Raw genomic sequence first — 72,089 nt, 5'->3', positions numbered from 1 at the left:
TGTTAATCAATTAAATCCACTGTTAGTGCTACAGTCGCTGACATGTGGGAGCCACTGGTCAGGTTTGACCTGGTCAGCCACTCTGTTGGCTGCAGACATCATCAACACATCATGCTGGCGTCATATTCCATTTCTGTTAATATAAATAAATCCAGAAAATGGTTTAATCTTTGAAAAATCATAGTGACTAAACTCGGATGAAAATGTTTTCTACATGAAAGTTGCTCAGAAAAATCCAACGAATCCGAATACACGGTCCATTCATCTGTCACATGCCCCTAGCATGCTGAACATGAAACCGTCCCCTCTCTTTCATTTGTCCGGAATCCGTCTAACGTCGGGAAATCATCCTCGGGTGTTTTCCCTCTCCGTGTGCAACGTCTAGCACTGCGTTAGTTCACCCCTAACACCGCGTTTTTCCACGTTATGCTTTATGTTGCCTTGTTTGCTTTATATTTATTGTTTCTTCCCCCTCTTCTCTCCGGTAGACCCCGAGACTGATGCTGCCCCTGTGATGGACTACATCGATGATGACCCTTCTTCCCTTTCAGCGAAGCTTCCAGGCAAGCCGCCCTTTTGATCATCCCGATATCGCCCATTCTATTCTCTCATGCTTTCATTAGATTTTGCTACTGTTATTGTTTGCTCCTATTCTGATGCATAGCCTGCTTTTGTAACCTGCTTAGTGTTACCTAGCTGCTTATCCTAAACTGCTTAGTATAGGTTGGTTAGTGATCCATCAGTGACCCCCACCTGGTCCTTGTTGCCCCTGCTTCATCATCGATGACTCGATCAACGTGATCGATGACCAGAGCCCGACACCTCACATCACATCACGCCCCTTTTGTTGCTCGACTCTGCAGAGTTACCATCGAGTGTCGAGGGTGGAACCTCATACATCACTCCTGATGAGATCTCTGTAGTGTAGCTATTCGGTCGTGGTCATCGAGGGTGATTTCCTCCTTAACCACTTCCGATATGACTCTATCGTACAACCCCCCAAGTGTGAACCTCAAGGGTGGTTCCTCTTACGTTCACCTTGATGATTACATCGAGTGGAATCCACCGAGGGTGGTTCCTCAGGGTTCCCCTTGGTGTTAGACACACAGTTACTATGGTTACTATGACTTTACACTGAACCATGTTACTAAAGATAGGTTAGCCATGAGGGGTACCCGCGCGAGCATAATTCCGAGTGTTGTGGAGTCGGGTTTGACCTGGAGGGTGCCAACGAGATAATTACGAGGCGTGGTTGGGCATTCTTAGCCCTTGACGCAAGTCCTCAAGACGGGGCGACGGGGTCACATCTTTCGTGAGTCTCTGCTTGTTACCGCGCGTCCCTAATCCACTATGATTTGGATATTTGATCTGAGGGGCCTATGGCCTAATAGCACTAACCATCACGTAGGTATAGTATGGGCGTTCTGCGTCGTATGCATCAGCCGAAGCTTAATAGATGTCAGCGACTAAGCGGCGCATCGGGTTTGACTGCATAAGCACCTGCCTTTTTAACGAGATAGCTAGGTCTACTCACCGGCCCCCATGCAACGTGCAGGAGTTCCCGGGGCGATGGCCCATGACCCCTGGGGGCATAGGTTTAGTCCGGTGTGCTGACCTCTCTATTAACCCTAGGTCGGGTTGTGGCGTATTGTTTGGCCGAGGCCAGGCATGACCCAGGAAAGTGTGTCCGGTCGGAGTTAATCAAGCGTGGTGGGTAAGTTGGTGCACCCCTGCAGGGAAGAAAACATCTATCGATAGCCTATCCTACAGTAACGGACACTCGGAGTTGTATCCCGATCGATACAACTAGAACTGGATTATGCTGAGGCATGAAATGGATATGTGGCTCCGGGAGTCGAGAAAGGATCCCGGGGCGTTGACAACAACATAATTATGACTTACGTTATACTACTCTACTCCCTCCTCTTGCTGCAAGATGGTGGTTCCCAGAAGATGCTAGTCTTCAATAGGACTAGCTTCTCCCCCTCTTATTCTGGCATTCTACAGTTAGTCCACAGAAACAACCCCTTCCATTGATACCGATGCATGAGTAGTGTAGATCCTTGCTTGCGAGTACTTTGGATGAGTACTCACGGTTGCTTTGCTCCCTATTTTCCCCCTTTTCCATTCTTCTCAGATGACGCAACCAGATAACGGAGTCCCGGAGCCAGATGCCACCTTCGACAACAACTACTACAAACCCGAGGGTGCCTACTACTACGTGGAGGCCGCCGACGACCAGGAGTAGTTAGGAGGCTCCCAGGCAGGAGGCCTTGCCTTTTCGATCATGTTGCTTTTGTGCTAGCCTTCTTAAGGCAAACTTGTTTAACTTATGTCTGTACTCAGATATTGTTGCTTCCGCTGACTCATTTGTATTCGAGCTTATGTATTCGAGCTCTTGAGGCCCCTGGCTTGTAATATAAAGCTTGTATTATTTTAATTTGTGTCTAGAGTTGTGTTGTGATATCTTTCCGTGAGTCCCTGATCTTGATCGTACACATTTGCGTGTATGATTAGTGTACGATTGAATCGGGGGCGTCACACCCTCTTTGCACTATAAATTCCCAAATATTCTGAAACCCTTCGAGGTAGCCCTAGATCAGAAGTTCTGCTACCGCAAGGCCTATGTATCCATGAGATCCAATCTAGACCCTGTTCCGGCACCCTGCCGGAGGGGGGAATCATCTCCAGTGGCCATCTTCATCATCCCGGCGGCCACCACGATGAGGAGGGAGTAGTCCACCCTCGGGACTGAGGGTTTGTACTAGTAGCTATGTGTTTGATCTCTCTCTCTCTCTCTCTCGTGATCTATATCATGGGCTTTGTTAATATAGTCGGATCATATGATGTTTCTCCCCTCTATGCTCTTGTTATGATGAATTGAATCTTTACCCTTCAAAGTTTTGTCTTGTCGGATTGAATATTCAGAGATGAGAACACATGATATATGTCTTGCAATATGAATACTTGAGGTGACAATGAGGTATCTTATTGATTCACTTGATATGTGTTATGGCATTCAACTCGCGGATTCCCGCGGTGATATTGGGGTAATCTATGCATAGGGGTTGATGCACGTTTTTCTCCGACGGAAACTTTGGGGCATGTTTATAGTTCTTTGTGTGGATTGAGTATTATGAATATGAATTTGCTTTGGTGTTATTCTAGTACAAACTCTAGGATAGATCAAACGAAAAAATAGCTTTATGTTATTTTAGTACGAACTCTTGAATAGATCGAATGGAAAGAATAGCTTTGAGGTGGTTTCGTGACCTACAAACAATTACTATCTTTTGTTCTCCGCTAATAGGAACTCGGGAGTGATTCTTTATTGCACTTTGAGGGATAATCATATGATCCAACTATGTTAGCATTGTTGAGAGGTTGCATTAGCGAAAGTACGGACCCTAGGCCTCATTTTTAAGCATTGCAACACCGTTTTTATGCCCGTTTACTATTTGCTACCTTGCTGTTTTTTATTTATTCAGATTATAAAAATATATTTCTACCATCCATATTACACTTTTATCACCATCTCTTCGCCGAACTAGTGCACCTATACAATTTGCCATTGTATTGGGTGTGTTGGGGACACAAGAGATTTCTTGTATTTGGTTGCAAGGTCGTTTGAGAGTGACCAACTTCATCGTACACCTCTCGCAGATTGATAAACCTTAGGTCATCCACTTGAGGGAAAATTGCTACTGTCCTACAAAACTCTGCGCTTGGAGGCCCAACGCGTGTCCACAAGAATAAAGTTGCATAGTAGACATCAAATACCCAGTGCATCGGGTCCAATGAAAATCTTTTGTGACAACACTGGAGCAATTGCCTTGGCGAAGGAATCCAGGTTTCACAAGGGAACCAAACACATCAAGAGACGCTTCACCTCCATTCGCAAAAAGGTCAAGTATGGAGATATAGAGATTTGCAAAATACATACGGGTCTGAATGTAGCAGACCCATTGACTAAGCCTCTTTCGTGAGCAAAACATGATCAGCACCAAGACACCATGGGTGTTAGATTCATTACTATGTAATCTAGATTATTGACTCTACTGGAAGTGGGAGACTGAAGGAAATATGCTCTAGAGGCAACAATAAAGTTGTTATTTTATATTTCCTTATTCATGATAAAGGTTTACTATCCATGCTAGAAATGTATTGATCGAAAACTTAAATACATAAACGAATGCCGTGTCCCTAGTAAGCCTCTACTAGACTAGCTCGTTGATCAAAGATGGTTAAGGTTTCCTGACCATAGACATGTGTTGTCATTTGATAACGGGATCACATCATTAGGAGAATGATCTGATGGACAAGACCCATCTGTTAGCTTAGCACATGATCGTTCAGTTTATTGCTATTGCTTTCTTAATGTCAAATACATATTCCTTCGACTATGAGATTATGCAACTCCTTGATACCGGAGGAATACCTTGTGTGCTATCAAACGTAACAACGTAACTCAGTGATCATACAGATTCTCTACAGGTATCTCCGAAGGTGTTTTTTGAGTTGGCATAAATCGAGATTAGGATTTCTCACTCTGTGTATCGGAGAGGTATCTCTGGGCCCTCTCGGTAATACACATCACAAGAAGCTTGCAAGCAAAGTGACTAAGGATTTAGTTATGAGATAATGTATTACGGAACGAGTAAAGAGACTTGCGGGTAACGAGATTGAACTAGGTATGAGGATACCAACAATCGAATCTCGGGCAAGTAACATACCGACAGACAAAGGTAATTACGTATGTTATCATAAGGTTCGACCGATAAAGATCTTCGTAGAACATGTAGGAACCAATATGGGCATCCAGGTTCCTCTATTGGTTATTGACCAAAGAGGTGTCTCGGTCATGTGTACACAGTTCTTGAACCCGTAGGGTCCGCATGCTGAACGTTCATTGATGATATAGTGTTATATGAGTTATATGATTTGGTGATCGAATGTTGTTCGGAGTCCCGGATGAGATCACGGACATGACATGGAGCTCCGGAATGGTCCGGAGGTAAAGATTGATATATAGGACGATGATGTTTGGACACCGGAAGAGTTTCGGGAGGTACCGGGTAGTCATCGCCTCATCGAATCACCAGAAGGGGTTCCGGAAGCCCCAGGAAGCTATATGGGCTTAATGGGCCAAAGGGGGAACACACTAGCCCACAAAGGGGCTACTGCGCCCCTCTCCCTGATTGCCAGCCCTAGGAGAAGGAAAGGGGGAGGGTTGGCCCCTCCTGCCTTTCCCTCCTCATGAGAGAAAGGAAAGGGGGGGGCACCACCTCCCCCTGCCTTCCTCCTGCGCACAAATAAGGAAGGGGGTGCGGCTAGGGTAGGATCCCAAGAAGGATTCGGCCTCCTTGGGGGCGCCTCCTGGATGCCTCCCCTCTCCCCCCACCTATATATGTGGGAGGGGGCGCCACACATAACGACGATAATCTCTTAGCCGTGTGCAACGCCCCTCTCCATAGTTTTGTCCCTCGATCATATTTCCGGAGTGCTTAGGAGAACCCCTGTGGAGATAGCATCACCACCACCATCACCATGTCGTCGTGCTACTGGAACTCATCCACTACTTCGCCATCTTGCTGGATCAAGAAGGCGAGGACGTCATCGAGTTGAACGTCTGCTGAACGCAGATGTGTCGTACGTTTGGTACTTGATCTGAATCGTGAAGAAGTTCGACTACATCAACCGCATTAATAAATGCTTCCACTTACGGTCTATGAGGGTAGGTAAACACACTCTCCCCTCTCATTGCTATGCATCTCCATGGATAGATCTTGTGTGCACATAGAAATTTTTTTGTTTTCCATGCAACATTTCCCAACAGTATCACTATGTTGTAGGTCGCTAGGTGATCGAGCCCAACCGAGGATGTCGTGCGAAACCTGCCGAGAGAAAGAGCAGCCTGCCAAGAGATGTTGCATGGTTTTTCCTCTTCTTGGTCGCAGAAGGCGCAAATGGACTCATCGGCCAGGTCGTGACGGGCAAGACGATTGCCCGTCCAGCAGCGGTCCTGCATCGCAAGCCACATGAAGAACTTGATGTGAAGCGGTGCCCACGGTCTCCAGGTCAACTTCCAGTGGGGGTCTTCGCAAGCACCAAGGAAGAGTGCTTGGTAGCAAGAACTAGCCGAGTAGGATGCCGAGGAGGTCCAGCACCAGTGCAAGGTGTACGGTGTTATAAGCGGCATATATTACAGCCCAAGCAGTTAGGGGCCTGGCCCAGTTATCTTATCATGTTAGGGGCTTAGCCCAATTATATCATTAGGAGGATTATATGAACTCATGTAAGGACCCATTTTGAGATTAAGCAAAGAAGCAATCATAATTGCTCGGCTTCCCTAGGGAGCTGGGAGACCTGGCCCTAGCCTCCTCCTCCCCTGCGCCATCTCCTTCCTGCCACAGCTGCCGCCGCCTCCATTGCGCAGGGACGGCGCCCAGCCATCGGCCACTGCGCCCTCGCCCTCGTCCTCCTCCATCCCCCCTACAATCTCCGCCCTAGAACCGGCAGAACCCTAGCTCCTAACACCTTCGTATCATGTAGCTCGGTTTCGACCATGTCTTCACCGCCACCAATTCCGCCATTGCCCACCACCACTGTGCCGCTGGCCCTCCCCACCGCAACGCTGGGCTTCACTGTCGGCGCCTCCATCGGTCAGTCGCTGCTCCCCTCCACCGGTCCGTCACCACCACCCTCCACCGCGCCACTGGTCTACTCCCTAACAGAAATCACCAGCGTCCTCAACGATCTCGTCACAGCGGTCGAGGGGATCTGCCTTTACTTGGCCGGGCCCTACGGGCTGCCGCCGGCCGCATCACCAACCATCGCCACCCAGCCGATGCTGCTGCCGTGGCCTCCGCCGCGCTCGCTGGGCCACTGCAGCTATCGCCGCCACCGCCCTGGCAGCCCTGGCAGCTGCCACACCCAGGGGCCACCGTGGCGTTGGTCGGGCCGCAGCAGCCCACGCTGCCGCTGCATCCAGCCCCCGCCACTACCCCGCTCTGGCCACAATGGCCGGCTGTGGCCATCGCGACGCCCGCCGCCTCCGTCGTTTCCATGCAGCAGCACCTGCCGCTGCAGGCACCTCCGCCGCCCAGCACCGGGATGACTACAACCGCGCCGGCAAGCATGGCAATTCAGTAAGTGCGGTTCCCGCCCTCGCCGTCACGGCTTTCGGCCTGGTTGGCCAGGACGTCACAGCCGCCAGTCTTCACCATGGCCGCGGACCAGCCCGCGCCCTCCCTGCCGAACGGCGGGCCCTCCGGTGCCGCGGGTTTTCATGCTGGATTCGACGGGCCACCGCTTCCCAGCGAACCACCTGTGCACAGCGGCCCGACACCATCCTCTTCGTTGCTCCATACTGCCGAGCCGTACGTTCACGGTGGTCATGCTCAAACACCGCCGCGCTTCGCCAAGCTCGACTTCGCCAGCTACGGCGGCACCGAGGACCCCCTCAACTGGCTCAACCAGTGTGAGCAATTCTTCCGGGGGCAAGCACGCTCGCATCGGAACGCACCTAGCTTGCCTCATATCACCTTTGGGGCGCCGCATAGACGTGGTACTACGCCCTCGAGCAAGACGAGGGCGTCATGCCCCCATGGGAGCGCTTTCGCGAGCTATGCCTCCTTCACTTCGGGCCACCGATACGCGGGAGCCGGCTGGCGGAACTCGGCCGCCTCCACTTCACCTCCATGGTGCAGGACTTCGCCAACCGCTTTCAGGCCCTAGCATGCCATGCGCCCGGCGTAACGGCTCGCCAGCGGGCCGAGCTCTTCATCGGCGGTCTGCTGGATCATATCCGTGTGGACGTGGAGTTGCGGGGACCCCAGAACCTCCAGATGGCCATGTACTACGCTCGCGCATTCGAGCGCCGCATGGTGGCCATCCAGCAGGCATCACCGTCTTGGGCCGCAGGGCCGCCACCCGGGTCAGATGTTCCCGCGTAGGGTCGGCCTGCGCATGTTTCGACGGCACCCCTCGCCGCGACCGCAGCGTGCCCGTTCCGCCAGCTCACCTCGGCAGAGCAACTCGAGCGTTGCCGCCAAGGATTGTGCTTCAACTGCGACGAGCCCTACGCGCCCGGCCACGTCTGCCCGCGACTCTTCTACCTGGAGGCTGCGGACTATATTGAGGCCAACATCGGCGACCTGCCTGCTCAAGTTGCCGTAGAGGTGTTTGGCAACGGTTGATCTCCTCGAGGAGTTCCACAAGCGCTTCCCCGCCTTCCAGCTTGAGGACGAGCTGTTTGTGCAGGCGGGGAGAAATGTTATGAGCGGCATGTATTACAGCCCAAGCAGTTAGGGGCCTGGCCTAGTTATCTTATCGTGTTAGGGGCTTAGCCCAATTATATCATTAGGAGGATTATATAAACGGATGTAAGGACCCATTTTGAGATTAAGCAAAGAAGCAATCATAATTGCTCGGCTTCCTTAGGGAGCTGGGAGACCTAACCCTAGCCTCCTCCTCCCCTGCGCCATCCCCTTCCTACCACAGCCGCTGCCGCCTCCATCGCACAGGGACGGCGCCCAGCCGCGGGGCGCTGCACCCTCACCCTCGTCCTCCTCCATCCTTCCCCTACAATCTCCGCCCTAGAACCGGCAGAACCCTACCTCCTAACACCTTGGTCCGAAAGCTCCATGGGGCGCATGCGGCGCCAGGGGTCTATGTATCGCACAACGCCTGTGGGGCCTAGCGCGCCCTGAATATCTTGCACCCACGACCGAAGGTGGATGCCATTCTGCATGGTACGAGTCTTGCATCGGCGACGAGGGACAAGTGCGAAGACGAGAGGGGATAGCTCGGCAACTGACTTCCCCTCAATCCAGTGGTCGGTCCAGAATTTGCGTAGTTAAATTAAAATGAACGGTAAGAGCAAATCCAATGGGGCGACCATTTCGTCCGCCCACGTCCGTTTGGGTCGGCGCGGACAAAAGTGGCGGCCTGCTACCTCTTGAGCACTGCGTTGGATTTCCTCGAAGAGGAGAGGATGATGCAGTAAAGTAGCGTAAGTATTTCCCTCAGTTTTTGAGAACCAAGGTATCAATCTAGTAGGAGATCACGCACAAGTCCCTCGTACCTACACAAAACGATAGCTACTCGCAACCAACGCGATTAGGGGTTGTCAATCCCTTCACGGACACTTACGAGGGTGAGATCTGATAGAGATGATAAATAATATTTTTGGTATTCTTGATATAGAGATGCAAAGTAAAAAGTAAAAGGCAAGGTAAAAACAAAGCAAGTAAATAAAGTAATGGAGATTGATATGATGAGAATAGACCCGGGGGTCATAGGTTTCACTAGTGGCTTCTCTCAAGAGCATAAGTATTCTACGGTGGGTGAACAAATTACTATTGAGCAATTGATAGAAAAGCGAATAATTATGAGATTATCTAGGTATGATCTTGTATATAGGCATCACGTCCAAGACAAGTAGATCGAAATGATTCTGCATCTACTACTATTACTCCACTCATCGACCGCTATCCAGCATGCATCTAGAGTATTAAGTAAAACAGAGTAACGCCTTAAGCAAGATGACATGATGTAGAGGGATAAATTCATGCAATATGATAAAAAACCCATCTTGTTATCCTCGATGGCAACAATACAATACGTGCCTTGCAACCCTTTCTGTCACTGGGTAAGGACACCGCAAGATTGAACCCAAAGCTAAACACTACTCCCATTGCAAGAACTACCAATCTAGTTGGCCAAACCAAATGGGTAATTCAAAGAGACTTGTAAAGATAACTCAATCATACATAAAAGAATTCAGAGAAGGATCAAATATTATTCATAGATAAGCTGGATCATAAACCCACAATTCATCGGTCTCAACAAACACACCGCAAAAAGAAGATTACATCGAATAGATCTCCACAAGAGAGGGGGAGAACATTGTATTGAGATCCAAAAAGAGAGAGGAAGCCATCTAGCTACTAACTATGGACCCGAAGGTCTGAAGTAAACTACTCACACTTCATCGGAGAGGCTATGGTGATGATGTACAATCCCTCCGTGGTAGATGCCCTCTCCGGCAGAGCTACAGAACAGGCCCCAAGATGGGATCTCGCGGATACAGAAGGTTGCGGTGGTGGAATTAGGTTTTTGGTTCCGTTTCAGATCTGACGGGGGTACGTAGGTATATATAGGAGGAAGGAGTATGTCGGTGGAGCAACAGGGGGGCCACGAGGCAGGGGGCACGCCCAGGGGGGCACCCTCCACCCTCGTGACCGCCTCTGGCACTTCTTGGAGTAGGGTCCAAGTCTCCTGGATCACATTCGGTGAGGAAATCACGTTCCCGAAGGTTTTATTCCGTTTGGACTCCGTTTGATATTCTGTTTCTTCGAAATACTGAAATAGGCAAAAAAACAGCAATTCTGGGCTGGGCCTCCGGTTAATAGGTTAGTCCCAAAAATAATATAAAAGTGGAAAATAAAGCCCAATATAGTCCAAAACAGTAGACAAAGTAGCATGGAGTAATAAAAAATTATAGATATGTTGGAGACGTATCAAGCATCCCCAAGCTTAATTCCTGCTCGTCCTCGAGTAGGTAAATGATAAAAAAGAATTTTTGATGCGGAGTGATACTTTGGCATAATTTCAATGTAAATCTTCTTGATTGTGATATGAATATTCAGATCCGAAAGATTCAAGACAAAAGTTCATATTGACACAGAAATAATAATACTTCAAGCATACTAATCAAAGCAATCATGTCTTCTCAAAATAACATGGTAAAAGAGAGTTCATCCCTACAAAATCATATAGTTAGGCTATGCTTCATTTTCTTCACACAAAGATGTTCCAAACTTCTATACCCCCGATGACAAGCCAAGCAATTGTTTCATACTTAAATAATCTCAAACCTTTTCAACCTTCACGCAATACATGAGCGTGAGCCATGGATATAGCACTATGGGTGGAATAGAATATGATAATGGGGATTGTGTGGAGAAGACAAAAAGGGAGAAAGTCTCACATTGACGAGGATAATCAACGGTCTATGGAGATGCCCATCAATTGATGTCAACATGAGGAGTAGGGATTGCCATGGAACGGATGCACTAGAGCTATGAATGCTCAACAAAAGAAAACTAGTGGGTGTGCATCCAACTTGCTTGCTCATGAAGACCTAGGGCATTTGAGGAAGCCCATCGTAGGAATATACAAGGCAAGTTCTATAATCAAAGATGCCCACTAGTATATAAAAACAACAACTTATGAGACTCACTACATGAGAAACAAGGTGCTACTTTGAAGCACAATATATGAGACTCGCTACATGAAGAACAAGGTGCTACTTTGAAGCACAAGTGTGGAAAAAGAGATAGTAGCATTGCCCTTTTTTCCTTTCTCTCTTTTTTTGGGCCTTTCTTTTTTTCTTTTGGCCTTTCTTTTTTTGGGCAATGCTCTAATAATGATGATCATCACACTTCTATTGATTACAACATAAGGGTTACAACTCGAAACTTAGAACAAGATATGACTCTATATGAATGCCTCCGGCGGTGTAACGGGATGGTGCAATGAATCAAGAGTGACATGTATAAAAAATAATGCGATGGTGGCCTTGCCACAAATACGATGTCAACTAAATGATCATGCAATGGCAATATGACAAAAGTAACGTATGTCATGATGATGATGGTGGAAGTTGCTTGGCAATATATCTCGGAATGGCTATGGAAATGCCATAATAGGTAGATATGGTGGCTGTTTTGAGGAAGATATAAGGAGGTTTATGTGTGATAGAGCGTATCGTATCACGGGGTTTGGATGCACCGGCGAAGTTTGCGCCAACTCTCAAGGTGAGAAAGGGAAATGCACGGTACCGAAGAGGCTAGCAAAGGCGGAAAGGTGAGAGTGTGTATAATCCATGGACTCAACATTAGTCAAAAGAACTCATATACTTATTGCAAAGATTTAGAAGTCATCAAAAATCAAGTAATATGTGCATGCTCCTAGGGGGGTAGATTGGTAGGAAAAGACCATCGCTCGTCCCCGACCGCCACTCATAAGGATGCACAAGCCAGGTACACTTCATGTTTCAAATTTGTTACACAACTTTAACCATACGTGCATGCTACGGGACTTGTAAACTTCAACACAAGAATTTCTCAAATTCATAATCACCCAACTAGCACGACTTTGATATTATCACCTCCATATCTCAAAACAATTATCAAGCATCAAACTTATCTTAGTATTCAACGCACTCAAAAGAAAGCTTCACATATCTTGAATACCAAGTATATTAACATTAAGCAAATTACCATGCTATTAACGACTCTCAAAATAATCTAAAGTGAAGCATGAGAGTTCAATAGTTTCTTTAAAACAAATCCACCACCGTGCTCTAAAAGATCTAAGTGAAGCACTAGAGCAAAAATTATTACGCTCAAAAGATATAAGTGAAGCACAATGAGCAAAACTATCAAGCTCAAAAGATATAAGTGAAGCACAGTGAGTATTCTAGCAAATTCTAAATCATGTATGACTCTCTAAAAAGGTGTGTACAGCAAGGATGATTGTGGCAAACTAACAAGCAAAGACACAAATAATAAAGACGCTCCAAGCAAAACACATATCATGTGGTGAATAAAAATATAGCTCCAAGTAAATTACCGATGGAAATAGACGAAAGAGGGGATGCCTTCCGGGGCATCCCCAAGCTTTGACTTTTTGGTGTCCTTGGATTATCTTGGGGGTGCCATGGGCATCCCCAAGCTTAGGCTCTTGCCACTCTTTGTTCCATAATCCATCAAAAGAATTCACCCAAAACTTGAAAACTTCACAACACAAAACTCAATAGAAATCTCGTGAGCTCCGTTAGTGAAAGAAAACAAAAGACTACTTCAAGGTACTGTAATGAACTCATTATTTTTTTATATAGGTGTTAAACCTACTGTATTCCAACTTCCTTATGGTTTATAAACTAATTTATTAGCCATAGATGCATTGAAATAAGCAAACAACACACGAAAAACAGAATCTGTCAAAAACAGAACAGTCTGTAGAAATCTGTAACTAACGCAAACTTCTGGAACTATGAAACTTCTACCAAAATAAGACGTACTGGACAATTTGTTTATTGATCATAATCAAAAAGAATCAATGCAAAATCACCTTCCTGTGATTTACTGAATTTTTTATCGTGAGCGCAAAGTTTCTGTTTTTCAGCAGAATCAAATCAACTATTATCATAGCTTATCCTATAGGTTCTACTTGGCACAAACACTAATTAAAACATAAAACCACATCTAAACAGAAAGTAGAAACAAAATTTAACACTAAACAGTAACAAAAACAAAGAACACAAAATAAAATTGGGTTGCCTCCCAACAAGCGCTATCGTTTAACGCCCCTAGCTAGGCATAAAAGCGAAGATAGATCTAAGTTTTGCCATTTTTGGCACTTGATGTGTAAGTAGCAAGAGAGGCTTTCCTTTGTAAGTCATTCATCCTTCTATTCATATTAAGAACATTACCATTAATGGATGAGGTGAGATTAAGCACGTTACGGAAATTTGCATCTAAGCTAGACTTCATCTCTTTGATAATTTCATTTTGATAAAAGCACAAGAGAGTAGTTGATTCAACTTTATCATTTAAGGGGTGCCCAAATATAGTTTACATTTTTTCATAGGTATCTATAGCATCCCCTTCAAGAAAACCTTCTTCAAAAATAGAATCTAGAACATGTTTAAAAGAGGCAGGCAAGCCAACATAGAAACTTTTTAGGTAAATATCGATTTGATATTGTGGCACATAGCTAGCCCGAATCCTTAATAACCTATCCCAAGCATCTTTTAAAGATTCATCAAGTAAATGGCGAAAGATTCCGGATTCATCATCATCAAAATCATCTAAATTCTCATTAGTGATCTCGGTGGGTCTTTCTGTAGCATCATTGTTTATGAGCTTAGAAAGGATAGATAGGTTGTCCATGGCACTAGAACTTGGGAGAAATCCCTTAGTTCTTTTTGATTCGGCCATGGTAACAAGTAATCCAACACACAAGCAAAGGCAAACGAGAAAAAAGGCAAAAGAGAAAGAGAGGAGGAGATTGGGAAAGAGAGGGCGACTAAAACGGCAAGGGTGAAGTGGGGGAGAGGAAAACGAGAGGCAAATAATGTAATGCGAGAGATAGGGATTGTGTTGGGTACTTGGTATGGTTGACTTTTGCGCAAACTCCCAGGCAACGGCGCCAGAAATTCTTCTTGCTACCTCTTGAGCACTGCGTTGGATTTCCCTGAAGAGGAGAGGATGATGCAGTAAAGTAGCGTAAGTATTTCCCTCGGTTTTTGAGAACCAAGGTATAAATCTAGTAGGAGATCACGCACAAGTCCCTCGTACCTACACAAAATGATAGCTACTCGCAACCAACACGATTAGGGGTTGTCAATCTCTTCAAGGTCACTTACGAGGGTGAGATCTGATAGAGATGATAAATAATATTTTTGGTATTTTTGATATAGAGATGCAAAGTAAAAAGTAAAAGCCAAGGTAAAAACAAAGCAAGTAAATAAAGTAATGGAGATTGATATGATGAGAATAGACCTGGGGGCCATACGTTTCACTAGTGGCTTCTCTCAAGAGCATAAGTATTCTACGGTGGGTGAACAAATTACTGTTGAGCAATTGATAGAAAAGCGAATAATTATGAGATTATCTAGGTATGATCATGTATATAGGCATCACGTCCAAGACAAGTAGATCGAAACAATTCTGCATCTACTACTATTACTCCACTCATCGACCGCTATCCAGCATGCATCTAGAGTATTAAGTAAAACAGAGTAACGCCTTAAGCAAGATGACATGATGTAGAGGGATAAATTCATGCAATACGATAAAAACCCCATCTTGTTATCCTCGATGGCAACAATACAATACGTGCCTTGCAACCCTTTCTGTCACTGGGTAAGGACACCGCAAGATTGAACCCAAAGCTAAACACTTCTCCCATTGCAAGAACTACCAATCTAGTTGGCCAAACCAAACGGATGATTCGAAGAGACTTGTAAAGATAACTCAATCATACATAAAAGAATTCAGAGAAGAATCAAATATTATTCATAGATAAGCTGGATCATAAACCCACAATTCATCGGTCTCAACAAACACACCGCAAAAAGAAGATTACATCGAATAGATCTCCACAAGAGAGGGGGAGAACATTGTATTGAGATCCAAAAAGAGAGAAGAAGTCATCTAGCTACTAACTATGGACCCGAAGGTCTGAAGTAAACTACTCACACTTCATCGGAGAGGCTATGCTGATGATGTAGAAGCCCTTCATGGTAGATGCCCTCTCCGGCGGAGCTCTGGAACAGGCCCCAAGATGGGATCTCGCACAGAAGGTTGCGGTGGTGGAATTAGGTTTTTGCCTCTGTTTTTGATCTGACGGGAGTACGTAGGTATATATAGGAGGAAGGAGTACGTCGGTGGAGCAACAGGGGGCCCACGAGGCAGGGGGCGCCGCCCAGGGGGCGCCCTCCACCCTCGTGACCGCCTCTGGCACTTCTTGGAGTAGGGTCCAAGTCTCCTGGATCACGTTCGATGAGGAAATCACGTTCCCGAAGGTTTTATTCTGTTTGGACTCCGTTTGATATTCTGTTTCTTCGAAATACTGAAATAGGCAAAAAAACAGCAATTCTGGGCTGGGCCTCCGGTTAATAGGTTGGTCCCAAAAATAATATAAAAGTGGAAAATTAAGCCCAATATAGTCCAAAACAGTAGACAAAGTAGCATGGAGTAATCAAAAATTATAGATGCGTTGGAGACATATCATGGCCCAACGCGCCGACTCAAACCCATTTCACGTCCACGTCACGTCCGTGCCAACACATTTACGGCCCAAATTTGCGCCTGGAATGCGTCGGCGCGGAGGCCAAGCGGATGCGCCGCGTGTCTCCTCGCCGTCCGCCGCGTCCCCACCTGTCAGCCATCCAACTACGACGGTCAACATAATTTATGACGACTGCCCACCTTGGGCCCTGATGACCCACAAGTATAGGGGATCTATCGTAGTCCTTTCGATAAGTAAGAGTGTCGAACCCAACGAGGAGCAGAAGGAAAGATAAGAGGTTTTCAGTAAGGTTTTCTCTGGAAGCACTGAAATAGTAGGTGATAGATAGTTTTGTGATAAGATAAATAGTAACGAGCAAAAGTAAATAAAGTAAATAAGGTGCAGCAAGGTGGCCCAATCCTTTATGTAGCAAAGGATAAGCCTGGAAAAATTCTAATAATAATGAAGGAGCTCCCGAGGACACATTGGGAATTATCGTCAAGCTAGTTTCATCACGTTCATAAGATTCGCGTTCGGTACTTTGATAATTTGATATGTGGGTGGACCGGCACTTGGTTACTGCCCTAACTTGGACAAGCATCCCACTTATGATTAACCCCTATTGCAAGCACCCGCAACTACAAAAAGGAGTATTAAGGTAAACCTAACCACAGCATTAAACATATGGGTCCATATGAACCCCTAAGGAAGCAATTCATAAACTAGGGTTTAAGCTTCTGTCACTCTAGCAACCCATCATCTACTTATTACTTCCCTATGCCTTCCTCTAGGCCCAAATAATGGTGAAGTGTCATGTAGTCGATGTTCACATAATACCACTAGAGGAGAGACAACATACATCTCATCAAAATATCGAACGAATACCAAATTCACATGACTACTAATAGCAAGACTTCACCATGTCCTCGGGAACTAAAGTAACTACTCACAAAGCATAATCATGTTCATAATCAAAGGTGTAATAATATGCATTAAGGATCTGAACATATGATCTTCCACCAAGTAAACCAATAAGTATCAACTACAAGGAGTAATCAACACTACTAGCAACCCACAGGTACCAATTTGTGGTTTTGGATACAAGATTGGATACAAGATTGGATACAAGAGATGAACTAGGGTTTGAGAGGAGATGGTGCTAGTGAATATGTTGATGGAGATTGATCCCCTCCCGATGAGGGGATCGTTGGTGATGACGTTGGTGATGATTTCCCCTCCCGGAGGGAAGTGTCCCCGGCAGAACAGCTCCGCTAGATTCCTAGATTGATTCCGCCAAGGTTCCGCCTCGTGGCGGCGGAGTTTCGTCCCGTAAGCTTGCCCACGAATTTTTCAGGACAAAACCCTTCATATAGCAGAAGATGGTCGCCGGAAGCCCACCAGGGGCCCCAGGAGATATGGGGTGCGCCCTATAGGGGGGGCGCCCCCTATCTCCTGGACAGGGTGTGGGCCCCCTGGCCTATTTCTTTTGCTCATAATTCCTTAATAAATCCAAAAAGTGGTTTCGTGGAGTTTCAGGACTTTTGAGTTGTGAAGAATAGGTTTCCAACGTTTGCTCCTTTTTCAGCCAGAATTCCAGCTGCCGGTATTCCCCCTCTTCATGGTAAACCTTGTAAAATAAGAGAGAGTAGCCATAAGTATTGAGATATAATGTGTAATAACAGCCCTTAATGCAATAAATATTGATATAAAAGCATGATGCAAAATGGACGTATCAACTCCCCCAAGCTTAGACCTCGCGTGTCCTCAAGCGGAAACCGAAATCGGAAAATATGTCCACATGTTTAGAGATAGAGGTGTCGATAAAAAAATAAAATACGGACATGAGGGCATCATGATCATTCTAATAACAGCAACATATAAGGATTTTGTCATATGATTTCCTATGTTCAAGTAATAAGCAATTCACAATGTCAAGTGTGGTTCATAAACTTCATTGGGAACTGATAAACTATAATCTCAATCATTGAAGCAGTTGCAATTTATCATAACATCAAAAGGAGTCAATAATAGAGCTTTTCAGCAAGATCACATACTCAACTATCTCGTAGTCCCCCATAATTGTTAACACTCACTCAATACTTGTGGTTATAGAGTTTCAGCCGGACACTGAGAAAGATAGGGGCTTATTATGTTGCCTCCCAACATATTCACCTTTAGGTGATGTCAACAATAATAGCCTATGCCAACTTACATTCAATTTGATATATGTATCATGACCTTTCAAACACGAGGAGCTTGCCAAAGGATAAAATGAAAAAGTGGAAGGGTGAGGATCACCTTGACTCAAGCATAAAGTAAAAACATAAAGTAAAATATAGGCCGTTCGCAAAGGGAAGCAGAGGTTGTCATGCGCTTTTAGGGTTGGATACACAAAATCTTAATGCAAAAGAACGTCACTTTGTATTGCCCCTTGTATGTGGACCTTTATTATGCACTCTGTCTCTTTTATTACTTCCACAACAAGTTCGTACAAAGCTTATTTTCTCTGCATTAATAAGTCATGCATATTTAGAGAGAAATTTTTATTGCTTGCACCGATGACAACTTACTTGAAGGATCTTACTCAATCCATAGGTAGGTATGGTGGACTCTCATGGCAAAACTGGGTTTAAGGGAGTTTGGAAGCACAAGTAGTATCTCTACTTGGTGCAAGGAGTTTTGGCTAGCATGAGGGGGAAAGGCAAGCTCAACATGTTCAGAAGGTCACTGACAATATACTTTAACTGAGATGTCGGAAAACATAAACCATTATGTTGTCTTCCTTGTCCAACATCAATTCTTTTAGCATGTCATACTTAATGAGTGCTTCACAATCATAAAAGATGTCCAAGATAATATATCTATATGTGAACCCCTCTTTCCTTATCACTTCCTATTAATTGCAACGATGACCAAGGCTACATTCATCAACTCTCAACAATTTTATGCCTCATACTTTCTATGTGTGAAGTTATCACTATCTATAAGATCAATATGAACTCTTTTGTTCTTTCTACTTTCTCAAGATCATAGTAACGTAGCAAAGCCCTTGACTCAACACTAATCTTTATTATAGATAGCACACGGACTCGCTTACAAAAAGAGATCACAACGAAAACTCAAAACTACTTGATATTAAAACTTTGAACTAATAGATCAAGATACTACTAAAAGGATCGAACTAAATAAAGCGGTAAAGATAGGAGTGTGATGGTGATACGATACCGGGGCACCTCCCCCAAGCTTAGCAATTGCCAAGGGGGGTTCCCATACCCATGTGATTATTTCTTCTATGGTGATGGAGGTGGTGATGATGATGGTGGATAATCGCACATTGAGCGTAAAAGCTCCTCCAACTTGCGGATAATGCCCTTGAGCCCGGCAATATGATCTTTCAACAAAATATTCTCCTGTGTGAGATACTTGTTTTGTATGCGGGCTAACTCAATCATCTTCAAAGCTTCAATCTCTGTTGGAGTGAAAATGTTAGGTAAAGGGCTAGGGATGTCTTCTTCTTTCACCACCGGAGCTTGAACCTCCATGGCCTTCTTGATCCCTTCATCCTTGTTGATCTCTTCTGGTTCCTCTCTTTTCAACTCTATCTTCAATAGCCAGGCATCCTTGTCTTCGTGTTGTAGGAGGGAGAAGTCATGGTGCTCTAAATCTGCAACAGGAACAGCTCGAAACAAAAATAGAGGATATTTGCGTGATACGGTGGCCAAAACCTTCGGGAGTATATATAATGAATTTTTACCGACCAAAATACGTAACATACAAGAAAACGGAGTCCGGGAGGCACACGAGGTGCCCACGAGACAGGGGGCGCGCCCTCCTCTCTCGTGGGAGCCTCGTGTCCCTTTCAGACTAATTCTTTCTTCCTAAAATTTTTAAATAATCCAAAACTGATGAAAATTGCCATTAGAGTTGTTTTGGAGTCGGTATACTTACCGTACCACGTACCTATGCCTTTTCGGAGTCTGGAACATTCTGGAAAGTGTCTCTTATGTACTCCTCTGGGGTTATGGTTTCAATAATATTAGTTTCAACATTGATAGGGTTACCTGAAATATAATGCTTGATTCTTTGACCATTAACCACCCTAGGATTTGTGCCTTCAAAGTTGTTAATTTTTATAGCACCGGAACGGTAGACCTCCTCGATAACGTATGGATCTTCCCATTTTGAGCGAAGTTTTCCTGCAAAAAATCTTAAACGAGAGTTGAATAATAACACATAATCTCCTACGTTAAACTCATGCTTTTGTATCCTTTTATCATGCTAGCGTTTGACTTTTTCTTTGAAGAGCTTGGCATTCTCATAAGGTTGGGCTCTCCATTCATCAAGTGAGCTAATATCAAACAACCTCTTCTCACCGGCAAGTTTGAAGTCATAATTGAGCTCTTTAATAGCCCAATATGCTTTATGTTCAAGTTCAAGAGGTAAATGACATGCTTTTCCATAAACCATCTTATATGGAGACATACCCATAGGATTTTTGTATGCAGTTCTATAGGCCCATAATGCATCATCAAGTTTTTTGGACCAATTCTTTCTAGATCTATTCACAGTCTTTCGCAAAATTAATTTGAGCTCTCTATTGCTCAACTCTACTTGACCACTAGACTGCGGGTGATAAGGGGATGCAATTCTATGATTGACATCATACTTAGCAAGCATCTTACGGAACGCACCATGAATAAAGTGTGAACCACCATTAGTCATAAGATATCTAGGGACTCCAAACCTCGGAAAAAATAACTTCTTTAAGCATTTTAATAGAAGAATTATGATCAGCACTACTAGTTCGAATAGCTTCTACCCACTTAGTAACATAATCAACAATAACTAAAATATGTGTATAACCATTGGAAGCAGGAAAAGGTCCCATATAATCAAAGCCCCAAACATCAAACGGTTCAATAACAAGAGAATAATTCATAGGCATTTCTTGACGTCTACTGATGTTACCTATTCTTTGGCATTCATCTCAAGATACGACAAACTTACGAGCATCTTTGAAAAGAGTAGGCCAATAAAAACCAGATTGTAGTACCTTGTGTGCAGTTCTATCTCCAGCGTGGTGTCCTCCATAGGATTCAGAGTGACATTTGCGTAGGATTTGTTCCTGTTCATGCTCAGGCACACAACGTCTAATAATACCATCTACTCCTTCTTTATAAAGGAGTGGATCATCCCAGAAGTAATTTCTTAAATCATAAAAGAACTTTTTCTTTTGCTAGTATGTGAAACTAGGCGGTATATATTTAGCAGCAATGTAATTAGCATAGTCAGCATACCAAGGAGCAGTACGAGAAATATTGACAACCCCTAATTGTTCATCAGGAAAACTATCATTAATAGGCAGTGGGTCATCAAGAACATTCTCTAACCTAGACAAGTTGTCTGCAACGGGGTTCTCAGCTCCCTTTCTATCAATAATATGCAAGTCAAATTCTTGGAGCAAGAGAACCCATCTAATGAGTCTAGGTTTAGCATCTTTCTTTTCCATAAGATATTTAATAGCAGCATGATCGGTGTGAATAGTAACTTTAGAATCAACAATATAAGGTCTAAACTTATCACACGCAAACACAACTGCTAAGAATTCTTTTTCAGTGGTAGCATAATTTCTTTGGGCAGTATCAAGAGTCTTACTAGCATAATGGATAACATTCAATTTCTTATCAACTCTTTGCCCTAAAACAGCACCTACAGCATAATCACTAGCATCACACATAATTTCAAAAGGTAAATTCCAATCAGGTGGCTGAACAATAGGTGCTGTGATCAAATCTTTCTTAAGTGTTTCAAATGCGTCTACACAATCATCATCAAAGACAAAAGGAATATCTTTTTGCAATAAATTAGTCAGAGGCCTAGAGATTTTAGAAAAGTCCTTAATGAACCTCCTATAAAAACCGGCATGACCAAGGAAACTTCTTATACCTTTTATGTCCTTGGGACATGGCATCTTTTCAATAGCATCAACTTTGGCTTTATCAACTTCAATACATCTCTCAGAGACCTTGTGCCCCAAGACAATGCCTTCATTAACCATAAAGTGACACTTTTCCCAATTAAGGACGAGACTAGTGTCTTTGCATCTCTGCAAAACTCGATCAAGGTTGCTCAAACAATCATCAAAAGAGGATCCATAGATGGAGAAGTCATCCATGAACACCTCACAAATCTTTTCACAAAAATCAGAAAATATAGCCATCATGCATCTTTGAAAGGTAGCAGGTGCATTACATAAACCAAAAGGCATACATCTATAAGCAAAAGTACCAAAAGGGCAGGTAAAAGTAGTTTTAGATTGATCCCCCGCTGACACAGGTATTTGAGAGAAGCCAGAATAACCATCTAGAAAGCAAAAATGTGTGTGTTTGGATAGCCTTTCTAGCATTTGATCAATAAAAGGTAAAGGGTAATGATCTTTCTTAGTAGCTTTATTTAACTTACGGAAATCAATTACCATCCTATAGCCTGTAATAATTCTTTGCGGGATCAATTCATCTTTATCATTAGGAACAACGGTAATACCTCCCTTTTTAGGGACACAATGGACAGGGCTTACCCATTCACTGTCAGCAACGGGATAAATAATACTTGCCTCAAGGAGTTTTAGAATCTCCTTTCTTACCACTTCCTTCATTTTGGGATTTAATCGTCTTTGAGGATCTCTAACAGGTTTGGCATCTTTCTCCACTGAAATTTTATGTTGACATAATGTGGGACTAATGCCCTTAAGATCATCCAGAGTATATCCAATAGCAGTTCGGTGCTTCTTCAGAGTTTTCAATAATCTTTCTTCTTCTTTCTCTGAAAGGTTAGCACTAATAATAACAGGATATATTTCTTTTTCACCAAGATAAGCATACTTGAGATTATCAGGTAAGGGTTTGAGTTCAAACACGGGATCACCCTTGGGTGGAGGGGGATCCCCAAGAATTTCAACGGGAAGATTATGTTTTAGCATAGGTTCTTGTTTGAGGAACACTTCATCTATTTCTTCCCTTTCCTTCATAAACATATCGTTTTCATGGTCTAGCAAATACTGTTCTAACGGATCAGTTGGAGGAACAGCAATAGAAGCAAGACCAATAATCTCATACTTACTAGATGGTTCCTTTTCACGAGGTTGTCTACTAAACTTAGCGAATTAAACTCATGAGACATACCATCTATACCAACAGTGACAATATTCTTTTCACAATCAATCTTAGCACTAGCAGTACGCAAGAAAGGTCTACCAAAAATAATGGGACAAAAATTATCTTGTGGGGAAGCAAGAACAAGAAAATCAGCAGGGTATTTAATCTTTCCACACAAGACTTCAACATCTCTTACAATCCCAATAGGTTTAATGGTGTCCCTGTTAGCAAGCTTAATAGTAACATCAATGTCTTCTAATTCAATAGGTGCAATATCGTGCATAATTTCTTTATAAAGATCGTAAGGAATAGCATTAGCACTAGCACCCATATCACATAGGCCATGATAACAATGATCTCCTATTTTAACAGAAATAACAGGCGTGCCTACAACAGGTCTACGTGTCTTAGTATCGGGTCTAGCAATATTAACAGTTTCACCCACGAAAGAAATAACATGCCCATCTAAGTCTTCATCCAAGAGATCTTTAATCATAGCAATACTAGGTTCAACATTAATTTGCTCAGGAGGTGTATAAGTCCTAGTATTACTCTTACGAACAACAGTCGAAGCTTTAACATGATCTTTTATACTAACAGGTAAAGGAGGTTTTTCAACATAAGTAGTAGGAATAATAGGATCACTATATGTAATAGTCTTTTCTTCGACTGTAATAGGTGCAACTACTTTCACTTCAACAGGCGGATTATATTTAAACCACTTCTCTTTAGGGAGATCAACGTGAGCAGCAAAAGTTTCACAAAAAGTAGCTCCTATCTCAGAGTCAAGTCCATACTTAGAGCTAAATCCACGGAAAGCATCGGTATCCATAAAAGATTTAACACAATCAAACTTAGGTGTCATACCTGACTCCTTACCATCTTCGGAACCCCAATCTTCAGAGTTGCATTTAATTCTTTCCAATAAGTCTCATTTGAAATCAATAGTCTTCAGCATATAGGAACCAGCACAGGAAGTATCGAGCAAGTTGCGATTATCAAGAGAAAGCCGAGCATAAAAATTCTGAATAATCATTTCCTGAGAGAGCTCATGATTGGGGCATGAATATAACATTGACTTAAGCCTCCCCCAAGCTTGAGCGATGCTTTCTCCTTCACGAGGCCAGAAATTATATATGTAATTAAGATCACGATGAACAAGATGCATAGGATAGAACTTCTGGTGAAATTCCAATTTCAATCGCTTATAATTCCAAGATCTCGTGTCATCACATAGCCTATACCATGTCATTGCATCTCCCTTCAAAGATAAAGGGAAGACCTTCCTTTTGACAACATCATCGGGAATACCTGCAAGCTTAAATAATCCACAAACTTCATCCACAAAGATAAGGTGTAAGTCGGGATGCAAAGTTCCGTCTCCTGCAAAAGGATTAGCTAGAAGTTTTTCTATCATACCCGAAGGAATCTCAAAGTGAATATTTTCATAAAGTTCAGTAGGTTGAGGAACATATCTTTGCTCCTCTGGTTGGGGTGAAGATACCCCAAACAAGCCACTCAAAGGATTAGTTTCCATAGTGACTAGTAACAGAAAATTTCAGCACACTAAATAAATGTTTCCTTACCAAGTTCCACTCACCAAGAGCACTACGCTCCCCAGCAACGGCGCCATAAAAGAGTCTTGATGACCCACAAGTATAGGGGATCTATCGTAGTCCTTTAGATAAGTAAGAGTGTCGAACCCAACGAGGAGCAGAAGGAAATGATAAGCGGTTTTCAGTAAGGTTTTCTCTGCAAGCACTGAAATAGTAGGTGATAGATAGTTTTGTGATAAGATAAATAGTAACGAGCAAAAGTAAATAAAGTAAATAAGGTGCAGCAAGGTGGCACAATCCTTTATGTAGCAAAGGATAAGCCTGGACAAATTCTAATAATAATGAAGGAGCTCCCGAGGACACATTGGGAATTATCATCAAGCTAGTTTCATCATGTTCATAAGATTCGCGTTCGGTACTTTGATAATTTGATATGTGGGTGGACCGGCACTTTCGTACTGCCCTAACTTGGACAAGCATCCCACTTATGATTAACCCCTATTGCAAGCATCCACAACTACAAAAAGGAGTATTAAGGTAAACCTAACCACAACATTAAACATATGGGTCCATATGAACCCCTAATGAAGCAATTCATAAACTAGGGTTTAAGCTTCTGTCACTCTAGCAACCCATCATCTACTTATTACTTCCCTATGCCTTCCTCTAGGCCCAAATAATGGTGAAGTGTCATGTAGTCGACGTTCACATAACACCACTAGAGGAGAGACAACATACATCTCATCAAAATATCGAACGAATACCAAATTCACATGACTACTAATAGCAAGACTTCACCCATGTCCTCAGGAACTAAAGTAACTACTCACAAAGCATAATCATGTTCATAATCAGAGGTGTAATAATATGCATTAAGGATCTGAACATATGATCTTCCACCAAGTAAACCAATAAGTATCAACTACAAGGAGTAATCAACACTACTAGCAACCCACAGGTACCAATTTGTGGTTTTGGATACAAGATTGGATACAAGAGATGAACTAGGGTTTGAGAGGAGATGGTGCTGGTGAAGATGTTGATGTAGATTGATCCCCTCCCGATGAGGGGATCGTTGGTGATGACGTTGGTGATGATTTCCCCCTCCCGGAGGGAAGTGTCCCCGACAGAACAGCTCCGCCAGAGCCCTAGATTGATTCTGCCAAGGTTCCGCCTCGTGGCGGCGGAGTTTCGTCCCGTAAGCTTGCCCACGAATTTTTCAGGACAAAACCCTTCATATAGCAGAAGATGGTCGCCGGAAGCCCACCAGGGGGCCCAGGAGATAAGGGCGCGCCCCCCTGTCTCCTGGATAGGGTGTGGGCCCCCTGGCCTATTTCTTTTGCTCATAATTCCTTAATAAATCCAAAAGGTGGTTTCATGGAGTTTCAGGACTTTTGGAGTTGTGCAGAATAGGTTTCCAATGTTTGCTCCTTTTTCAGCCAGAATTCTAGCTGCCGGCATTCCCCCTCTTCATGGTAAACCTTGTAAAATAAGAGAGAATAGCCATAAGTATTGAGATATAATGTGTAATAACAGCCCACAATGCAATAAATATTGATATAAAAGCATGATGCAAAATGGACGTATCAGGCCCACGCGTCAGCGACGGCGGTCGTCCTTTTTTAAGACGAGCGTGCGGCGGGGCCGTCCTCATCCACTACCACTCGCCCCCGTCCCCATCAGGCCACCCCTGCCCCCACACCGGCGACAACCCTAGCCACCACCAGCATGGGTTTCTTCTCCGGCATCGGCAGCAGCCGCAAGGGCAAAGCCCCCACCCGCCATTCCCCCTCCCTCCCCGTGTCGGCGCGCGCTCCCTGACAGAGGCAGCGCATCAACGTGCTGTTGCACTAGGCCGAGTGGCACTGGCACCACCGCGTGCCTCTGCCATACTCGGACATGACGCTGCTGCATGACTGACATTTGGATCCGGAGAGGATACCAGTGCCGGCGGCGCCGCGGACGGCGAGGGCCCATGCGGAGGAGGTGCAGCGCCAGCGGGCGTTGCTGATGTCGGAGCAGTGCGCCGACATGCACTTCACCGTCGAATCGCCCAACTGGGCTTGATGGTTCGCCTTCGAGCACGAGGAGGCGAGGCGACGCGGCATCCGCGGTGTTGACCACAGCCTTCCGCCGCCTGCGCTCGTCGTCTGCGACGAGGACCAGGAGGCCGAGGCCACCTACCAGGCGGCCATCAAGGAGAGAGAGGAGGAGGAGCGGTGGAGGGAGGCGGACGAGGCGTCTTTTGAGGCTGCCATGGCAGAGGCCATGGCCCTCTCCGCGGCGGGCGACTGCATCGTGCCGCCGATGGCCCCGCCGTCCCTGCCTAGACCGGAGTAGTGCGCGAGTGGGTAAGCGCTCCGCCGATCTGGCTCGGGGCAGCGGAGAAGCAGGAGGCGGCCTTCCTCGACCACTGGCGCCGCGTTCGGCTGGCCGAGGAGCGCCGGGAGGGCGAGCGCCTGCAGATGCTCGACTGCAAGGCCGAAGAGGAGGCGCGCCAGGCCCAGGCAGCGGTGGCGCAGGCAGCGGCGGCAAAGCCCGACATCACCGCCGTCTAGAACACAGCATTCCCCCTGGCCGGCCCTGCGCCGACACTGATCGACCTCACCGGTCCCGACGTAGACGCCGTCGCCGCCGAGGACGCCTGGGGCAGCGTGTCATCTAGTTTTAATGTAATGTGGACTTTCGCCGGCCTTCGTGGCCGGCTTTTATGTTTAATTAAATGCATGTATTCATTTTCAAAATGCTTCTGTCGGATTTCGGATTCCGGCAGACCCTTAAGGTTCGAACTCTAGGGTGCACGCGGAGATCACTCCCCCTACTGGCTCACGTCTCGTCGCCTCGCAAAGTATCTAGGCTACACGAGGAACAACACAAGGGACACAAGTTTTATACTGGTTCAGGCCACCATGGTGGTGTAATACCCTACTCCAGTGTGTGTGGTGTGTGGATTGCCTCAGGGGCTGATGATGAACAATACAAGGGAAGAACAGCCTCGCGAGGGGAGGAGTTCTTGTGGTGGTGTTGTCCATTTGGTGGGGTGATTCCAGATGCGGGGTCTTGATCAGATCATCCCCTTCTACTGTGGTGGCTAGCCCTATTTATAGAGTGAGGCCCTGGCCCTCTTCCCAAATATTGAGGGGGAAGGGCGCCAACAATTCGCCATTTTGAAGGGGAACATCTAGTACATTTATCCTGACTAAAGTTGGTCCTCGCCTGCCAAAGTCTCTGACGATGACGCCTTCCTGGGCTCCACGATGACCTCCATCCTGCCGTTCTGCTGGTCTTGGTCTTGTTGCACCGAAATGGTAACCTTTGCCTGATGCCTTGGCCTGCGCTTGCCCCCTTTGCACCAAAGGGGAAACAAGGACACTGCCCAGGCCGGCGCCCGCCTGGCTTCGGTCGTCATGGCTTGCGTCACGGGCACCTCGTGAGGTACCCCGCCTTGATTTCTCCACGTCCTCGCGAGCCAGCCTGACGAGGCTGCGCCTGAGGAAGCTTCCTGTTGTCCGCCCCGCGAGGCTTGGCTCCTCGCAAGGGTCTTGAGCTTGTGCTGACGAAGATGGGCCATACTGGGCCACTCCCTGAGCCATGCTGCAAGCCGCAGGCAGGCAAGTCTGGGTACCCCCGTTCCCAGAACACCGACAATAGCCCCCGGGCCCAAGGCGCGCCCGGACTTGGCTTAGCAGAGAAGCGAAGGGGCAAGTGCGAAGCGCTGTGGGCCCCAACAGCCTGCAGCCTTGGGCGACGCGTGGCGGTTGACTGGACGTGGGCGTCCCCACTTCCCCACGACTCCTCGGCAACTGCGTGACTTGACAAAAGAGCGGCCCCGGGCCAGGCTTACCTTCTTTGCCTTTACCAGTCATTTCTCCCAGATCCCCTTTCTCGCTCTCCTCATTCTTGCTTCCGAAATCCTCCAGATCTGCTTCAATCCCGCACCTTTGGCAAGCCATGGCGCCTCGCCAGACTCCAACCGAGGCCTGGTACTCACCCGCTCTAGATCCTCCGGACGTGTCGGAGAAGAACCATGCCCTCACGCGCCAGATGATGGATGCGCAAGGCAGCAAGGGGGTGGCCGTGCTCAAGGTCGGCTCCGACCTGCCCGAAGACAAGGGGATCACCTTCTACCCACTCTTCGTGAGCGCCATCGTCACCAGGCTGGTGCCTCCCTTTTCTGAATTCTTCCTTGCTGTTCTTCGCCAATACAACTTGCAGGCTCTGCACCTCCACCCCAACTCTGTTCTCCTTCTGGCGATTTTCGCCTATTATTGTGAGGCTCACGTCGAGGTAAAGCCCTCAGGAGCCTTACTGCGCCACTACTTTTACCTTCGGGTTTCTCGCGGCACCATCACCGCATGTGCGAGCTTTGTCGCATACTCCAGCTCCAATGCCATCTCGAAGCCTGGGAAGAGGATCGAAGGCTTCCGGAGCAAGTGGGTAATGGTGGACGTTGGGCGCATCCACCCTCGGCTGGTGCTGCCCACGGGGCAGCCTAAGGCCGTTGACGCTTGGTCCCACGCGGGGCTCGTCGATCCCCGCACGAAGCCGGTGCTGGAGAGCATGGACGCGGACCTGTGGCCAGGCAACCTGGCGACAGCGAAGCTGACCGGGGCGATGCTCCTGAGGGAGTTCCTGGAGCACCGGGTGGCTCTGCTTTGAGAACACTCGCTCCCACTGTGGAGGCTCGGGGAAGCCGATGCCGCCCTCCGCTTGAGTTCTGCAGCTCTGGCCGGCGGAGATCTGGCTGTGATCCTCCATTCCTTGGTCAGAGGGGAAGTGGCGAGACTGGAGGGTGCTCCTGTACCCATGTTCCTTCGTGGCGACTGGGAGCAGGTGGTGAACTCCATGCCCACCTTCAACGGGGAGGGGCTAGTGCCTGCGGAAGTTCCCGAGGATCTGGCGGCTCTGGCGATGGTGAACGTATCTGCCAGCGACTCCGGCGGGGAGGAGGAAAAAGAGGTGGAGGAAGAGGAGTCTGACTCTGAGGCGACCGACGGAGAGTCGGGGAAGTCCGTCCCCCAGCGCAGGTCCCGCGCCCTTCGCCTTATGCCGGATGACGACGAGGGCGGCGACGAGCGAGGCAGGGAGAGCTCGCCCCTGGTCCCGAAGAAGGACAGGACGGGGCTGGTTCCCCATGGGCCTGCTCAGGTTCCAAGGCGGCCTGAAGCCAGCTTCAACTCCTCTGACGTGCCTCCTGCTTCCGAGTCTCCTGAGGCTGACCCCAGCAGCCGGCTCTCGAGCTTCAAGTTCGGCCGGAGGCTGCTTGAGTCCGCGAACGATGCCTAGTAAGTGCTTGATTTTTGTTTTGCTTCCTGCTTCTGTTGCTAAGGCTTGACGTCCATATTCCTTGGCTAGGCCGGTGCCTGCGGCGAAAAGGCTGAAGGGGGCCCCTAAGGCTTCGCCTGGGGCAACGCTTCCACCTGCGGAAGAAGGAGGTGGCAAGGCTCGAGCCTGCCCTGCCCGGTCATCCTCGCGAGGCCGGGTGGGGCGTGTTGGTGTGAGTTCAGCCCCCGTGGCCCAGGCGAGTCCCGAGGCGTCCATGCCCGATGCCACTGCTGCGGTCGCCGGGGCTCAGAAGGTCCCGACGTTTGATGTTGTGATCACGTTGCCGTCTTCTCCTCCTACTCCGCCAACCGCCGTTTCTCTGACTCCTTCTACTGTCTTGGATCGTGCTGCTGCTGAGCTGGACCGGCTGCGAGAAGATCTTCAGGGCGCCGACCCCCTCCTGGTGGCCGGGCGCCTGGAGTTGGCCTCTGGCTGGGTCCGCTCTGACGCCTCAGTTCGAGCGGCGCTGGTCCAGGCCGTGACGGCCTGCGATGAGGAGAAGCAGGCCATCCTCCTAGCCAAGGCCGCTCGCGACGCCGCCTTGGGTAAGGTTGCGGATGTCCGGGGCCGCTGCAAGGCACTGGAGAGCGAGCTGCAAGGCCTACACGACGAGCTCGCCAAGGAGGTTCGTGACCGCCAGGAGAAGGAGAAGGAGATGAAGACTCGAGAGGCTGCTGTCAAGGACCGGGACGCCGAGCTTGATGAACGTCGCAGTCGGTTGGAGATGCTGGAGCAGGTGTTGGAGGCGGAGAGGATCAAGCTGGACGGCAAGGCGAGGGTCCTGGCAGAGGATCGTGTGGCCTTCGCGCAGCTGGAGGAGAGAGCTCGCGCCTCGCTGAAGACACTTTATGATGGTAGCTTGGGAAAGCCGCTGGCTGGCACCGAGGATGGCCCCGCCAAGTTGCTTCCCTTCCTGGTCCGCGCACTTGAAGATGTCGCTGACGGCCTTGGCCCCACGGCCGAGGCCGAGGTGCGTGTCCTTTCTTATGCAGCGCTAACGCGTGTCTTCACCCACGTCTATCTTCGCGACCCCAATGTCGACCTTGACAGCCTGCTAGAGCCTGCGAGCTACGAGCTTGCCGTTGCCTCTGCTGAGGCGGTGAAGGGTCGAGCGGAAGCCCTACTAGCGAGGTTCCGCGCCTTCAGCACCAAGCCAAGGCGAGATGCTGTCAACCCTGGGGCTTTGGGAGGTGGAGCTGCCTAGCGCAACTCCACCACCAGCGATGGCACCACCGGAAAGTGACCCCTTCATAGCTCCTGTCCTGTTTTAGTTCCTGCAACATGCATCATGCCTCGTGGAGGCGTTTAAACTTGTGTTTGGCGTTGTGAAAACAACCTATGGACTGCAATATTTGCTTTTGAATTCCTTGAGATTTGTGCTTTTCCTTCCTACTTGCATGTGTTCTACGTCGGCAGGGCCCAGCCCCGCGCATACCTCAGCCGCCGTTAGCCCCGACCGGAAACTAGGACGGGACCAAGGAGTGAGGGGCTACGTGACCAGTTAGGCTCTTGAGTCGCGATGCTCAGGAGTCCCCCTTGACACGCGAACATCAAGTAGGGAGGGGAGGCATAGGAGTGGATCTATCGTTCTACGTCGGCAGGGCCCAGCCCCGCGCATACCTCAACCGCCATTAGCCCCGACCGGAAACCAGGACGAAACCAAGGAGTGAGGGGCTACGTGACCAGTTAGGATCCTGAGTCGCGATGCTCAGGAGTCCCCCTTGACGTTCAAACAGCCTTCGTACCTTGGCTCCGCTCGAGGAGGGGCGCGCGACGAACCAGGTCCGAAGGGCCTGGCTGGGTGGCATATGCTCGGGCGTGGCCCGGGCATAGCCCCCGTGCCCAGCCCCCTCGCATGGCACTCCCGAGGGGAGGCGTTACGATAGGGCCGGACACTAAGCTCTGGGCTCCCTGAGGTTGATGCGGCCGTGGGCCACCCTCAGTTGTTTATCACCAGCGCAGAGCATAGCGCTTTCGTATGTGTATGGGCATAGCCGCTCCTCGGCAGTGTCGTCAGCCAGCGCGGAGCATGGTGCTTCCACTGGTACGTGGGAGGGGGCTCCCCTCCGGGAGGAGCTCCTGGGGCGTGTACAGCCCCGCCCTGACACATGGCTGGCATGGTAGGGCTTGACGAGGTGTATCTGGGCACCCGTGAGCCAGCGGGGGACTCACGGGGCCCTACCTCAAGGCGGGTTGCACCTGGCTCTGGGCCTTTGTTTGTAATGTGCTCCTGCAAATTTGGTTAGATGCCGACGCTCTACGTCCTCAGGTCCCGGCCCTCGAGCGAGCTCAGCCGTCGCTGGTATGCCAGGTCGTGATGCCGTGGACAAGGCCAGGAGGTGAGGGCTAGAGAGCCAGTAAGAGTCCATGAGTTGCGATGCTCAGGTACCCCCCTTTTAACGTGCAAGCGGTTGGCTGAGGGAAGAAGGGCGTCGTCACAGGCATTAAGTAATAATCATGGCAGGTCAAATGCACGACCTGAATAAATGCAAGAGAGATACATGTCGCTGGGTCAGGCCCGAGCGGCTTGGGGATAATGCAGCCCGAGGGACGCCCCCAACAAAGTAACCTAAAGGCATAAACAAAAGGGATACATGCCGCAGGGACGGACCCACGCGGCCTGGGAATGATGCAGCCCTGGGGGCGCTCCCAGCTGAAAATGAGACTCGAAGGATGTCACCTGATGATGTTGGAGATGAAGGGATGCTGAAGTAGCTGACGACGCACGCTGCGGAGACCGACCCTCACGAGCTCCCAGGCCCAGGAGCCTCGGGGGGCTCCGGAGGCGCGGGCGGCTCCTCAAGGACCATCTCCATCTCTGCCAGGACTGCAGAATGCCTGACCTCCTAAGCCTCCAGAATACTCCTCAGCAGGCGCTGATGAGCGGCAACTACGTTCGGCAGGCCGAAAGGCATGCGAACGTAGCTGTAAGGTGGACCCTCGCAACGTCCCACGCGCGAGGGCCAGAAGTGCTCCTGAGAGGCGGCTCGGTTGAGCCCTGGTACGTCGATGCAGATGCGCAGCCCACCATCCTCGCCTGGATGGGGAGCTACGGCGGGTAAGAGGCGGCTGCCACTCATGACTCTTGACTCCTGCAGCTCCTGAGCGATCTCCCTCATGAACTCCCGAGGGTTTGGCCCTCGTTGCCTTGTTCCTTCCTGAGGGAAACGCGCTTTGAAGCACGCCTCCAAGTGGTGCCCGAGGGCCTCCCTCGTGATCTTGGCAAAGTCGATGGCCCTCCAGGAAAGAGCCCCCGAGCCTTGCTCGAGGAGGGCGTCGGGCGCGCCTTCCTATGCGACAGAAGGAGGCGCCCCTTGAACGGGCGCGGATCCTGGCACAACGCCACTAGAAGGGCCTGCCTCCCGAGGGTTCGGACCAGGTGATGCCTTCTTCTTCTTAGGGACTACCTCGAGAAGTCTTCCGCTCCTGTGCTCTGGGTCTTTGATTGCCGCGGCTTGAAAAGCACGCTCAAGGAAACACACTGCATCCCTCTCCTCACAAGGCACTGTGATGACTCCATCGCTTCCTAGCATCTTGAGGACATTGTAGCCATGATGAGTCACAGCCATGAACTTTGCCAGGGCTGGGTACCCGAGGATGGCATTGTATGGCAAGCGAATGTGGGCGACGTCGAAGTCAATGAGCTGGGTGCGATAGTTGTCGCACTTCCTAAAGGTGACAGGAAGGCGAACTTGCCCTATCGGAACGGTGTAACCATCAGTGACTCCTGAGAAAGGCTTGGTTGGCTGAAGCTGATTGTATGACACTTGGAGATTGTTGAATGTCTTGACGGACAGGACGTTGAGTCCTGCTCCGCCATCGATGAGGGTCCTGGTGACTTGCACATTGCTGATGATTGGGGAGCAAAGCATCGGGAGGACTCCGGCCGTGGCTGCGCACTTGAGCTGATCTGCTGAGCTAAATGTGATAGTGCATGCTGACCACCTGAGAGGGCGCGTGGCCTCAAGCTTGGGGAGGACTGCATTCACCTCGCGAGCAAACTGTTTGAAGATGCGCTCAGAGGCTGGGGCCTGAGCGCCGCCCAGGATGCAAGCGATTGCGCGCGGCTCCTGGAAGCCCCCAGCCCCTTCGTCCTAATGATGGTCTTCATTCCTCCTCGGCTGAGGTGGCAGAGGAGGGAGGCCTGCGTTGCCTTGAGGGCGATCCTCACGAGGCTGATCCCTCCAGTCTCCCTCGCGAGGCTGGTCCTGTCAGCGGTCCTCGCGAGGTCGATCACGCCACCCTTGGCGAGGGCCACGGTATTCCCATCGTCCTCCACCTCTTCCTCCTCCTCAGCCATAGCCTCGGTCGTTGCGCTCGGGGCGTCGGCCGGCACGCACATCTCGCACGGCCCTGAGCTCTTGGCACTCGTTGGTGTTGTGGGTGTGGAGGTCGTGGTACACGCAGTACCGGCTACCCTTGGATGACTCAGGCTGATCCCTGCCTTGCTTGGTGTCTGGCTCTGCTGCAAGCACAACAGCCCCCTTGCGCTTCACGTCCTTGACCTTGTGCTTCTTCTCTTCTGGATCGGCAGCCGGAAGCTCGAGGAGGGAGAGGCGCCCTTCCGCAGCCCTGGCGCACTTGGTCGCCAAGTTGAATAGCTCCAGGGATGTGCACAGGTCTTCGTGGATTGTCAGCTCCTCTTTCATCTTGATGTCACGCACGTCGTCAGATAAGGCTGAGATGATGGCCTCTTCAGTCACCCTGGGGATCTTGAGGCGAGCGTTGTTGAAGCGCTGGATGTACTTTTGCAGGGTCTCTCCTGGCTGTTGCTTGAAGCGGCGGAGGTCGCTCATGGCCGGGGGCCGGTCACGAGTGCCTTGGAAGTTGGCAATGAAGCGAGTGCGCATCTCGTCCCAGGAGGAAATCGTTCCAGGAGCCAGGTTTAGGAGCCAGGTGCGGGCACAATCCTTAAGCGCCATGGGAAACCAGTTCGCCATGACTTTCTCGTCCCCGTTTGGCGGCTTCGATGCCCAGCTCCTAGAGCTGTAGGAACTCCGCAGGGTCAGCCGTGTCGTCGTAGCGCGGGGGCAGATCTGGCTTGAACTTGCCCGGCCAGGCCACGCTGCACAGCTCGGCGGTGAAGGCACGACAGCCTGTTGTGGCCACTGGAGGCCTTTGGTGGCGAAGGGCTTGATCTTGGAGGTCTCTGTGCGCCGCCGTCAGGAGCAGCGCGGGGTCTTAGCGCGCTGGAGCAGGAGCGCGGTCATGACGTGCCGGTGCGGGGAGCACTCGGGCAGCTTCTTGAGGACGAGGGATCTCTTGGCAGCTCTTCTCTTGCTGCGTGGGCGCTGGACGAAGCAGGTCCCGTCCAGGGGCCGCGCGCCTTGGGGCCAGGGCGCCCTCTTGAGGGGGAGGCGGCTGAGGCGCCTCCGGAGCTGCGCTGCCCGCGCAGGGCGGGGGGTGGTGCAGCAAGAGGGATGGTGCAGGGGAGCCCCCTGCGGCGCTGACGAGCTCGGTGATGCGGGCAAGCCACTCGTCGTAGAGGTCGTCGACGAGACGGTAGTGCAGGAGCTCTCGTGCCAGGAGCAACGCGGCGTGCGCGTCCGCAGGGGCGCGACGGGCGTGCGATGACGAGCCTGCTGGAGTCAGCGACGGGATGGCGGTGCGGCCTTCTCGCCGCACTGAAGGATGCATGCATGAGGCCTGCTGCTCGTTCCCCGCCGGACCGGTGGCGGCGTGGGCGGCAGGCAACGGGGAACGACGGGGAGGCCCTCCGACGGGGGCCGTCTGGGCGACATGGGCCGCGAGGGTAGCCCGGCGCTCGACGCGGGCTCGACGAGCATCAGACATGGATGCGACAGACGGCGAAACACAAGACGGTGGAACGCGTGATTCCGGCGCACCCCTACCTGGCGCGCCAAATGTCGGATTTTGGGTTTCGGCAGACCCTTAAGGTTCGAACTCTGGGGTGTGCGCGAAGATCACTCCCCCTACCGGCTCACGTCTCGTCGCCTCGCAAAGGATCTAGGCTACACGAAGAACAACACAAGGGACGCAAGGTTTATACTGGTTCAGGCCACCATGGTGGTGTAATACCCTACTCCAGTGCGTGTGGTGTGTGGATTGCCTCAGGGGCTGATGATGAACAATACAAGGGAAGAACAACCTCGCGAGGGGAGGAGTTCTTGTGGTGGTGTTGTCCCTTTGGTGTGGTGATTCCAGATGCGGGTCTCAATCAGATCGTCCCCTTCTACTGTGGTGGCTAGCCCTATTTATAGAGCGAGGCCCTGGCCCTCTTTACAAATATTGAGCGGGAAGGGCGCCAACAATTGGTCATTTTGAAGGGGAACATCTAGTACACTTATCCTGACTAAAATTGGTCCTCGCCTGCCAAAGGCTCTGACGATGACACCTTCCTGGGCTCCACGATGACCTCCATCCTGCCGTTCTGCTGGTCTTGATCTTGTTGCATCGAAATGGTAACATTTGCCTGATGCATTGGCCTGTGCTTGCCCCCTTTGCACCGAAGGGAAAACAAGGACACTGCCCAGGCCGGCGCCCGCCTGGCTTCGGTCGTCATGGCTTGCGTCACGGGCACCTCGTGAGGTACCCCGCCTTGATTTCTCCGCCTCCTCGCGAGCCAGTCTGACGAGGCTGCGCCTGAGGAAGCTTCCTGTCGTCCGCCCCGCGAGGCTTGGCCCGCGCGAGGGTCTTGAGCTTGTGCTGACGAAGATGGAACGTACTGGGCCACTCCCTGAGCCACGCTGCAGGCCGCAGGCAGACAAGTCTGGGTACCCCCGTTCCCAGAACGCCGACAGCTTTCAATACTTTTTTGGCGCGCCGACGAAATGGGTCAGGCCAGCGTTGGACGCTCGCGCTGACCCAAACACAACACCGGACGTTTGTGTCGGTCGGGCCGACCCAAACGAACAAAAGCGGACAAAAGCGTCGTCCATTTGGGTCGGCCGTTGGAGTTGCTCTAAGAAACATTTTTTGGTCCATCCCTACCCACAGGTCACCTTTGTTCTCCAGCTTCACTGAACACGGACGAGTCCCACATGTCACTCCAACCTTCGTCCCGCCCTGCTCCAGAACCCGTCCACGTTCATCCAAACCAAACGCTGAGCCTGAACCATGAAGCATCATCCTCATCACGTCTCTCACCTCAGTCGCAGAACAGTCCGCCACGCGAACACCACAGCCCAAACCTCGCGAACCAAACCCTGCACAGCAGATGGCGCCCGTGGCGGGCAGCAGCTTCTTTCAGGAAGCGCGGCTCCCGGAGCAGCGGGCCGTCGAGGGCGTCGCCTTCCCCGCGGTGCTCGTCCCGACCGCCGGGCCCCCGGGGCCGGGAGAGGGGAGCCTCGACGAGTTCCTGGCCGCCGTGCGGTCGGAGCGGGCGTCCCGGGTGGAGCCGCTGCTGCGGGAGGCAGGGGCGGTGCTGCTGCGGGGGTTCCCCGCGCGGACGGCGGCGGACTTCGACGCCGCCGTGGAGGCGTTCGGGTACGAGGAGCTGCCGTACGTCGGCGGCGCGGCGCCCCGGACCAACGTGGTGGGGCGGGTGTTCACCGCCAACGAGTCGCCGCCCGACCAGAAGATCCCCTTCCACCATGAGATGGCGCAGGTCAGCCGCAACCAGCCTCCTGCGTTAGCCCAACTCCATATAAACGCGATAGCAAATTGATAATTTCGAAACTATAATGGTTAAGCTTGATATGATACTGCACTAGCTCTGAGCTAATGGCAAACCACTCGACATATCTGTAATTGATTGCATATGATGGATATTCAGAACTAATTATGTAACGATGTTACCATACGAGCTTGAATTGTGTAAAACTAATCTTATCTGGAATCTTGATTCTCATCATTCCTTAGGTTCCGACTTTTCCGGCAAAACTGTTCTTCTTCTGTGAGGTAGAACCAAAAAGTGGTGGAGAGACACCAATAGTGCTGAGCCACTATGTGTATAAGAGGATGAAGGAAAACTTCCCTGAATTTGTGGAGAAATTGGAGAAGCATGGCCTGATATACACAAGGGTATTGGGAGAGGGTGACGACCCATCTTCTCCAATCGGCCGTGGATGGCAATCTACATTTCTCACTAAAGATAAATTCGTTGCCGAGGAAAGGTCTGGCTTCTTGTTCCTTTCAAACAGAGCTAATATATTATAGGCTCTGTTATCAGTTCTGAACATTTGCATTTGCATTCAGAAAACCACTGTAACATTATTGTACTTCACTAGATATGCATCAGTGCATGAGTTTGGTTCAGTGTGTATCTAGAGTTCAAGATTGAGCTGCTATTGTCTTGGTTGCAAAGTTCAGGATGAGTCAATGTGGATCATTTATTAGCATTGTATTACAAGGCGTGTCTAGAATTCAAGATTGTAATCATGCATATCTTTGTCTTAGTTACTACTCCCTCCGTTCACAAATATAAGATGTTCTAACTTTTTCTTGAGTCGGATGTATTTCGACACGTTTTAGTGTGTGTGTTTAGTCCATATTGAAATATCCAAAACATCTTATATTTGTGAACGGAGGGAGTACATCTATTTCTGGTACTCAATTATTTAACCCATTTTAGTTTATGTAACCCATTTTGGTTATTCTAAAGGCATTTTGTCATGATACTTAATACTCCCTCTGTCCGGAAATACTTGTCGGAGAAATATATGTATCTAGACATATTTTAGTTCTAGATACATTCATTTCTCCGACAAGTATTTTGGGACGGAGGGAGTACTTTTTTTTATCTTTCATCTTGTCATGAGTGCAGCACATCACAAAACACATGGCACTTCTCAGTAAAAAAATGCTAAAAGCTTTTGAATAACATTTGAAGTAGGGTTTCATTGATACATTTAGCCCATTCACAATGCTGATAACTGAACTTTCACCCTGTTGTTGTTCACAGGGCTGCGAAGCTTGGGATGAAGCTGGAATGGACCCACGACGGGGTTAAAACAGTGATGGGTCCAATACCAGCAGTCAAGTGGGACGAGAGCCGAGGGAGGAAGATATGGTTCAACAGCATGGTCGCCGCCTACACAGGGTGGAAGGACGCCCGCAATGATCCAGTTAAGGCCGTCACCTTCGGCGACGGCTCGCCCTTGCCCGCCGATGTCATAGAGGAATGTGGCAAGATCCTAGAAGAAGAATGCGTCGCGGTTCCATGGCAGCAAGGTGACATCCTTCTCATCGACAACTGGGCGGTGCTGCACTCACGGCGGTCCTTTGAGCCCCCACGGCGCGTACTTGCTTCTCTCTGTAAATAGCATGTAAATGTTCGACATTAGAGATGAGGCTTTGCTCGGGATTGATCCGCACTTCTGCGGGTTGTATGTACCATGTACGTGATCGGATTTGCACATACAAAACTGGAATAATTTTGTGCAGCAGGACAGGAAGAATCATTGTGTTGTTTTTGCTTGTTTGCAACCTGTAACATATGAAGTCATGAACCTTGCAATCAACAAATCTGCGGTTTTACATGCATCACTTCAACAGCAACATGTGGCACTTTTGATAGATGAAAATTTTACAACATGTATTTAGTACCCGCATTTTATTAGACCACATTGAATCAGATCAGAGACTTCAGAGGCGGCGGCGAATCACGCCATGGCAATGGCGGCAGCAGCAGGAAGAGGCTTCTAGCCAGAGAATTTGCTACTCCCCTTCGATCCATATTCTGCGGCGGTGAATCACACAGTGGCAATGACGGAGCTATCTGCAGACTAAAACTGTAGGTCTTGCATGCGTTTTAATCAAGAAACTAACAGAGCTCCATTTCCTGGTTTGTTGTTGCATGTACAAATAAGCAATGCATGGACTCATATATTTGGTTTTTTCTTGTATGTGCAACAGGTTACTCAATTTTTTCAAAAAGGATGCATTTGGACTTCTCTTGAATGCACAACAGTAATCTCACAACTCATGCATTTTGCCTATTTATTCACAAATAATTTGGATTGCTTACCACGTCTGCATGCATGCACGCCAAAGCTGAACATTTGTGTTGCAGATACTCATATTGGTGTTGTTTTACAGTAAGTCAATAACTATTCCCAAACCAAGTAGTACAGAAAACCAAAATCTCAAGTGTGTTTTGACCTTGCATTAGATATGTCACTTCATCCAAGCAGTTTGTTTGTTTATTAATTTGTTTTACCATAGATCCTCCTATTGATCTAAAGAAGCATACCTTATTTTTTGTGCTAAATCCATTCTGCAAAAGAAGAGCACTGCCAGGAGAAGAAAATAGTAGGCATTTAGGGACAAATGACAAAGAAAGTACTCCCTCCGTCCCAAAATTCTTGTCCTAGAATTCTGTCAACCTATCTCTCATATTATTTCCAAGTTCTACTTGCATATCCTCAAATTAGGGATCCTAGATAATGAATGTGGTATGGCGCTGACTAGCAACACGAAATACCTGTAACCATTGAAGAAGTGCCTACAAAATAAAGGTAAGAAGACTGCATTTCAATGGTGAGCGTGTCCAAACACCGGTGAGATCAGTGAAGGGAACTAGTGTGTTGGCAACAAATTATGCTTAAGCTCATGTGTCATGTCAGAAAAAAGGAGCCAGGCGTCACAGTTGGGACTTCGGAGCATCCACAAAGCAGAATGGTTGAACTGCACGTTGATGCATCTTCGATAATGACAGTCTTCCGGGGGCTGCAGGAGCAATTATTAGTTCAAGATGCCAAAGAGTTTTTCTTCATTGGCGCAACTTCTCAAGCTTTGGACCTTGTATATGACTAGAAAGGATTGCAAGAAATACAGGTTGATTAATGAGTATTTAACTTGACATAACCATGCCCATTGTCCATCATGGTCTTGCAACAGGGATGCAAGATTGAATTGCAAGGCAATCCCCAAAAATGCAGCACTCATTTGGATATTAAGGATATTGATATCCGTAACATAAACTAGTAATATGATGGATCAAATCCACCTACCGTGAATCGTATCTACAGATCTGAGCTTCATCTAATTGCAACTGCATACTGGCTAGTGAATATAAACTATACTAATCATAACAAAGATGTACTCAGTTGGAAGAGTACAGAAGATTGCTATGCATAATGTCACTTGAAATAATACAGGAGATCACTCCCTTTGTTATGGACTTTTCTGTTTGTTAATTAAATCTTCACATTTTGTTAAGCAGTTTTTACGTAACATGGGTTTTGGTTTAATTATTTTTGTCTTCATGAAAACACAAACCATTTATTATCACGATTTATCAAACATAGCAATGTCCACATCCACTTCAAAAGTTAACCAAGCATATCAACTAGGGTGCAAACTCCCCAGACAGCTGAGGCAATAACTACAGAAATCAGGTGGTTTTTCAGAAACTATTGGCGGTTCTAGGTATATCCCATTCAAATTATACATAATTTTCACATATCCCATTGAGATCATCAACACTTTGACATACTGTATCAATCAAGGCTATATTGAATTGAATGGAATCAAATACACAAGGGCTGAAAATAAGTTGCTGTTGCAGGAGCAATGAAGTAAAGTAGTTTCTTATTTCTCATAAAACAAGGAGCAATACAGATTCGAGGTACAAAATTTTAACAAGTAGAGGACAAAAGAATCACCCTAAGCATGCTGATAAGATCCAGCACACATGAACAATGACAAACAAAACAGCATAACTACTCAAGCAGAATTGAGCTCAATAGTAGCACGCGATAAGAGCCTCATCGGTTCAGTCGCAACCCACAAGAGCCAAAGCACTGAGCCATGCAGCGGCACCCCTCCTATTCAATCCGCACTCTGCCATTACTCATATGCGCAAACTTGGAAACCTCTTCAAAGAATTCATCTGCAGCCTCGTGGCAGTTCTTCATCTGCGAGATCCTAAGGACCATCCGCCGCAGCCTTGGACTGTACCTGACAAGGGACTCAATGGTGATCAGCTTCTGCTCAGCATTCAAGGGTGAGCGCACAGTGATTAGGACCTCCTCCAATGAAGATATCAGGAACCTCGAGTCCAACTGCAATGTCAGAGAAACAAATTAGCCATGCCATACACCAGCGTGAAGTGAAAGGATGCAATTGATGAGCAGTAGGATATGACGCACATTTTTCAGGCTGTTCTTTTGGCAGAGCGACGCAAACATGGCGCCGTGGACCTCAAACTTGCAGAGCTTCGGGTGGCTGTTGAAGAACTCAACGAGGTCGACCTCGGGAAACGGCTGGAGAGTGTCGAAATCACCGCAGAACTCCACCTTCATCACCAGATGCTTCGCCTCGGCGCCGCATTGCAGCACATGGCTGACGGCTCCCCAGCTCCACTGGACGCCACGCAGAGACAGCTGCTCCAACACCGGGAGCCTGTCTATCCCGACAGTATTCACCCTCCCTGAAAGATTGAACGGAAATTGACATTAGACCCGAATGAAACGAATTGAAAGTTTGAAACTGCGTTGGAAGGCCATGGGTGGGGGGTTCAGTCCAGTGCGTACCAGTGTTCTTGGAAATGGTGAGGCGTTTGAGGCGGTCGCCGCCGTGCAGGGTGATGTAGTTGAAACCCTGGACCTCGAGGGACTCGACAAGGGGCGCGGCGAGCGCGAGCGAGCAGGTGCCGGAGCCGACGAAGTCGAGGCGGCAGCGCTGGAGCAGGGGCATCGCCAAGAACACGGAGCCGGAGCACTCGCAGCCGAGCAGGGCGAGGTCGGTGAGATTGGGGCAGGCGTCGACGGCGCCGCTGACGGCGAGGTCCGCCAGGGACGCGCCGACGATCTCCAGCACGCGGAGCCGGTCGAGCCGGCCCCAGGCCGGCTCGCGCGTCATGGTGAGCCCCCAGAGCCGCAGCTCCTCGAGGTTGCGGGCGACGGCGACGCAGTCGAGGTGACCGGATCCGGACCCGGCGGCGGCGGCGGAGTCGACCCGGAGCTCGAGCACGCGCAGCGAGGCGCTCCGCGCGGCGAGCCAGCGCGGGAGCTGCGCGGCGGAGAAGGGGCAGTAGATGACGAGCTCCTGGAGGCGCGCCGCGGCCTGGACCATGCGGCCGATGGCGTCGTCGGCGCACGCGACGCCGCCGCGCCTCGCGACGTCGAAGGCGCTCCGCGGGAAGTAGAGCGCCGGGAGGAAGGGCACGCAGTGGCGCCAGCAGCGGGAGACGCCCGCGCAGGCGGCCACGTCGCGGGCGCTGCTGAGCCGGGAGAGGATGGCCTGCACCACGCCGTCCGGCAGCGCGTCCATCCCGCCGCCGTCGCCGCCGCACTCCATGCGCTCGGCGGAATGCGCAGGCGGGGCGAGATGCGGGGGGATGAATCGGGGGCTGGTGGATGGTGTGGGAGATGTGAGATGAGAGGCGTTCGAAATTTAAATGGGGGGGAGATGGGGTGCGAGACGGGAGGGAAACTGGAATTGGAATTTGGAAATCGGGTGGAGGCGCGGCGTGCGGGAGGGAGCGCCAGCGTCTCCGTTTTCGAAATTTTTGCGGGTTCCGCAGTTCCGCTGGAGTTTGGAGCGGAAGAAGCCACCGAGCAAAAGAACGTTGGTGGCCCGGCCCGCCCCGTTGGGCGACAGACGGCCTAGGGGCGACTACGTCTCGCTTGAAGCGAGACAGAGCGTCAGCTCGCTTCAGGCGCCTCCCTAAATGGGCCGGCGCAGCGCGCGTGATGCCACTGCCTCGTTTTTTTCCTGTCCTTTTTCTCGTTCTTTGCTTTCTTTTTAAATTCTGTTTATACTTCCTAATTATATATATATATATATAAACACTTACATGAAACATTAAAATATATTAGCCAAACATTTGAAACAAATTAAATGTGTGTATAGAAAATGTTTCTCATGTATATGAAAAGTGTATACAAAACGATATACAATGTGTCTGAAGAAAGTTCATCATGCATTTTTTTAAATAATTAAGTATTTAAAAATTTAATCAATCATTTGAAAATATTGAATGTGCACAGAAAAATATTTATCATGTATATGATAAAATGTGTATGAAAGAAAATGCTGATCATGTATTTACAAAATGTTAAATGTATATACAGCAAATATTCTGATGTATACGAAAAGATGTGGAACATGCATAAACAAATTGAACATATTAATATAAATTTTTTAATGTTGATCATGTATCAGAAAAATGTTAATCATATATTTTAAAAGGTTAAATGTGTAGAAAACATGTTTCTGGCATATACCGAAAATGTACAATGTGTAGGAAAAAAATGTAATCGTCAAACACAACAAATTGGGGGGAAATGATAATCATCTATTTGAAAAAATTATCCTTATATATACCAAAAATTTACGCAGGACGAAAGTAGTCATTAGACATAATTTTTCAAAAATGTTAATCATAAGTATCTCGCCTTTTTTTACAAAGTTATAAGTATCTCGTCTTTCCGTCACGCAGGACATGTAACTAGTTTGGTGCCAATATTTGGCAATGCCAATTGTTGGCAAGTCTAAAAATTTGGCTCTCGATTGGTTGGCTACTAGTTGGTTCTTGCCCACCTCTCAAAAAGTTGCCATTTTTTGGCAATTTTTAGTTTTGCCAAATGTTGGCTTGCCAAATATTAGCACTCCCAAACTTTGACAGCGAACCAATTAGCTTCGTAGGTGCCACGCTGGCAGCGCGATCGGAGAGTGTGGCGTGCCGCGTTTCTGAAATATTTTTTTGAGAGGTCAGTCCCAATTTTGTCCAACTTCGTACCTTTTCGGCATAAATCGAGCTGATTAGGTTGCATGGCACCTTACAAAAAGCGGGATTTTCTCGATACGGTCAACCTACTATAAAGAATGGGAGCATACATACAATGATAGCACTAGTCTGAGTCGCCATGGTGGTTCCCGGTCACACCCAGGAGCAGAAGATATCAAGCATGCTTTTTATTTAACTGCGTGAGAGCAAAGGCAGTATGGGCTGCCCTTGGGATTGAGAGGGTAGTACATGATGCTGTTGGGGAACGTAGTAATTCAAAAAAAATCCTACGATCATGCAAGATCTATCTATGAGATGCATAGCAACGAGACGGAGTGTGTCCATGTACACTCGTAGACAAAAAGCGGAAGTGTTTAGTAACGCGGTTGATGTAGTCGAACGTCTTCACAATCCAACCGATCCAAGTACCGAACGTACGGCACCTCCGTGTTCAGCACACGTTCAGCACGATGATGTCCCTCGAGCTCTTGATCCAGTAGAGGGTCGAGGGAGAGTTCCGTCAACATGACGCATGGTGACGGTGTTGATGATGTTACCGGCGCAGGGCTTCGCCTAAGCAGTACGACGATATGACCAAGGTGTTAAACTGTGGAGGGGGCACCGCACACGATTAAGAGATTGTCTATTATGCTTTGACCGATCCATTTTGAACTTCTTCAAAACTTTATCAAGGTATGTGCTTTGTGAAAGTCCAATTAAGCGTCTTGATCTATCTCTATAGATCTTGATGCCCAATATGTAAGCAGCTTCACCGAGGTCTTTCATTGAAAAACTCTTATTCAAGTATCTCCAATCAATAATATGTCATCCACATATAATATTAGAAATGCTACACAGCTCCCATTCACTTTGTTGTAAATACAAGCTTCTCCAAAAGTCTGTATAAAACCATATGCTTTGATCACACTATCAAGCGTTTATTCCAACTTCGAGAGGGTTGCACTAGTCCATAAATGGATCGTTGGAGCTTGCACACTTTCTTAGCACCCTTTGGATCGACAAAACCTTCTAGTTGCATCATATACAACTCTTCTTCAAGAAATCCATTAAGGAATGTAGTTTTGACATCCATCTGCCAAATTTCATAATCATAAAATGCGGCAATTGCTAACATGATTCAGGCAGACTTAAGCATCGCTATGGGTGAGAGGGTCTCATCGTAGTCAACTCCTTGAACTTGTCGAAAACATTTCGCAACAAGTCGAGCTTTGTAGGCAGTAACACTACCGCCAGCGTCAGTCTTCTTCTTGAAGATCCATTTATATTCTATGGCTTGCCCATCATCGGGCAAGTCCACCAAAGTCCACACTTTGTTCTCATACATGGATCACATCTCAGATTTCATGGCCTCAAGCCATTTCGCGGAATCTGGGCTCATCATCGCTTCATCATAGTTTGTAGGTTCATCATGGTCTACTAACATGACTTCCAGAACAGGATTACCGTACCACTCTGGTGCGGACCGTACTCTGGAAGACCTACGAGGTTCGGTAGTAACTTGATCTGAAGTTCCATGATCATCATCATAAGCTTCCTCACTAATTGGTGTAGGAATCACTAGAACTGATTTCTGTGATGAACTACTTTCCAATTCGGGAGAAGGTACAATTACCTCATCAAGTTATACTTTCCTCCCACTCACTTCTTTCGAGAGAAACTCCTTCTCTAGAAAGGATCCATTCTTAGCAACGAATGTCTTGCCTTCGGATCTGTGATAGAAGGTGTACCCAACAGTTTCCTTTGGGTATCCTATGAAGACACATTTCTCCGATTTGGGTTCGAGCTTATCAGGTTGAAACTTTTTCACATAAGCATCGCAGCCTCAAACTTTAAGAAACGGCAACTTTGGTTTCTTGCCAAACCACAGTTCATAAGGCGTCGTTTCAACAGATTTCGATGGTGCCCTATTTAAAGTGAATGCAGCCGTCTCTAAAGCATAACTCCAAAATGATAGCGGTAAATCAGTAAGAGACATCATAGATCGCACCATATCCAATAAAGTATGGTTATGACGTTCGGACACACCATTACGTTGTGGTGTTTCAGGTGGCGTGAGTTGTGAAACTATTCCACATTGTTTCAAATGAAGACCAAACTCGTAACTCAAATATTCGCCTCAACGATCAGATCATAGAAACTTTATTTTCTTGTTACGATGATTTTCCACTTCACTCTGAAATTCTTTGAACTTTTCAAATGTTTCAGACTTATGTTTCATTAAGTAGATATACCCATATCTGCTCAAATCATCTGTGAAGGTAAGAAAATAACGATAACCGACACGAGCCTCAACACTCTAGGCCCGCATACATCTGTATGTATTATTTCCAATAAGTTAGTACCTCGTTCTATTGCTATGGAGAACAGAGTTTTAGTCATCTTGCCCATGAGGCATGGTTCGCAAACACCAAGTGATTCATAATCAAGTGGTTCCAAAAGCCCATCAGCATGGAGTTTGTTCATGCGCTTTACACCAATATGACCTAAACTACAGTGCCACAAATAAGTTGCACTATCGTTATCAACTTTGCATCTTTTGGCTTCAATATTATGAACATGTGTATCACCACGATCGAGATTCAACAAAAATAGACCACTCAGCTGAAGGAAATATGCCCTAGAGGCAATAATAAAGTTATTATTTATTTCCTTATTTCATGATAAATGTTTATTATTCATGCTAGAATTGTATTAACCGGAAACATAATACATGTGTGAATACATAGACAAACATAGTATCACTAGTATGCCTCTACTTGACTAGCTCATTGATCAAAGATGGTTGAGTTTCCTAACCATAGATATGAGTTATCATTTGATCAATGGGATCACATCATTAGAAGAATGATGTGATTGACTTGACCCATTTCGTTAGCTTAGCACTTGATCGTTTAGTATGTTGCTATTGCTTTCTTCATGACTTATACATGTTCCTATGACTATGAGATTATGTAACTCCCGCTTACCGGAGGAACACTTTGTGTGCTACCAAACGTCACAATGTAATTGGGTGATTATAAAGGTGCTCTACAGGTGTCTCCAAAGGTACTTGTTGAGTTGACGTATTTCGAGATTAGGATTTGTCACTCCGATTGTCGGAGAGGTATCTCTGGGCCCTCTTGGTAATGCACATCACTATAAGCCTTGCAAGCAATGTGACTAATGAGTTAGTTACGGGATGATGCATTACATAACGAGTAAAGAGACTTGTCGGTAACGAGATTGAACTAGGTATTGAGATACCGACGATCGAATCTCGAGCAAGTAACATACCGATGACAAAGGAAACAACGTATGTTGTTATGCGGTTTGACCGATAAAGATCTTCGTCGAATATGTGGGAGCCAATATGAGCATCCAGCTTCCGCTATTGGTTATTGACCGAAGACATGTCTTGGTCATGTCTACATAGTTCTCGAACCCGTAGGGTCCGCACGCTTAAAGTTCGATGATGGTTATATTATGAGTTTAGTGTTTTGATGTACCGAAGGTAGTTCGGAGTCCCGGATGTGATCACGGACATAACGAGGAGTCTCGAAATGGTTGAGACATAAAGATTGATATATTGGACGACTATGTTCGGACACCGGAATGGTTTTGGGGAGTATCGGGCATATACCGAAGTACCGGGGGGTTACCGGAACCCTCGGGGGAGACTAATGGGCCTATTGGGCCCTAGTGGAGAAAAGGAGGGGCGCCAAGGGCAGCCGCGCACCCCCTTCCCCCCAGTCCAAATTGGACAAGGAGGGGGGCGGCGCCCCCCTTTCCTTTCCCTCTCTCTCCTTCCCTCTCCTCTCCTACTCCCACTTGGAAGGGGGCAGTCCTACTCCCGGTGGAAGTAGGACTGCTCATGGGGCGCACCTAGGGTGGTCGGCCCCCTCCCCCTCCTCCACTCCTTTATATACGGGGAGGGAGGCACCTGTTTGAAATATGCCCTAGAGGCAATAATAAATGGATTATTATTATATTTCCTTGTTCATGATAATTGTCTTTTATTCATGCTATAATTGTATTATCCGGAAATCGTAATACATGTGTGAATACATAGACCACAATACGTCCCTAGTAAGCCTCTAGTTGACTAGCTCGTTGGTCAACAGATAGTCATGGTTTCCTCACTATGGACATTAGATGTCGTTGACAACGGGATCACATCATTAGGAGAATGATGTGATGGACAAGACCCATTCCTAAGCATAGCACAAGATCGTGTAGTTCGTTTTGCTAGAGCTTTTCCAATGTCAAGTATCTCTTCCTTAGACCATGAGATCGTGTAACTCCCGGATACCGTAGGAGTGCTTTGGGTGTACCAAACGTCACAACATAACTGGGTGACTATAAAGGTGCACTACAGGTATCTCCGAAAGTGTCTGTTGGGTTGACACGGATCGAGACTGGGATTTGTCACTCTGTGTTACGGAGAGGTATCACTGGGCCCGCTCAGTAGTGCATCATCATAATGAGCTCAAAGTGACCAAGTGTCTGGTCACGGGATCATGCATTACGGTACGAGTAAAGTGACTTGCCGGTAACGAGACTGAACGAGGTATTGGGATGCCGACGATCGAGTCTCGGGCAAGTAACATACCATCTGACAAAGGGAATAGTATACGGGGTTGCTTGAACCCTCGACATCGTGGTTCATCCGATGAGATCATCGAGGAGTATGTGGGAGCCAACATGGGTATCCAGATCCCGCTGTTGGTTATTGACTGGAGAGCCGTCTCGGTCATGTCTGCATGTCTCCCGAACCCGTAGGGTCTACACACTTAAGGTTCGGTGACGCTAGGGTTGTATGAATATGTGTATGCAGCAAACCGAATGTTGTTCGGAGTCCCAGATGAGATCCAGGACGTCATGAGGAGTTCCGAAATGGTCCGGAGGTAAAGAAAACTATATAGGAAGTGTTGTTTCGGCCATCGGGAAAGTTTCGGGGTCACCCGGTATTGTATCGGGACCACCGGAAGGGTCCCGGGGGTCCACCGGGTGGGGCCACCTATCCCGAAGGGCCCCGTGAGCTGAAGTGGGAGGGGAACCAGCCCCTAGTGGGCTGGTGCGCCCCCCCTTGGGCCCCCCCTGCGCCTAGGGTTGGAAACCCTAGGTGGGGGGGGCACCACTTGCCTTGGGGGGCACTCCACCCCCCCTGGCCGCCGCCCCCTTGGGAGATTGCATCTCCCAGGGCCGGCGCCCCCCCCTGGGGGCCTATATAAATGAGGGCAGGGGGGAGGGCAGCCGCACCCAAGTCTTGGCGCCTCCCTCCCCCTGCTACATCTCGTCCTCCTCCCGCAGCAGCTTGGCGAAGCCCTGTCGGAGTTCTGCTGCATCCACCACCACGCCGTCGTGCTGCTGGATCATCATCAACCTCTCCTTCCCCCTTGATGGATCAAGACGGAGGAGACGTCATGCTAACCGTACGTGTGTTGAACGCGGAGGTGCCGTCCGTTCGGCGCTAGGATCTCCGGTGATAGGATCACGACGAGAACGACTACCTCAACCCCGTTCTTTTGAACGCTTCCTCTCGCGATCTACAAATTGGTATGTAGATGCATCTCTCCTTTCACTCGTTGCTTAGATGAACTCATAGATGGATCTTGGTGAAACCGTAGGAAATTTTTTATTTTCTGCAACGTTCCCCAACAGTGGCATCATGAGCTAGGTCTATGCGTAGTTCTCTATTGCACGAGTAGAACACAATTTTGTTGTGGGCGTAGATCTTGTCAACTTGCTTGCTGCTACTAGTCTTTTCTTGCTTCAGCGGTATTGTGGGATGAAGCGGCCCGGACCGACCTTACACGTACGCTTACGTGAGACAGGTTCCACCGACTGACATGCACTAGTTGCATAAGGTGGCTAGCGGGTGTCTGTCTCTCCTACTTTAGTTGGAGCGGATTCAATGAAAAGGGTCCTTATGAAGGGTAAATAGAAGTTGACAAAATCACGTTGTGGTTATTCGTAGGTAAGAAAACGTTCTTGCTAGAACCCAATTGCAGCCACGTAAAAGATGCAACAACAATTAGAGGATGTCTAACTTGTTTTTGCAGCAATTGTCATGTGATGTGATATGGCCAGAAGTTGTGATGAATGATGAATGATATATTGTGATGTATGAGATCATGTTCTTGTAATAGGAATCACGACTTGCATGTCGATGAGTATGACAACCGGCAGGAGCCATAGGAGTTGTCTTTATTTTTTGTATGACATGCGTGTCATTGAAGAACGCCATGTAAATTACTTTACTTTATTGCTAAACGCGTTAGCCATAGAAGTAGAAGTAGTCGTTGGCGTGACAACTTCATGAAGACACAATGATGGAGATCATGATGATGGAGATCATGGTGTCATGCCGGTGACGAAGATGATCATGGAGCCCCGAAGATGGAGATCGAAGGAGCTATATGATATTGGCCATATCATGTCACTACTATATAATTGCATGTGATGTTTATTATGTTTTATGCATCTTGTTTACTTAGAACGGCGGTAGTAAATAAGATGATCCCTTATAATAATTTCAAGAAAGTGTTCCCCCTAATTGTGCACCGTTGCTAAAGTTCGTCGTTTCGAAGCACCACGTGATGATTGGGTGTGATAGATCCTTACGTTCACATACAACGGGTGTAAGACAGATTTACACATGCAGAACACTTAGGGTTAACTTGACGAGCCTAGCATGTACAGACATGGCCTCGGAACACAGAGACCGAAAGGTCGAACATGAGTCGTATGGAAGATACGATCAACATGGAGATGTTCACCGATGATGACTAGTCCGTCTCACGTGATGATCGGACACGGCCTAGTCGACTCGGATCGTGTAACACTTAGATGACTAGAGGGATGTCTAATCTAAGTGGGAGTTCATTAAATAATTTGATTAGATGAACTTAATTATCATGAACTTAGTCTAAAACTTTTGCAAAATATGTCTTGTAGATCAAATGGCCAACGCTCATGTCAAGATGAACTTCAACGCGTTCCTGGAGAAAACCAAGCTGAAAGATGATGGCAGTAACTATTCGGACTGGGTCCGGAACCTGAGGATCATCCTCATAGCAGCCAAGAAAGATTATGTCCTAGATGCACCGCTAGGTGAAGCACCCATCCCAGAGAACCAAGACGTTATGAACACTTGGCAATCACGTGCTGATGATTACTCCCTCGTTCAGTGCGGCATGCTTTACAGCTTAGAACCAGGGCTCCAAAAGCGTTTTGAGAAACACGGAGCATATGAGATGTTTGAGGAGCTGAAAATGGTTTTCCAAGCTCATGCCCGGGTTGAGAGATATGAAGTCTCCGACAAGTTCTATAGTTGTAAGATGGAGGAAAACAGTTCTGTCAGTGAGCACATACTCAAAATGTCTGGGTTGCACAACCGCCTGTCCCAGCTGGAGATCAACCTCCCGGACGAGGCGGGCATTGACAGAATCCTTCAGTCGCTCCCACCGAGCTACAAGAGCTTTGTGTTGAACTACAATATGCAGGGGATGGTGAAGACCATTCCTGAAGTATTTTCAATGTTGAAGTCAGCAGAGGTTGAAATCAAGAAAGAACATCAAGTGTTGATGGTCAATAAGACCACTAAGTTCAAGAAGGGCAAGGGTAAGAAAAACTTCAAGAAGGATGGCAAAGATGTTGCCGCACCCGGTAAGCCAGTTGCCGGGAAGAAGTCAAAGAATGGACCCAAGCCTGAGACTAAGTGCTTTTATTGCAAAGGGAAGGGTCACTGGAAGCGAAACTGCCCCAAATACTTAGCGGACAAGAAGGCCGGCAACACTAAAGGTATATTTGATATACATGTAATTGATGTGTACCTTACCAGTACTCGTAGTAACTCCTGAGTATTTGATACTGGCGCCGTTGCTCACATTTGTAACTCACAGCAGGAGCTGCGGAATAAGCGGAGACTGGCGAAGGACGAGGTGACGATGCGCGTCGGGAATGGTTCCAAGGTCGATGTGATCGCCGTCGGCACGCTACCTCTACATTTACCTACGGGATTAGTTTTAAACCTCAATAATTGTTATTTAGTGCCAAGTTTGAGCATGAACATTGTATCTGGATCTCGTTTGATACGAGATGGCTACTCATTTAAATCCGAGAATAATGGTTGTTCTATTTATATGAGAGATATGTTTTATGGTCATGCCCCGATGGTCAATGGTTTATTCTTAATGAATCTCGAACGTAATGTTACACATATTCATAGTGTGAATACCAAAAGATGTAAAGTTGATAACGATAGTCCCACATACTTGTGGCACTGCCGCCTTGGTCACATTGGTGTCAAGCGCATGAAGAAGCTCCATGCTGATGGACTTTTAGAGTCTCTAGATTATGAATCATTTGACACATGCGAACCATGCCTCATGGGCAAAATGACCAAGACCCCGTTCTCCGGAACAATGGAGCGAGCAACCAACTTATTGGAAATCATACATACTGATGTGTGTGGTCCAATGAGCGTTGAGGCTCACGGAGGATATTGTTATGTTCTCACTCTCACTGATGACTTGAGTAGATATGGGTATGTCTACTTGATGAAACACAAGTCTGAGACCTTTGAAAAGTTCAAGGAATTTCAGAATGAAGTAGAGAATCAATGTGACCGAAAGATAAAATTCTTACGATCGGATCATGGAGGAGAATATTTAAGTCACAAATTTGGTACACACTTAAGAAAATCTGGAATCTTTTCACAACTCATGCCGCCTGGAACACCTCAGCGTAATAGTGTGTCCGAACATCGTAATTGCACTCTATTGGATATGGTGCGGTCTATGATGTCTCTTACCGATTTACCGCTATCATTTTGGGGATACGCTCTAGAGACAACTACATTCACTTTAAATAGGGCACTGTCTAAATCCGTTGAGACGACACCGTGTGAATTATGGTTTGGGAAGAAACCTAAGCTGTCGTTTCTAAAAGTTTGGGGATGCGATGCTTATGTCAAGAAACTTCAACCTGAAAAGCTCGAACCCAAGTCGAAAAAATGCGTCTTCATAGGATACCCTAAGGAAACCATTGGGTATACCTTCTACTTAAGATCCGAGGGCAAGATCTTTGTTGCCAAGAACGGATCCTTTCTGGAAAAAGAGTTTCTCTCAAAAGGAGTAAGTGGGAGGAAAGTAGAACTCGATGAAGTACTACCTCTTGAACCGGAAAGTAGTGTAGCTCAGGAAAATGTTCCTGTGGTGCCTACACCGACTGGAGAGGAAATTAATGATGATGATCAAGGTACTTCTGATCAAGTTGCTACTGAACTTCGTAGGTCCACAAGGACACGTTCCACACCAGAGTGGTATGGCAACCCTGTCCTGGAAATCATGTTGTTAGACAACGGTGAACCTTCGAACTATGAAGAAGCGATGGCGGGCCCAGATTCCAACAAATGGCTTGAAGCCATGCAATCCGAGATAGAATCCATGTATGAAAACAAAGTATGGACTTTGACTGACTTGCCCAATGATCGGCGAGCGATAGAAAACAAATGGATCTTTAAGAAGAAGACGGACGCGGATGGTAATGTCACCATCTATAAAGCTCGACTTGTCGCTAAGGGTTATCGGCAAGTTCAAGGGATTGGCTACGATGAGACTTTCTCTCCCGTAGGGAAGCTTAAGTCTGTCCGAATCATGTTAGCAATTGCTGCATACTATGATTATGAGATATGGCAGATGGACGTCAAAACGGCATTCCTTAACGGCTATCTTAAGGAAGAGCTGTATATGATGCAGCCGGAAGGTTTTGTCGATCCTAAGAATGCTAACAAAGTCTGCAAGCTCCATCGATCCATTTATGGGCTGGTGCAAGCATCTCGGAGTTAGAACATTCGCTTTGATGAGATGATCAAAGCGTTTAGGTTTATGCAGACTTATGGAGAAGCCTGCGTTTACAAGAAAGTGAGTGGGAGCTCTGTAGCATTTCTCATATTATATGTAGATGACATACTTTTGATGGGAAATGATATAGAATTCTTGGACAGCATTAAGGCCTACTTGAATAAGTGTTTTTCAATGAAGGACCTTGGAGAAGCTGCTTACAAATTAGGCATCAAGATCTATAGGGATAGATCGAGACGCCTCATAGGTCTTTCACAAAAGCATACCTTGATAAGATTTTGAAGAAGTTCAAAATGGATCAGTCCAAGAAAGGGTTCTTGCCTGTACTGCAAGGTGTGAGATTGAGCTCAGCTCAATGCCCGACCACGGCAAAAGATAAAGAAGAGATGAGCGTCATCCCCTATGCCTTAGCCATAGGATCTATTATGTATGCCATGCTGTGTACCAGACCTGATGTAAACCTTGTTGTAAGTTTGATAGGAAGGTACCAAAGTAATCCCGGCAAGGAACACTGGACAGCGGTCAAGAATATCTTGAAGTACCTGAAAAGGACAAAGGACATGTTTCTCGTTTATGGAGGTGACAAAGAGCTCGTCGTAAAGGGTTACGTCGACGCTAGCTTCGACACAGATCTGGATGACTCTAAGTCACAAACCGGATACGTGTATATGTTGAATGGTGGAGCAGTAAGCTAGTGCAGCTGCAAGCAGAGCGTCGTGGCGGGATTTACATGTGAAGCGGAGTACATGGCAGCCTCGGAGGCAGCGCATGAAGCAATTTGGGTGAAGGAGTTCATCACCGACCTAGGAGTCATACCCAATGCGTCGGGGCCGATCAAACTCTTCTGTGACAACACTGGAGCTATTGCCCTTGCCAAGGAGCCCAGGTTTCACAAGAAGACCAGGCACATCAAGCGTCGCTTCAACTCCATCCGTGAAAATGTTCAAGATGGAGACATACATATTTGCAGAGTACATACGGATCTGAATGTCGCAGATCCGTTGACTAAACCTCTCTCGTGAGCAAAACATGATCAACACCAGAACTCTATGGGTGTTCGATTCATCACAATGTAACTAGATTAGTGACTCTAGTGCAAGTGGGAGACTGTTGGAAATATGCCCTAGAGGCAATAATAAATGGATTATTATTATATTTCCTTGTTCATGATAATTGTATTTTATTCATGCTATAATTGTATTATCCGGAAATTGTAATACACGTGTGAATACATAGACCACAATACGTCCCTAGTAAGCCTCTAGTTGACTAGCTCGTTGGTCAACAGATAGTCATGGTTTCCTCACTATGGACATTAGATGTCGTTGACAACGGGATCACATCATTAGGAGAATGATGTGATGGACAAGACCCATTCCTAAGCATAGCACAAGATCGTGTAGTTCGTTTTGCTAGAGCTTTTCCAATGTCTAGTATCTCTTCCTTAGACCATGAGATCGTGTAACTCCCGGATACCGTAGGAGTGCTTTGGGTGTACCAAACGTCACAACGTAACTGGGTGACTATAAAGGTGCACTACAGGTATCTCCGAAAGTGTCTGTTGGGTTGACACGGATCGAGACTGGGATTTGTCACTCCGTGTTACGGAGAGGTATCACTGGGCCCACTCGGTAGTGCATCATCATAATGAGCTCAAAGTGACCAAGTGTCTGGTCACGGGATCATGCATTACGGTACGAGTAAAGTGACTTGCCGGTAACGAGACTGGACGAGGTATTGGGATGCCGACGATCGAGTCTCGGGCAAGTAACATACCGTCTGACAAAGGGAATAGTATACGGGGTTGCTTGAACCCTTGACATCGTGGTTCATCCGATGAGATCATCGAGGAGTATGTGGGAGCCAACATGGGTATCCAGATTCAGCTGTTGGTTATTGACCGGAGAGCCGTCTCGGTCATGTCTGCATGTCTCCCGAACCCGTAGGGTCTACACACTTAAGGTTCGGCGATGCTAGGGTTGTATGAATATGAGTATGCAGCAAACCGAATGTTGTTCGGAGTCCAGGATGAGATCCCGGATGTCACGAGGAGTTCCGGAATGGTCCGGAGGTAAAGAAAACTATGTAGGAAGTGCTGTTTCGGCCATCGGGAAAGTTTCGGGGTCACCCGGTATTGTACCGGGACCACCGAAAGGGTCCCGGGGGTCCACCGGGTGGGGCCACCTATCCCGGAGGGCCCCGTGGGCTGAAGTGGGAGGGGAACCAGCACCTAGTGGGCTGGTGCGCCCCCCTTGCCCCCCCTGCGCCTAGGGTTGGAAACCCTAGGTGGGGGGGGGGCGCACCACTTGCCTTGGGGGGCACTCCACCCCCCCTGGCCGCCGCCCCCTTGGAAGATTGCATCTCCCAGGGCCGGCGCCCCCCCTGGGGGCCTATATAAAGGAGGGCAGGGGGGAGGGCAGCCGCACCCAAGTCTTGGCGCCTCCCTCCCCCTGCTACATCTCGTCCTCCTCCCGCAGCAGCTTGGTGAAGCCCTGCCGGAGTTCTGCTGCATCCACCACCACGCCGTCCTGCTGCTGGATCATCATCAACCTCTCCTTCCCCCTTGCTGGATCTAGACGGAGGAGACTTCACGCTAACCGTATGTGTGTTGAACGCGGAGGTGCCGTCCGTTCAGCGCTAGGATCTCCGGTGATAGGATCACGACGAGAACGACTACCTCAACCCCGTTCTTTTGAACGCTTCCGCTCGCGATCTACAAAGTGGTATGTAGATGCATCTCTCCTTTCACTCGTTGCTTAGATGAACTCATAGATGGATCTTGGTGAAACCATAGGAAATTTTTTATTTTCTGCAACGTTCCCCAACAGCACCCCTTGGAGATACAACAGTTGATCCATTGGATCTTTTAGCCGTGTGCGGTGCCCCACTCCACCATAATCCACCTCGATAATATCGTAGTGGTGCTTAGTCGAAGCCCTGCGTCGATAGAACATCATCATCGTCACCGCGCCATCGTGCTGACGGAACTCTCCCTCAAAGCTCGGCCGGATCGGAGTTCGAGGGACGTCATCGAGCTGAACGTGTGCTGAACTCGGAGGTGCCGTACGTTTGGTACTTGATCGGTCGGACCGTGAATACGTACGACTACATCAACCGCGTTGTGTTAACGCTTCCGCTTTTGGTCTATGAGGGTACGTGGACAACACTCTCCCCTCTCGTTTCTATGCATCACCATGATCTTGCGTGTGCATAGGAATTTTTTTGAAATTACTACATTCCCCAACATCAACAAGGGTGCATGACCATAGAAGATACTACTCACATAAATAGAACAACCATTATTCTCTAATTTAAATGAATAACCGTCTCGCATTAAACAAGATCCAGATATAATGTTCATGCTCAACGCTGGCACCAAATAACAATTATTCAGGTCTAAAACTAATCCCGAAGGTAGATGTAAAGGTAGCGTGCCGATGGCGATCACATCGACCTTGGAACCATTTCCGACACGCATCATCACCTCATCCTTAGCCGATCTTTATTTAATCCATAGCCCCTGTCTAGAGTTGTAAATATGAGCAACATAACCATTATCAAATACCCAGGCGCTACTACGAGCATTAGTAAGGTACACATCAATAACATGTATATCAAATATACCTTTCACTTTTCCATCCTTCTTATCCGCCAAATACTTGGGGCAGTTCCACTTCCAGTGACTAGTCCATTTGTAGTAGAAGCACTCAGTTTTAGGCTTAGGTCCAGACTTGGGCTTCTTCCCGGAAGTAGCAACTTGCTTGCTATTCTTCTTGAAGTTCCCCTTCTTCCCTTTGCCCTTTTTCTTGAAACTAGTGGTCTTGTTGACCATCAACACTTGATGCTCCTTGATTTCTACCTCCACAACCTTTAGCATTGTGAAGAGCTCGGGAATCATTTTCGTCATCCCTTGCATATTATAGTTCATCACGCAGCCTTTATAGGTTGGTGGCAGTGATTGAAGAACTCTGTCAATGACACTATCATCAAGAAGATTAACTCCTAGCTGAGTCAAGTGCTTATGGTACCTAGACATTCTGAGTATGTGTTCACTGACAGAACTATTCTCCTCCATTTTGCAGCTATAGAACTTGTGGGAGACTTAATATCTCTCAACTCGGGCATTTGCTTGAAATATTAACTTCAACTCTTGGAACATCTCATATGCTCCATGATGTTCAAAACGTCTTTGAAGTCCCGATTCTAAGCCGTAAAGCATGGCACGCTGAACTATCAAGTAGTCCTCAACGCGCGTCTACCAGGCATTCACAATGTCTGCAGTTGCTGGCGCAGGTGGTACACCTAGCGGTGCTTCTAGGACGTAATTCTTCTATGAAGCAATAAGGATAATCCTCAAGTTACGGACCCAGTCCGTGTAATTGCTACCATCACTCTTTCAACCTAGCTTTCTCTAGGAACACACTAAAATTCAAGGGAACGGTAGCATGGGCCATTGATCTACAACAACATAGACATGCAAAAACTATCAGGACTAAGTTCATGATAAATTAAAGTTTAATTAATCATATTACTTAAGAACTCCCACTTAGATAGACATCCCTCTAGTCATCTAAATGATCACGTGATCCAAATCAACTAAACCATATCCGATCATCATGTGAGATGGAGTAGTTTTCAATGGTGAATATCACTATGTTGATCATATCTACTATATGATTCACGTTCGACCTTTCGGTCTCAGTGTTCCAAGGCCATATGTGCATATGCTAGGCTCGTCAATTTTAACCCGAGTATCCTGCATGTGCAAAACTGGCTTGCACCCGTTGTATGTGAACGTAGAGCTTATCACACCCGATCATCACCTGGTGTCTCGGCACGATGAACTGTAGCAATGGTGCATACCCAGGGAGAACACTTATACCTTGAAATTTAGTAAGGGATTATCTTATAATGCTACCGCCGTACTAAGCAAAATAAGATGCATAAAAAGATAAACATCACATGCAATCAAAATATGTGAGACGATAGGCCATCGCCATCTTGTGCTCATGATCTCCATCATTGAAGCATCGTCATGATCTCCATCGTCACCGGCTTAACACCTTGATCTCCATCGTAGCATCATTGTCGTCACGCCAACTGTTGCTACTATGACTATTGCTACCGCTTAGTAATAAAGTAAAGCAATTACATGGAGATTGCATTTCATACAATAAAGCAACAACCATATGGCTCCTGCCAGTTGCCGATAACTCTGTTATAAAACATGATCATCTCATACAACAATTTATATCACATCATGTCTTGACCATATCACATCACGAGAAGCCCTGCAAAAACAAGTTAGACGTCCTCTACTTTGTTGTTGCAGTTTTACGTGGCTGCTACGGGCTTCTAGCAAGAACCGTTCTTACCTACGCATCAAAACCACAACGATTTTTTGCCAAGTGTGTTGTTTTAACCATCAACAAGGACCGGCCGTAGTCAAACTCGATTCAACTAAAGTTGGAGAAACAGACACCTGCCAGCCACCTATGTGCAAAAGCACATCGGTAGAACCAGTCTCATGAACGCGGTCATGTAATGTCAGTCCGGGCCACTTCATCCAACAATACCGCTAAATCAAAGTAAGATGTTGGTGGTAAGCATTATGACTATTAGTGCCCACAACTCTTTGTGTTCTACTCGTGCATAAAACATCTACGCATAGACCTGACTCTGATACCACTGTTGGGGAACGTAGTAATTCAAAAAAAATGTACGATCACGCAAGATCTATCTAGGAGATACATAGCAACGAGACGGGAGAGTGTGTCCACGCACCCTTGTAGACCAAAAGCGGATGAGTTTAGTAACACAGTTGATGTAGTCGAACGTCTTCACACCAACCGATCCAAGTACCGAACGTACGACACCTCCGTGTTCAGCACACATTCAGCATGATGACGTCCCTCGAGCTCTTGATCCAGTAGAGGGTCGAGGGAAAGTTCTGTCAGCACGACGACGTGGCGACGGTGTTGATGATGTTACCGGGGGAGGGCTTCACTTAAGCACACTTCAAAAAAAGTCACATCCGTGACATTTTGGGTCGAATGATTTTTTTCCTGTCATACTTATGACACTTCTATGATGATAATTGTGACAAAATCTTGTATCATCGTAGATGTGGTGGGCTCCTACTTCTATGACAAAAAATCATGACCGAAAATGGGCTTTTCGTCCTGGGTGGGCTGGAGATGCAGCTGCATGACATTCTTTGGGTCGTGCATGACGGAAAAAACTGTGGTAGAAGCAAGGGCGAGGAAAATATTGGGGAGTTCCCGGTTACGGTGGGTGGTCGGGGGCCGAGCGATGCGCATTTCTCTCGTACACATACGCGCGTGGGTGCGAGGCGTTGGGCTCTAACTGAACTCGAGCGATTGCACTGCAGGCTATGCGTTACTGAACCCGAGCAATCGATCGATGGCTGTTAACTGAACCCGATCGAGCGATTCCTTCGCTACTGCTGCTAACTAAAGCCGATCGATGATGCCTCTCGATGAACAGTGAATGTTGTTGGGGGGTTTGGATGAACAGCTCCCGATGGGGGTTTGGATGAACAGGACCTTGTGGTGTTGCCGCTGGATGAATAGGACCCCGATCGATCCCCGGTTGGGCATGGATGAACAGGACCCCGCGGAGGGATGGATGAATAGGTCCCTGTGGAGGGAAGGTTGAACAGTAGCCGGTGGAAGGCTGGTTGAACAGTAGCCGGTGGAGGGCTGGATGAACAGTAGCCCATGGAGGGGTGGTTGAACAGGACCCCGTGGAGAGGGTTGGTTGAATAGTAGCCGGTGGAGGAGCGTGCGGTGGAGGCTGGATGAACAGGAGCCCGTGGATGAACAGTCGCAGGTGGAGGCTGAAGGAGGTCGACGGTGGATGAACCGTAGCCCATGGAGGCTAGAGGAGGTCAACGGTGGAGATGAGCTGTATCTCGTGGAGTCCCGTTTTGCGGTACGCCACACCCCTCCCGATGAACATGACCCCCGTTTCGACCGTAGCGCTCCAACACAAGTCTGTTTCCTCCATTTTGTGGTACGCCACACCCCTCCCGATCAACAGGACCCCGTTTGGACCATAGGAGGTCGAGCAGAAGTTTGTTTCCTCTATTTTGCGGTACACCAGCCCCTCCCGATGAACATGATCCCATTTCGACTATGGCCGGTCGAACACAAGGCCGTTTCCTCCGTTCTGCGGTATGCCAGGCCTCATTTCCATCGGTTGTTCCATCCAAGCCCTCCCGATGAATACGACGATGCATTCCATTCCGACCCAGACGGTTGGCTCCCCATGAACACGACGACGATGCGGGTTCTCCGTTCCGACCCAGCCATGTACACGAGCCCTGGCCGTACATATGCGCGAGTAGGCATTCGAGACCCTGCCCTATATATGTACGTGGTCGTATTTACTTTTTTGCACCCTGGCCGCTGTACATACGTGTACATGCTACGTGCGCGCCTCTACTACGCCACGTGCGCGCCTCTACTATGACACGTGCGTGCCTCTACATCGACCAGTATGTACATACACATTCACGACCAGAATGACAACACTACGTACGCTTCAACCGGGTGGGTCCTGACTGTCAGGCACTTCCTTGCGTACGAAGATGTAGATGGTGGGTCCCAACAGTCAGGGGGCGAATCAATTTTTTTGCCCATAATATGGATGCACTTCCTTGCGTGCGAAAATGTAGCTTGTGGGTCCCAGCAGTTAGAGGGAGAAAACATTATTTTTCAGGGTAAAATGGATGCAGTTGCATGCATGCGTCCATGGGCGTGGTGCGTCCCAACTGTCATCCTCTCACGTACAGTCATCCTCCAATGACTCTCGTTTGTTGACCACGTTGACCACACCAGGCTGAGCGCACCAAAGACGATGGACGACGGCGAGGCCCAAGACTGGAATGACCCGAAAATGGGGAAGACGCGGTAGTGGAGTCGCAGATGGAGAGGAGTGGGAAACTTGACTGGTTCGGGTGCGCGGTAGCACTGCCGCCCACGGGAGACATGAGAAAGAACAGAGGTTGAAGAAGGAGCATGGTTGTTGGATTAACATCCAACGGTCCAACTGCTAGAATCGTTTGTTGATTAAGTTGACAAAGCCCTGCATACATGTCTGCTTAGTAGGCCCACAAGTCAGCCACCAAATCTGTCGGGTCCCAGCTGTCATCAGGGGGAATAGTTTTTTCGCATAACAAGGAGGCACTTCCTTTCATGCGAAGATACAACCAGTGGGTCCCAGCTGTCAGGGGAGGAAACAACTTAATAAGGAGGAACTTTCCTTGGGTGCGACCATGGACCTCATGGGTCCCAGTCGTCGGGCTCTCACGTACAATCCTCTTCCGATGACTCTCGTTTGTTGACCATGCCACGCCGAGCGTAGCGAGGTGATGGACGACGGCGAGGCCCCAGAGTAGAACGACCCAGAGATGGGGAAGACGCGACAATGGAGTCGCAGATGAAGAGGAGTGGGAAACTTGACTGGTTCTGGTGCGGGGTGGGCCTACACTCGGCAGAGAATAACAGGAGGTGCGGAGTGGAGGGATGGCCTGGCCATCAACAGGGTAGCGTTTCACTGTGAGGCACGCAAAACAATGCCGCTGGACGTCGGAGGCTAGAGCAGGCGGTCCCGACAACGCTGGGGGAATAAGACGAGAGATTGAAGAAGAATGTCAGTCGTTGGATGTACATCAAACGCCTTGCTTAGACTTCGACCTACTGGCCCACATGTCAGCCAGTCCATCTATGCAGCCCGTTTATATATATGGTAGAATTTAAAGCCCATTTGCATTTTTCTCGAAATCCGCGGACTTGCTGGGCTGGGTGAAAATATCATGTTGGGATGGACGGAGAAGTGTTACAAAACATAAACACATGATTGCACGTCTATTACTGCATTGGTCAGTAAAATCTTTGTAAGCTTATGTACGCAATCACTAGGAGTTAACTTGCCAAGTTATATATAAACAATTATTATTATTAGTTTGTAAGAACTTTCAATTTACGAAATAAAATATCATTTTAATTTGATGAGTTAATAGGATGTGGGGTATTATTATTTTTTAGGCTAGACGTGGGACAGTTGAGTTGGTTCTAGGGAAAAGTACTGGGAGAAAACTCGGTTTACATCGAAAAAGAAAGTGGAAGAAAAAATCAGATATAGAATTAATGAAAACAAAAAATAAAGGAAGTGGGAAGGTCTATAAAATGGTTGGACGAACGACAGGTTTAGCGGAACCTTATGTTGTTTCTATTATATATATATGTAATAAAATAAGATATACCCCCTCTGTCCAGAAATCCTTGTCGAAGAAATCAATAAAAATGGATGTATCTAGAACTAAAATACGTCTAGATACATCCATTACTACGACAAGTATTTCCGGATGGAGGGAGGACACACACACACACACACACACACACACACACACACACACACATATATATATATACTATTATAGAAGGGAAAACACAGGTTTAGTTTTGCATTCTTATAAAAAATAGAACTGAGTTGTGCGTCGTCTTGAAAAACAAACATAACTTGGGCTGCTGATGTTATAGACAAGCTAGGTTGGGAGGCTCAAAGGCCACTTGATCCAAAAAAACGTTGAAACATGTCGTGGGCTGCCCATGTTAAACAACAAAACCTAGGCCATGGACCTGGTGGGCCCGGGACTGTCAACCTCTCGACGAACAGTTGTCTCCCGATTCCTCTTGTTTTGCTGACCATGTTGGGAACGACAGACGGCGGCGCCGCGACGAGAGCACCAAGGCGGAGGACGACATCGAGACCGCGGACCGAACGAACCAGAGTGAGGGAAGACGTAGGCGGAGGGGAGTACGAGGGTTGACTTGTTCGGGTGTAGGGGGGCCGGTGGAGCTGCCGCCGCTGGACAATGTGTGGGAGTAGAGGGATGGCCTGGCCAACGCCATAGGCTATGATGGCCAGCCGCTGTATAGGAAGAGGATGAAAGATTGAAGAAAATAAAGAAATACAAATGGATAGGTGGTTGGTCCCATATGTCTGTGTACGAGACCTGCTGGGTCCACTTGAGAAGGGGAATATTATGGGAGGAAGGAGATTCAAAGCACGACAGCCGAGTGAACTAGTTTTTTTAAACGGACGAGTGAACTAGTTACATACATAAGCAAATAGCCACTAAAAAGCAAACATGTTAATGGGTTCTTAGAAGAAATATTTCAGACAAAACAGATACTTACGACACATAGGCTAATGCATGAAACACTCAGATGATAAAGGTGCTTAAACAGATAAAGTACAACATCTAGACCTTCCTGGCATGCTTGATCATGACGTTGCGGCTGTCCGTGTACTCGTCGATTACTGGAAGCAGACACGGCCTCATGTCCAAGATCCGCCTGTACATGTCATAGCATGCATATGCGTCCTTGGCCGTGTAGGTTATGTAGGCTGGATTCAGAGGTACCTCCCACGTATTCAGGTCCTTGGTATCGTTGTCTTCTTTCATGTTGACGTAGCAGGGGTTGATGATGGTCTCGACGAGGTCAACCACGGAGTCCTTCTCCTGCCCGTTGCCGATGATCTTGTATTGCTTCTGGATGTCGACAAGCTTGTTGCACCCGATGGCCGAATCGTCGCGTTCTTCCTTCTCTCTACCATAGCGAAGGTGCAGTCGGCGCTGCCGATGAAACGGGCGAATGCTCCAGAACCTCTAATGGCCCTACAACAGTGGTAGACGAGAACCTCGTCCCGCACGCATACCTGGGCAACCGCGATCCGCTGGTCCCTATCAGGAGACGAATGGATGGGCACAAGGTCTAGTCCTGCGACCTTGTGCTTTCTCGTCCTGTAGGTACTGCTTGAACTCGGCGAGGCAAAGCTTCACCGAGTCCGGATCGTTGGTGTACATCACATTCAACTTGGTGCCGCCATGGGAATGAACAGAGAACTCAAAGGTGAACTCCTTGCTGAAGTCCATATCTAGCAGGCTCACCCCTCAGATCGACATTGGAGTCTCTTCAAGTGAACGAGTTAGTAGGCGGCAACAGCAGTTCATTTTTTAGCTCTTGGGGAACTGGATTCAACAGTAAACTGAGTGTGTATAGGCGACAATAGTTACTACCCCTCCCTCGCCCACTTCACGCCTGGCAGAATATGCACCCTCGGCGCATTCAAACGCCTCCATTAAGAAACCTATTCCGACCACACACGTCGGTTGACGAGCGGGTCTATATTGGTACTGTAATAACAAGTGTTAGTGGTCACTTTACTTAAATTTAATTAGCTTTAATTAAAATGTATTCTTAAAACAAGAAATGCATTGGCTCGTTCTATCAGTGCCACAGGATCAACATGCACAACAATTAGAATTATTATTCTCAGGACGCACATGATCAACACATTTGCCGCACTTTCACACAGATAATACTACTCATACTGTGCATCAGAGGCATCAGAGCCTACTACTCATACTGTGACAATCTCCAAAAGGTTTCTAAAAACATACCTCAAAGCCCTTTATAAGGCTAAGACAGGACTCATCCGGTCCGCTCTCGATGGACTGAATCTTTTCAATCACCGCACCCATGAGGGTGTGATGCTCATCAACGATGGACACACTCTTTAGCGCCGTCGATAGGCCGCCTGGCAACTCTGCTTGGATAGAGGTTGCTGGAGGAGCGGGCGGGCCTCCCCCCATCAAAGGTAGCTGCTCGCCTGATCATGGAGCCCCAAAGGTCTCCAGGACCGTGTACGGCCACGGGCCGAATCCAAGATTGCCCCCGCCGTCGACAAACACGGGAGCCGCTACTCCCGTGTGTGTTCGGCCCCAGGGATATGCCACCCTGGTCCGGACCCCGCTGAGACGACACCTCAGTGTTGCACCTAGGCTTTGGGGAATGGCCCTCTGGAGGCGTCTCGCTCGCCAGGGCATCGGAGCTCAGCAAATCCTCCGATGAGGACTGTCCGGCGTGGGACCTCGCTGGGCTGTACAAAATATGGCAACAGTTAAAACTACTACATCCTAATGACCTCGGGCACGTAGGTGTGTGCAGGTTTCATATACTTACGACTTTACCAGGGGCTAGGCCCTGGGATCCCACTCCGAGCTACTATCAGCAGCCATGGTGGATGCCTCGGGGAGGGAACCTTTCCCCCTCTTTGGCGATTCGGCCTCCAGGGATGAGGAAGTCGTCCTTTTCTTCCCTCCCTCTACGGGGGACTTGTCTTCTTCCTCCTCCTCTTCATCTTCGGAGGAGAGATGGTCGTGGGAGTCTTCGGATGTTGTGTCCGAAGCATCGCGATGACGGAGGCCACTCCGGGTCTTCTTGACCTTCTTGGAGACCTCTTTCTTGGGCGCCTTGTAAGGCGCTGGGACCAGCATCTTCGTCAGAAGAGGTCCGGCCGGTTCCTCCGGCAGTGGGGCTGGATAGTGTATCCGCTCCACCTTTTTCGTCCATTCCTGGGATTATTATAGAAAGCATGATAAAAGCGTCTCCCTCAGGACACGTCAGCTAAAACATGGATGGACATAGCATAACAATGACTTACCGGACTCACGGAACGGGATAGTTTATACCCGCGGTCCTCGGCGGAGCCCGGCCACGGTTTGCCGGACTTGAAGAGCACCTTCCAGATGTCCTTGTGGGAGGAGCCATATAGCTCCCCTAGCGTCTGGTGTTCGGCCGGGTCGTATTCCCACAAGTTGCAGGCTTGACGCTAGCAAGGGAGAACCAGGTGAACTAACATCACCTGGACTACATTGACGAGTTTGACATCCTTATCGACCATGCTCTGGACGCGCGTTTGGAGCATCGACAACTCGTTGGATGAGGACCAGTTCAGGCCCTTCTCGTGCAGGACGTGAGCCGCAGTGGGGCTCGGGATCTGAATTCGGGAGCAGCGGCCCACTTTTTACCGCGCGGTTCGGTGATATAGAACCACTGCTGCTGCCACTCCTTGACAGAATCATTGAAGGCGCCGGTCGGCCATACGACCTTGGGCATCTTGCTCACCATGGCGCCATCGCATTCGGCATGCTCTCCATTCACCACCTTGGGCTTCACGTTGAAGATTTTCAGCCATAAGCCAAAGTTGGGCGAAATACGGAGAAAAGCCTCACACACGACGACGAACGTCGAGATGTTAAGGAAAGAATTGGGGGAAAGGTCATGAAAATCAATCCCGTAATAATACATGATGCCGCAAACAAATGGGTGAAGGGGAAACTCGAGCTCGCAGACAAAATGAGGAAGGAACACGACCCTCTCGTGGGGCTTTGGAGTGGGAACGATCTGTCCTGCCGGTGGAAGACGATGGCCGATTTTCTTGGCCAAGTACCCGGCCTCTCGGAGCTTTTTGATATCCCTCTCCCGGATGGTAGAGGCCACCCATTTGCCTCCTGCTCCGAATCCAGACATCTTCGAAATCTCTCTTCGGTGGAGAAGAAGAATGCTTGGGCGTCAGGGCTCGAGCAAAGGGGAATGGACTAGCGGAAGAAAAAGGCGTGGGCAAAAAAGGAAGAGACCTTATCTCTTTATAGAGGCAGTAAAAGCTTTTGCGCCTCCCCACTTGCCTGGTGGAACCCGCTCGTTCGCCACTCACCGGAATTGATGGTGCGGTTGGGCTACCCATACCCGTATTGATGAGAATCCCGTAATAAGGGGACACGATCTCTGCTTCGGCAAGACGTGCAGAGGAAACCGCCTCGCAATATGTGTTATGGCTGGTTGTGGAAAAATGATTCGAATAATGACTCGACCGTGGTGTCATGTGACACCGTACAAAAATTGCCAGCAAATCAGATTTACGAAGTGCTATGCTCTCTACGGTGGTATGTGAAGATCATCTTGCGGATCTGGACACGATTCAAGTGTTCGATAATTACTTTGGAGTATTCGGAGATGGAACCCGCCTTGCAATGCCGAAGACAAACTGCGCGCCAGACTCATTGTCATTGAAGCCTGGTTCAGGGGCTAATAAGGGAGTCCTGGATTAGGGGGTATCTGGACAGTCGGACTATATAATTTGGCAGGACTGTTGGACCGTGAAGATACAAAAATCAAGACTTCGTCCCGTGTCCGGATGGGACTCTCCTTTGCGTGGAAGACAAGCTTGGTGATCCAGATATTATATTTCCTTCTTTGTAACCGACTCCATGTAAACCCTAGCCCTCTCCGGTGTCTATATAAACCGGAGGGTTTAGTCCTTAGAGACAGAATCGTAATTATCATAGGCTAGCTTCTAGGGTTTAGCCTCTACGATCTCATGGTAGATCAACTCTTGTAATACTCATATCATCAATATCAATCAAGAAGGAAGTAGGGTTTTACCTCCATCGAGAGGGCCCGAACCTGGGTAAAACATCGTGTCCCTTGCCTCCTGTTACCATTAGCCTTAGACGCACAGATCGGGACCCCCTACCCGAGATCCGCCGGTTTTGACACCGACAGGAGTGGCGGATTCAACTTACTTACTGTTGGAAAGGTCGGGCTGTGCGATTTGACGATGCGTTACTACCGGAAAGACTTGTGATATGACTACTCACTATAGTCATGAATTACTGGCGCTACGACTGGGGTGATGCCCCCCTTCCATTCCGCACTCTAATCTGGTGCATGACACGTCGACCTGGATGCTGGCTCTCCAACTTGTCGGTGAAGTACGTAGTAAGAAGGAGCAAAGAATCACGCGGTATATACTACTACTACTCACGTCGGAGGAGTGCGGACCACGACAACCCAATGAACCAGCAGTGCGAACCACGGCAACCCAGTGAACCAACAGTAGAAAACAATGTGGTGATATGGCCATAAACAATGTGCTACGGTCCAGACTGTAGCATGTGCAATACTACTCCTCTTTGTTTGGATCCCTGACTTAGAGCTAGTTTGTTGAAATAGCCTCAAATTATCGAAACAGGAGGGGTTAGTTTGAGCTTGTTTGCTCTAACCCAGCTAAAAAAACTAGCCCGATGGAGAGGTTATAATTGGGTTAGTTATCCTCGGGCCCACTAAAAGAGAACTAAAAAAATCTCCCCTGCCCGCACCAGATCGCTCCCTCCCCCCTTCGCATGACTCCTCTCTGTTCCCCATCAAGCCGCCCACCCAAGCGCCACTCTGACGCTCGCCCTCTCTCTCCTCCGGCCGCCCTCTCCCTCCAGCCTCCATCGACCGTCCTTTCCCTCTGGCCTTCGAAGGTCGCCACACTCCCCCTTCACCGGTCGTTTTCTCCCTCTATCATGCGCGGCCGCGGCGCATCTACCAAGGAGGTCACAAGAGGGGTGAGTTTGTTCATTCCTTCTCTGTCTCATAGCCATATCATTGATCTTGCTCACTCTAGCACTAATTTTGATTTGGAAAAGTAAATCCTGATCAAACTTTGTATAGATTTTTGGTGCACGCATGGAATTGTTTGATGCTGCTTGAGGAGGTAATAAATCTTTCTAGAGGCCCAAATATTTAGTTCACCTTTCTAGGTATTTCAGTTTCAGGCTTGCATTATTTCTAGAGGCCCAAAGATTCAGTTCACCTTTCTAGGTATTTCGGTTTCAGGCTTGCATTATTTCTAGAGGCCCAAAGATTCAGTTCACCATTCTAGGTATTTCAGTTTAAGGCTTGCATTATTTCTAGAGGCCCAAAGATTCAGTTCACCTTTTTAGGTATTTCAGTTTCAGGCTTGCATTATTTCTAGAGGCCCAAAGATTCAGTTCACCTTTCTAGGTATTTCAGTTTCAGGCTTGCATTATTTCTAGAGGCCCAAAGATTCAGTTCACCTTTCTAGGTATTTCAGTTTCAGGCTTGCATTATTTCTAGAGGCCCAAAGATTAAGTTCACAGTCGTTGGCAAGCGGCCCTGCTACCCATGCGAGTGTCGACCTCAACTCGCAAGCGCCGGCGTCGGAGGGGTTCCCGGGGCTTGGGTTCTACAAAGCCTTCCTCCAGAGCAACGATGACGAGCTCCTCCCTGGGTGCGTGAGGGGCTCCGGGCTCCCTCCCTGTCGTGAATGACTTCCATGATGAGTTAGCGCATGCTTTGTTTCATGGAGTGTATTTTTTTTGTGAAGCTTGATTGACGACTTGTATGTTTAAGTGGGATATCTCATTTGTATGGACAAAGTAAAATTTATCATGTTTTGCATGCCTGATTTGTAAAGATGGTTCATTTATGTCAATTGTGAGTGAGAGGAGGCCACACAAGAGCCGACCACACCAAATTCGGCAGGAAATAGGGTCCAAAGTAGTCAAATGATTGAGAAAGAGCATTTATTGTCAATCTAACCTTGCCATCCATACACCTCGTTGGTTTAGAGTTAGTTCAGGGTTAGAATCTAACTCTACTCTAACTGGTTTAGAGTTCTCCTCATCTTGGTTCATCGCCATCATACTTTCCCCATTCCCGTGTTTTCAGTATCCTGCGAATCAAAGAGGCCCTTTTTTGCGGGAAAAATCAAAGAGGCCCTTAGACTGGTTTAGGTCCGGTCATTTTTTATAAATGTGTTATGTCCAAAATTTAATGAACATGCTCCGGTTTCTATGAAAATAATCCGGTTTCATGTAAAAATTTATTTATTTATTATTATTCTGTGGGGGTTGCATGTAATTTGTGAGGTCAGAAATGTAAAGTACCCCGACATATGCTCCGAGTTGTGCATGCACTACGACCCAGATGCTCTATGTCCCACATGTCTGTGAAAGGGAGCACATGGAAATAGCCTAGGAGTACATATAGGAGGATAAATGCGTGAAAAAAATATGTACTATGAAGCATAGCTGCGGTTCGAAAAGGGGACCTAAAGTGATGATAGCTATAGGTCGCACGCACCCAACTAGTGGTACTAGTCATACGACTATTTTTTCCCTAAAAAATAGGTACAAGTGCTCAGCACTCCTATTCTATCAACATGAGTCCCATCTAACAACAACGTCCATGCTACAGCTAGCTCTTCTCCCTCGTTTCTCTCTTCTAATTCTAAACTCAGCCGACGCCCGGTGGGCGGGGTGGGGATTTGCCGATGGTCGGTTTGCTCAACTGCGGCCCCACCTCACAGTGAAAACGTTATGACTGGAATAAAAATGCCATATACTCCCTCCATTCCTAAATATAAGCCTTTTTAGATACTATTTCAAATGGAATACAACATACGGATGTATGTAGACATATTTTAGAGTGTAGATTCACTCATTTTGCTCTGTATGTAGTCACTTGCTGGAATCTCTAGAAAGACTTATATTTGGGAACAGAGAGAGTACTATACTAATAAAACATTAAGGCCACGAGGCGATGCAGTGCTGGTTACAGGAGGCAAGAAGAAGAGATGCATCCATCGACGATGTCCACCTCCTCGACTCAGGGCATCGGCCCACCGAATAGAGGCTAAGCAGCAACGGCTTTCATGACCAGGTCGACGTGCTTCTGAACAATGGCATCCAAAGATTCCAGCCACTGGAAGAAGGCCAATGTCTTTCTGTCCTTGCTTGCCTTGTAGTGGCCTATGTAGACGATTTCCCCATAGACATGGGTGTGCAGGTTGACAGTTTCTTGCATGGCGAGGCGCTGCATAGCGAGCGCAGCCTCAAGGTGCACATTCTTCGTCGCGACCTCCAGCACCTGCAGGGCCACTAGGGCTTGAAAGAGTTCGTCACCATGGAGGCCGATGAGGATGGCAGGCAATGAGGAGCCTGGGCGCATGGGCTGGAGCAATACGGCAAGGTTGTCCGCGCGCTTCTTGACGGCAGTGAACTTGCGAATGGATTTGACCATCA

At 48.1% G+C, this 72,089-nt stretch overlaps 2 protein-coding genes across 2 annotated transcripts; one reads left to right on the top strand and one right to left on the bottom strand.

The window, feature by feature from the left end:
• The first annotated feature begins 36,904 nt into the window (after window positions 1–36,904).
• On the top strand, window positions 36,905–39,283 carry LOC123068921 (clavaminate synthase-like protein At3g21360). Its single transcript, XM_044491615.1, has 3 exons — window positions 36,905–37,406; window positions 37,661–37,914; window positions 38,703–39,283. The coding sequence occupies exons 1-3, from the start codon at window positions 37,017–37,019 to the stop codon at window positions 39,061–39,063; spliced, it is 1,005 nt and encodes a 334-aa protein (XP_044347550.1). The 5' UTR covers window positions 36,905–37,016; the 3' UTR covers window positions 39,064–39,283.
• A 2,032-nt stretch (window positions 39,284–41,315) lies between these two features.
• Window positions 41,316–43,151, bottom strand: LOC123064997 (F-box protein At1g10780). The gene is made up of 3 exons (XM_044488372.1): window positions 42,277–43,151; window positions 41,893–42,173; window positions 41,316–41,805 (listed from the first exon to the last, which is right to left on the bottom strand). The coding sequence occupies exons 1-3, from the start codon at window positions 43,040–43,042 to the stop codon at window positions 41,569–41,571; spliced, it is 1,284 nt and encodes a 427-aa protein (XP_044344307.1). The 5' UTR covers window positions 43,043–43,151; the 3' UTR covers window positions 41,316–41,568.
• Between the last annotated feature and the right edge of the window lie 28,938 nt (window positions 43,152–72,089).

The sequence above is a fragment of the Triticum aestivum genome, chromosome 3B (genome assembly GCF_018294505.1).
Source record: "Triticum aestivum cultivar Chinese Spring chromosome 3B, IWGSC CS RefSeq v2.1, whole genome shotgun sequence".
Lineage (NCBI taxonomy): Eukaryota > Viridiplantae > Streptophyta > Magnoliopsida > Poales > Poaceae > Triticum > Triticum aestivum.
The sequence above is the reverse complement of the archived record's forward strand: the minus strand, read 5'-3'. Positions and strand labels throughout refer to the sequence as shown.

Coding starts and splice junctions, on each gene's coding strand:
- LOC123064997 (XM_044488372.1), bottom strand. CDS start 43,042: ATGGAGTGCGGCGGCGACGGCGGCGGGATGGACGCGCTGCCGGACGGC. Junction 42,174..42,276: donor CACCATTTCCAAGAACACTG/GTACGCACTGGA, acceptor TCAATCTTTCAG/GGAGGGTGAATACTGTCGGG. Junction 41,806..41,892: donor AAAAGAACAGCCTGAAAAAT/GTGCGTCATATC, acceptor CTGACATTGCAG/TTGGACTCGAGGTTCCTGAT.
- LOC123068921 (XM_044491615.1), top strand. CDS start 37,017: ATGGCGCCCGTGGCGGGCAGCAGCTTCTTTCAGGAAGCGCGGCTCCCG. Junction 37,407..37,660: donor TCCACCATGAGATGGCGCAG/GTCAGCCGCAAC, acceptor ATCATTCCTTAG/GTTCCGACTTTTCCGGCAAA. Junction 37,915..38,702: donor AAATTCGTTGCCGAGGAAAG/GTCTGGCTTCTT, acceptor TGTTGTTCACAG/GGCTGCGAAGCTTGGGATGA.